This window comes from Hyperolius riggenbachi, chromosome 5, assembly GCF_040937935.1.
Source record: "Hyperolius riggenbachi isolate aHypRig1 chromosome 5, aHypRig1.pri, whole genome shotgun sequence".
NCBI lineage: Eukaryota > Metazoa > Chordata > Amphibia > Anura > Hyperoliidae > Hyperolius > Hyperolius riggenbachi.
The window spans coordinates 323111191-323183279 of NC_090650.1; the positions used below are offsets into that span (position 1 = coordinate 323111191).

Consider the following 72089-nt stretch of genomic DNA (forward strand, 5'->3'; position numbering starts at 1 on the left):
GCTTATTTTTATGCCAGCATTTATCTCTGAGTCTGAGACCTCAGGCTTATTTTTGTGTCTGCACTTATCTCTGAAGGAAGTTCTCCTATTTCTGTTAATGTGGTACCAGGTCCTTTCAGCAGCAAAACATCATAGAGCTGGGGGCACAATGCAGGGGGTTCTGCAAAATTTGTGAAACACTGTTAGTGAACTAGAAATCTGAAACACATTGTGGATGCCCTGTAAAGCCAGAAAACACTTTGGAGGCACTGTAAACCTGGCACAAACAATGATGGAAAGTTGAATGGAGAAACACAATGGCATGGGAACTAGAAAGCTGTGATGTGTATAGAGTACACTGGGAAACCACAACACCACTGGAAGTCACTAAAACATTGACATGGACACATAATATTGGTGAATATATGTAATTCAACCCACTTTTGTCTTCAGCCATTAACTAATCCCATACGTCCTGCATATCCTACAAGGGTTACTTGGCAATCTTTGCCCCTTTAAGCCATCTTTTCTCAGTTCTCCCATGAAGGTTTTTGTTATATTCTCCTCCATTATGGAACATGGAAAAAATAGCTGATAATGGCTGATAATTTCAACCTGTTTAATTCACACCGTTCCATACACCAACATTACACTTAATAAATATATATATATATATATATATCATTTCAATACAACATATCATCATATTATCTTCCTCAATTTTCAAAATTACAAAATAAACAAAAACCATAAAGAAGCCCCACCCTCTACTCTCCCCAATCTTCAAATCTACAACTCCTAAAGAATTCAACATTATTAGAATTTCTTCTCTAAAGATCCCCTCCCCCAATTACCATCCAAAGTACTACATAAAAAAAATTATAATCATTTCTAATTACAGGAAGCTCCTTCCCCTCGGAGCAGTTAATTGAAGCGCAAGTTGAAATGGGCGCAGCTATTCCGCCAATGTATTTATCGGCTACATCTCTCTCTCATGGCGCAGACTGCATGATATGGGCGCAGTAAACGGCTATGCTGTGCGTATGCCGCTCCAACTCAAAGGGACTGCATGATATGGGCGCAGTAAACGGCTATGCTGTGCGTATGCCGCTCCAACTCAAGGGAACTTCTCTCCTGCAGCAGGGCATTTAGCGGCTATATTCTCCGCTGTCATCAGACTAAAAAAAACAGCTATATAAAGAAAACGGCTATAAGTAGTAACTATTATGCGGCAGATGCTATTCTCCACTATCATAAGGATGTATAGCTATTATGCAAGCGGCTATATAATAATCGTAAAATAACAATGCTATGCACCAGCCCACTCCAATTAGCTGCCTGGGGAACACAAAAGCTCAGCCCTGCACTTCAGGTTAAAACAACAGTTCAAAGGCTGGCTGGTTCAAGCTGAGCCTCGGAGGGCTGCTGATAGCGGAGCCGTAGTGTCCGCTATCACTCCTGCTTGCAGCTCGTTAAGCACATTATGTAGTGTGTATATCACTTATGTGTTTACTATTAGCTACAACTTCAAGCAGGAGTGATAGCTAGACCCTGACGGGCTCGGCTATCAGCAGCCCACCGAACTCACTCAGCTTGAACCAGCCAGCCTTTTGGTGCCTGCTGTAACCGCTATTATTCTCCTCTAATTTTAAAAGCACACTAAATTGACTGTCTGGCTAACTTTTCCCTTACAACATTGTGATAACCATTATTAATCTTCTCTATTACCAAAAGCACAGTAATAACAGATATTATTGTCCTAACCGCTAGTATCCACCTCTATTTCTAATGCCCACTGTTACAACACACAAGTATATATCACTTTACTATTCCTGCCATTCCTATAATACTATTCCTGCCATTATTATAATACTATTCCAGCCATTCCTATAATACTATTACAGTCATTCGTATAACCGCTATTAATTATTGGAAATATTGGAAATAATTTCTGAACAATATACACTGCGCACTATTTATAGTTACTGCTTTAAGCATATACGGCATACCCATATTTCACATTTCACAATCCTTAATTAGTGCCAAGAATAGTCACTGAACACACAGCACAAGTATTTCATTAGCGACTAGAACCCTGAAATCCTTAATTACCGGCAATTGTTACTGATCATCATCCACATTACAAGATCCTTAAATAGCCATAAATTCCCACTATTGCGGCAAATATATGGGATGGAACTACAGCATCCTATTTATTGTGCATACATTATGCATACCATACTGCTGCTTGCTCATAAGTTACACTGTTAGGCCTCGTTCACATCAGGGCCGTTTCTGTGCGCTTTCCACAGCGCACTGCCCTGTGCGTTCAGCAAGGTATTGATTTTTCCATGTAACTAAATGTAGCTGGTTCACATCTATGCGCTGCGCTGAGCAGCGTTACAGAAACGTAGTGTTGCAGGCATTTCTGTGCGTTGAGCTGGAAAGCGCACAGCACATGCAAGTGAATGGGTCCGCTTTTTTAGCGCATAGAAGCGCGTACAAGCGCTTAGAAGCGCATGCGTTTTTTACCCCTAATTGGAGAAAAAAATACATTTACATACAAAAACAAAGTTTTATTGACAACTGCTGCTGCTACAGTAAGCAAAACGTGCTTTAAAGAAGCGCAGCGCAACGCACAGAAACGCGGACTAAAGCGCGCACAAGCGCATGCGTTTTTTACCATGCGCTTTAACACGTTTTTCAGCGCAGCAGATGTGAACGAGGCCTAACACTGCTTTGGACAAAGTATGCCAAGTGACACCTGCAGCAAACATATTACATTTAATTACAGGTGATTGTACACAACTGGTAACATTGTAAAAATATAGCACACTATTTATGGTGGCCACTTATTGCTTCCCCATGTGGTACACTACAAAATCCTTAGTGGCAAATCCTTAATTATTAACTTTAATTCTAAATCATTCATTACCGGCAATTATAAAGCACACTATATACAGTATATAATTAATGTACAGGACACTATTCAACGTTCTTCCTCCAGCACTATCCACATTCCTTTTTGCAGTATTCTGCCTCTCCTCTGCCGCTATATAATCCCGACTCTGTAGGTAGAAGCCCTGATTATCCCCTGGCTGGAAAACACACACAGTGTACAGAGGGGTGAGAGCAGAGTACCCTCACCTTATTGCAGCATGTCACTTTTACATCACAAGATAAAAGCTGTCTTCAGGATCATCACAAAGCTTATGCAAACAAGCCTTAACGGGCTATTTGTTTTTGTTTTTTTAATGTAAACTACCATAAGATAACCAGCATATACAACTACAAAGCAACTGTGTGGCTTTTGAAAACAGGTTTGTATTGAAATCAACATAAAATGTAGCGAGTTAATGTGCTCACGGAAGCTCTCAGCAGCTAAGCTCAGCTCTCAGCTCTCCACAAGGCCAGGCAAACCCCTGCACTTTATATGGTGGGATTCATGGAGTGGAAGATTGTTATGTAGAGGGGGCCTGTGACAGAATGTACAACCCCTATTAGAGGCCCGTTAATTAGTTAGCCTGTAAAGACTAAAGGGGGGGGGGGGGGGGGGCTAAATAAATAAACATCAGTGTATAGAATTGCATTTTATGGCTGAGAATCCGAGTTTAATAACATGCAGTAGTTCTTAGAATGAATGTCTGATACCGTCCAATAGTCAGACACCGGTGGAATACAGCAACATACAGGATCCAGAACTTATATAGGGGTTTGTAAAAGTGTGATCTTTTAATCATCTCTGATCTTCCTGCATGATTCACATTGATATATATTTACATTTAACCCTACACGAATATTCCGTGTATAATTATGTTCTCATCACTCAGATATGCAACGTGAACACAGACCTGTATACATTACTTTTCCATATAATATATACAGATCTACTGTATATGCAGGCTTGTAGACACTGCTGTCCTGTACATTATCATCAAAGCCTGCGGGACAGATGTAGGGATTGTCTCCTGATATTGCCCGTTTCCTCAGCAGAGTCGGCATGTGAGGTATATAGATAGGTAGGTGCACCATCGTAATAGAGGGGGAGGGGCCGCAGGGAGGGCAGCCGACCTCTCCCTTCCTATATTGCGGCTATATGTGTATATTTAGCGTCGGAAACATTAATAGGTTATCTCGCTGTAATGGAGGGGGTGAGCCACAGAGAGGGCAGCCCGACCTCTCCCTCCCTTCTCTCCCCGCGCCGCCCTCCCTGCTCCGTTCTAGGACTCCCAGTAATGCGCACCGACATAGGGAAGCGATGTAAATACCTACCTCACCTCCAATTGCCGCTCACTCGCCGCCGGTCTGCTCCTCTCTGCATAGCCGCTGTACACAGCAGCGGCTATGCAGAGAGGAGCAGACCGGCGGCGAGTGAGCGGCAATTGGAGGTGAGGTAGGTATTTACATCGCTTCCCTATGTCGGTGCGCATTACTGGGAGTCCTAGAACGGAGCAGGGAGGGCGGCGCGGGGAGAGAAGGGAGGGAGAGGTCGGGCTGCCCTCTCTGTGGCTCACCCCCTCCATTACAGCGAGATAACCTAATAATGTTTCCGACGCTAAATATACACATATAGCCGCAATATAGGAAGGGAGAGGTCTGCTGCCCTCCCTGCGGCTGCTGCTCAGGCTCCTTTCTCCATTACAGCACATAACCGATACATACAGCGGCTATAGCCGCTACATAACAAGCACGATAATCGCGCCCAATTCAACAAGCGGCTAATTCAAATGTACGCCCTTCCCCTACATCTCCACCATATCTCCATACTCCTTCGTATCTTGAAATTCACTCCATTTTCCCCATTTAACATTAAATGCCACCAATCTATCCTGCTGCAACAACATTATACTTTTACTGGAGGAATATTAGTAATATGTTCTGCTTCTGCAACATTGTGTGTACTCAGGGTGATTGTGTGGTAATGATCACAGCTATTCTCTCTTTACAGGTCCAAGGCTGAAAGCCACAACAGAAGAAGCTGCAGCAGATGACAACGACCTAGCCTCCGGTTCTCAGATGCTGAATGAATTATTTGCTTCCTCAGTTGTTATTGGGCATTTTGAAGCATTTGAAGGTACTTTCCATTTCTTTTTTTTTTTTTTTTTCTTTCCTTTTGTACCAGTCAAACTATATAAGTACAGTGTAAGTAGTAGAACTAGTAGAGGAATAGAACTCTGGCCAAAACATTTTGGAAAGGCAAAGGGCTTTATTCACAAAGCGGTGCTAACTGTTAGCACTCCTGTGAAAACCCCCTTAGCACGTCTAAACGAGCTTTTCGCGCGCTAAACTTTATGCGCGTAAAACTTTACGCGGCACTTCACAGAGCGCAGGTCGCTCCGCACGAAGTGCCCATTAAAGCCTATGGGACTTAGCGTGCGCATAAAACTTTGATCTGATTGAGAAATCCGGTGCTAACCTACTTAGCACCCTGGTTAGCACGTCTAAAGACTTTAGACGTGCTAAGTAGGTTAGCACCGCTTTGTAAATCTAGCCCAAAGTGTTTTTGTTTTAATTGCTGTCTGGGATCTCACTGTGGATATTTCCCTTAATTTTCTCCTGGTGACAAAAGATAATGAGATGGGAAATTCAGGATTCTCCTTAACTGGACCCAAATGTCTGTAAAAAATATGAAGGGGGTTTTAGCACTTTCAATCCACATATTTAAAAGAAAGGAATGGATTTTGTATATGTAGAGATGTATGTCTTTACATATTCTTGCTGGAAATGGTCCCAGGAACTGAGGGGATTTTTTCAGTGAAAACCCCAATAGGTAAGTCATGCTAGCTGCCCATCTCACTTTATCTCTCCCCCGGTTTGTACTTTATTCATACATACACAAATAGTTGTCCAAGGCAAGAGTTCAGTTTGTGTAAGTACGCTGGCAGATTACCAGAAGAGTGCTCATATCGTATCTGTATGCTCTGCCATGCTTTCATTCCTATGGTAGCTTCTTGTGCAAATACAGATCACTAGATCTTGTAGAGCTTTTAAAGAACAACAGAAGTGAGAAGAATAAGGAGGCTGTCATTATTATTTCATATTAAGGAATACCAGTTGCCTGGATGTCCTGCTGATCCTCTGCCTCTAATACTTTTAGCCATAGACCCTGAACAAGCATATGCAGATCAGGTGTTTCTGACATTAGCTGCATGCTTGTTTCTGGTGTTATTCAGACTCTACTGCAGCCAAATAGATCAGCAGGGCTGTCAGGCAACTAGTATTGTTTAAAAGGAAATAAATATGGCTGCCTCCATGTTCTTCTCACTTCAGTTGTCCTGACGCATGCAGAAACTCAGTCTGGTCATCCAAGGTAGTAAGAAAAAAATCCGGACTAAAAAAACTAATTTTTTGCATGTTAACATTTAGAAATAGATTGCTGCACAAATACTGTGATAGTAATAATAATAATAATAATGCTAGTGTGACTTAAAGGGACCTGAGCACCTCTTACGTAAAAATATTTAAAACAAATCTCCCCCCAATGGAATTTTGTAAGTGATATGTGGTTTGTGGGGGCTGCGTTTAAATTAACTTGACTATGGGGGGCGCTGCTCCGTAGCCCCTAGTCTATACCAGGGCATTTTGTCTTATTACAGTTAATGCTGCATTGGGACTTTTCAAAGTGCCAGCTATGTCCAGCACATCTCTCCACACTAGGTGCATGCCTGGAGATGTATCATCCCTGGCCAAAAGTGCATGCCAGGAGATGTGGTGATTAATGTCTTTACATTTCCCAGCCAGAAGATGTAAAGACTACATCTCCCAGCATGCAGAAGTGGCCGGGATCGCTACATCCCTGGCATCTACAAAACTTTCCAGTATTTTCATTTCTTTATGTCATTGGTTTGGAAGACTGCACAAGTCGGGAATTAAGAATGTTGAAAATATTTCATATATATATAGATGGACCTGTGCCCATCCTGTAGAACTCTCTCCCACTGGCCAACAAGCTTGCCCCTCCTTCAACACCTTCAAACAAGCCCTCAAAACGCACCTCTTCAAGGAGGCCTGTCCCTCTTCAACGCTGCCCTAACTCTCTCTGGCGAGAACCTCTAAATGCCTTTCGTGCCACCACCCCCTCCATCTAGATTGTAAGCCTTTGGCAGGGCCCTCTCCCCTTGTGTATCATACTTGATTGTACGCTCTACCCAGGGTAATGTGAACTTGTATTATTGGGAATTCCACTCCAGTGTGTGATCTGGCATTGTTTTACTACTTGTATTGTGTATCTTATTGCTTATTACCTGTACTTGTGTTGTCCATCACCCATAATGTGTTGTCCATAATAATAATAGATTAATTTGTAAATGTTATTTTTTTTAAAGGAAAGTTTAGAAACACTGAAGTTTAAACCAATATCAATACAGTACAAAGGACACCAAATTAGTTTAAGCTTTAAAGAACCACTATCGTGAAAAATTGTAAATTTAAAATACATTGGTACACGTGCATATAAGATGTACTTTTCTCCCAGAGTAAAATGCACTGTAAATTACTTTTTTCGGTACTTTCGTATTATACGTCTGAAGAGTTTGGCAGTTCCTTGTTTAAGTTCTGTTTTCTCCACTACCAAGATTTAACCCTTTTTGAAAAGCTGAAAGTCCTGGCTTTCCATTACACCAGGTCTCGTGCTGTTGTAATGCTCCGTTGCCAAGTTAAAGTGTTTTGAAGGAGGGGTGTCCCCTGCATCTTGAGAGGTCAAGAGGGCGTATAGCTGGGCTGCTCCTTCGTATTAATAGAGTCTCCAGCCCCAGCCAGTAACACACAGAGAGAAGTCAGGAGGGTGTATAGCTTGTCTTCTCCTTCATCTTCTGTAATGAGACCCCTGCGACAAAAGACAACCTCCCGGGGGTGCTGCTGATCATCAATGTCAGGTTTGTCTGGTACTTCTGCAATCAAGCTTCATGCTTCCAAACCCTTTAACTTGGTAAAGGAGCATTACATTGACACGGGACCTGGTGTAATGGAAAGCCAGGACTTTCAGCTTTTCAAAAAGGGTTAAATCTTGGTAGTGGAGCAAACAGAACTTAAACAAGAAACTGCCAAACTCTTCAGACGGTATAATACGTAAGTACCCTTTTTTCTTATGTACATAAGATGTACGTTTCCCCCGGAGTAAAATGCCTTATACATTACTTTTGTCCTATGTCGCTGTCCCTTACAGTAAGTAGTAAAAATCTGATTGGTTTTGGATTAGTCCATCTCCTCATGGGGGAGCCTCAGTATTACCTTTATTCTTCACAAGCAAACAATCCTTTAAATCTATGCCAGTATACTGGCCAGCCTCCCCATTCATGTGCACAGAGTTATGGCAGTTGGACCTTAGCAACTGCTGTATGCACATTTTATAGGTATGCATATACATGTTTTACATTTTACAATTTTCATTGCCATAGTAGTCCATTAAATCTGCTGCTCATACATTTATATTTGAAAACGACATTAAAAGCAGTAAATCATGAGAAGTTTTTATCACTAAGCATGAAACTATCTGCTCTTAAGATGATGCTTTTTTTGCCGCGGTATGAATGATGACCAGTGCAAGCTTATACTGCCCTGCTGGAAATCATTATGCTAGCAATGATTACATGTTACTTCTGTTTTTTTTTTTTTTTTGTAGAATCAGAAAAGGAGGTGCCAACAATAGAACATGGCGAACCCATAAGTGACAGAAGAAGCACATTCCAGGCACACTTGGCACCTGTCACCACTCCCGCTCAGGTTAGTATGACAAGAAACCTATACATATACTCTCATTTTAAAGATGTGAAGTTTGTATGAAAAGTATGTATCATCTCATGTGATTGTGCAAAAAAATAAATCATGCCAAATTGTGTCACTGATGATCTCTAGAAGATGGTTAAAACTGAAATATTTGAAGGAAAGCTCCAAGCAGAGTGGAATAGACATGTTCATGTTTGGCTGAAAATAACAGGACAGACAGTTTCTCCCTTGAAGAATTTACCTCTTATTGCTGACACAACTATAGGGGTAAAAAATGGCTATTTTACAGATTTTGGGTTTTTCTTATATCACTTGCATTTGTGTATAGGTAGTCCCCGGGTAACAAACAAGATAGGGACAGTAGATTCGTTCTTAACCTGAATCAGTCCATAAGTCAGAACACTGTGCCATCTCTTTCCCCTGTACATCCTCTGTGCCTCCAGTGTCCCCCTCTGTCTCACCTCTGTTCCTCCACTGTGTTCTGTCTGTTCCCCTGTGCATTCAGTGTACTGCAGCTCAATGTAATTTTACCAGTTTAAAAAGCAATTTGTCCTTTGAATTTTTTTAAAATCAATTTTCTCAAAAGCTGCAGGGTCTTTTTGAAAAGAAAAAAAAAATATTCCCACAGAATCAAGTATCACAGTTTTGGCCTGTGCATATCGGCGGGTTGTTTTTAGGAAGTTAAAGTTAAGTTAAAGACTACAAATACTGCACATTTGTTATTTTATGTGCACTCAACTAAATTGTAATTAATTTCTTAAATATCTTTTAGTAAAACAGTATTTGTGTTCTTATCTAATATTCCACTTTTTATTGTGTTTGCTCTGATTTAAACTGATAAAAATGCCCATATGAATAAAGTTAAATATTGTTTTACATTTTATGTTCATTCCTTTTAATGCAGGTTAAGCTAGTGCTGAATAAATTATATGAAAACAAGAAAATTGCAAGTGCTACTCACAACATTTATGCATATAGGTACAGTATATGGTTGTTGTTATAGTCAGTATGTTTTATGCAAAGTCAATCGATCTTTCATTGGAAAGGAAATCAACATTCCTTACTCAGCAGAGCCAGATTTCCCATTAAAGGACAACTGACCTGGGAGGGATATGTAGGCTGCCATATTTATTCCCTAAGTGTACCGGAGTCAAAGCTCGGGGAACAAAATCAAATGCCTAAGAAGCGGGGAGCCTCTGGATCCTAATGAGGCTTTCCACTGTGTTGTCCGGTCCCCCGTTGCCGCTCGTGGACCCTCCAAAGATCTGACTGAGGCTGCGCTCTTCTTCAAGCATGAGCGTGGCTGTACTTCACCTGCACGAGTCCAGCTGTGCTTGCATAGACTGTATACATCTGCATAAAATGTACAGCAGAATAATTCAAATGTCACACAACCCTTTCCTGGCTTGAGTGCCTTCCACCACCATATACATGGATCATCCTAAGAAAACGACAGGATGTGGGTGGGAGTAGGCAGAAGTGGGGATGTAGACCCAAGGTTCCTGTTGCCATGGGAGCAGCGTATGTTTCACTTTTACCAGGGTAACACGCACATTGCTATGTTAACACATGTAGCATGTTAGGTTAATAGGGTAATGCTTACTGATCCCCTGAAGTTAGTACTGGTAGAATGTAACCACTGTCTTCTGCATCAGGCCCAAGATAAGCTATTTTTTGCAATAATTATTTAGAAATTTGAACATGTTAATAATGTAAATTAAAAGATAACCCCGTGTTTGAGAGGAATTTATTTTGACATTTTCAGAATAAAGATTACATTAAAAAAGAAAACACCTACTATACTTTAACTAATCCAAGAAATTGCTTCATAACTCTGCATAATTATGTGGACTGATGATGTGACTTCTTTTTTTCTTTATCTTTTCTAATGTTGCTATTTAATACCTGTTCCATGTTGTATGTTTTTCGATAAATATTCAACTGAAAATGTCTTACCGTATATGTTTATGGATTCATGTGTATCTTGACTATCTCTCCATAAATACCTTTGAAACTAAAAATGAAACAAAAAACTACCTAGTTCACCAGCAGTGTGACAGGACATAGGCCATGGGCACACCTTACGTTTTTGTGTTTTAGGTCTCCTGAGATGAAAAATTGTCCTAGTTTTATAAAATGATCATGTATAAGTTTGCCTTCTTAAAGATTTAAACATATATTTTTGCAGGATATACTCTAAAAAGACAAACACATTTATTCAAGACTGTGAAGATGATGGAGAAACTGCAGCTGGTAAACGTGTACTGCATCTTATGCAGGTGTGTAGCATTTCAACTCACAGATAAGTTATAGAATGGAATTATGAATGGTATTATGGTATAGAATCGTTGCATGTATATTGGTGCAGGAACAAGGGCCCTAAAGTATGGCTGCTTGATTACATCACTATTCCCAGGCCTGTACTTTTTTCAAAAACTGAAACAAAAGGATGTTTTTAATTGATAACACATGCTAAGTTTATGTCTTACAATGTACTCAACTTCATAAACCTCTTTCTTCTTTTATTCGGGGAAGGGGTCTTCCCTCATCTTTATTTTGTCTTCTCTTGATCTTGTCCATTTTTGTAATCTTCAGGTCTTAACCTGTTATCTTCATTTCTTCATCTGTTATCTTTAAGGGCCCTTTTCCACGAGCAGTTAATAGGCAGTGAAAAGACTGCCAAACTCTCACCACTGCTTGCTGCTTCCTGGCAACTGTTGCTGCTACCTGGTAACTGCTTGCTGCTGCTTGGTAACTGCTCACTGAGAACGCAGTTCAGCTGCTTGTGGAAAAAGAAAAATAATTCTACATTTGAAGTTCTACAATTCTCATCTGTAGCCTTTTATTCTTGGTCTTGTACCTTCTGTTAATTAATTGCAGGATACTTGTAGCCTGTTGGGATGGTCAATAAGATGCAAATAATTCAGAGTTGATGCGGGAGTATCCAAATTGAGTATGCAAATATATGCAGCTTGAAAATGGACTAATTGAATTGCACTATGGTAGGATTCATTCTCAAGCTGCATTCTCAAGCTGCATTTGTCAGCAAGACTGTGAACAGAGAAAATTGCATCACTGTAACTCGTGGCTACAAGAATTCTACCAAAATCAGTCGAGGTTAGATTGAAGATGCAAGATTATAGATGTTGTTCTTTTCTGTTTCTCTTAAGGTGAAAATGTCTTACCGTATATGTTTAACCACTTAAGCTCTCAGTCTTTTTCACTTTATGCATCCGAGCAATGTTCACCTCCCATTCATTCGCCTAAACCTTTATCACTACTTATCACAATGAACTGATCTATATCTTGTTTTTTCCGCCACCAATTAAGCTTTCTTTGGGGGGTACATTTTGCTAAGAGCTACCTTACTGTAAATGCATTTTAACAGTAAGAATAAGAAAAAAACTGAAAAAAAACCATTATTTCTCAGTTTTCGGCCATTATAGTTTTAAAATAATGCATAATAAACATAGAACAAAGAATTGAACTGACTCTTGGGTGCATGCAGAAATATTCTTAATTATTTATTTTGAATAATTTAATTAGATCAATAAAGTAAAAAAAGATTAAGTATCACAAAATTGCATGGATATACAGACACAATACACAACAAATACATAACAAATACACACATACAAAAACACTCTTAAAAATTGGACAAAATATCCCAATTGAAGGGAGGCTGCAGTCCTCCTGACCTGGCCAGTTAAATGGTTTCTGTGGTGCTCACAAAGTGACACTGTCACCTAATGAGCAATTGTAACCACATATATTGGTAACTCAAAATTGCAATTCGCCAAGCTCCAAAAAATGCTCTAAAAAGCTCAAAAATGCTCTAAAAAGCTCAAAAAATGCTCCAAAAAGCCCAAAAAATGCTCAAAAATGCCCATATGCAGCCAATCAATTAATTGCTGGAAAGAGTCCCGCCATGTATTATGAATGCAGGTAGTCCTGGACCCAATCGCAGTCACCCAGGAAGTCCACAAATCCGTGGGACTAATGTGTGCAGTCACCGTAGTGTAAAGCCTCTCTTAGCCCAGAGAAAAAGTTCCAGCACAGACAGGGATATCAATACATGCATCAAAACACCAATGTGGATGGTTCAAATGTAATCCAAGATGCAGTTAGATCAGCAGACATTGATAGCAGCAAAGCAGGCAAGCTGGGTTAGCTGGATTAGAAATCAGCAGTTTGGGAGCAATTAGGATGGTTCAAATGTAATCCAAAATGCAGTTAGATCAGCAGACATTGATAGCAACAAAGCAGGCAAGCTGAGTTAGCTGGATTAGAAATCAGCAGTTTGAGAGCAGTTAGGAGGCAGTTCACAAGCGCTGCATGAAATAATGCATAGTTACCATCCAATGTGGATGAGCCCAAGGAAGTACAGGCCTCTAATCCAAAATGCAGTTAGATCAGCAAACATTGATGTAAAAACACTTGGTAGTGGCAAAGCAAAAAAGCTAGATTAGCTGGATTAGCAAGCAGCAGTTTCTGGGCAGTTATAAGGCAGTTCATGAGCGCTGCATGGAGTAATGCATAGTTACCATCCAGTGTAGATGACCCCAGGGAAGTACAGGGTCTCTGGCTTACAAGAAGATTGCTGGGATACAGTCCATGAATAGACGCATAAGTGTCGACATGTTTCGCCGTTGCCAATGACGGCCTCTTCCAAGACAGCGTCCTTACAGCTCTCTAATCACTGACAGACTGTGCCGAGTATTTCAGCTCTAGACCACGCCCATCTCCACCCACATGGTACACCTGATCAGCTGCAAGAGACAGCCAATCACAGACGCACGGTGTCACACGCCGCCCAGCGCACCAAGGCGCATGGAGACGGACGTAAGCACACCGTGCGTCCCAGCATGGGGCGCAAACGAAAGTTCAGCGTCCCATTGACGGCGAGCAGGGGGAGAGGAGGGAGGCATGCAAAAAACCTCGGCACAGCATGGCATTTACCGTTTGATACCAGCATCCACACACGAAAAACATAATCAATCAAAATAAACATACAAAACAACCTAAGAAAACAAAACAAAGACAAAAAGGCATCCCGAGGGGCCCACACAAATATTCAAATCAATATTTATATACTAGTACTATTATCCATCTTAAACAGAGGCTCAAAGATTAGACCATATAAATGTAAAAACAGTATTCTCAACTTATGTGAACCTACATAACACATTCCTATTGTAATAAGTGGGACCCATGCGCATAAACTCCTTAAAATAATGCATGCCTCCATAATTAAAACCCACATATTGTAATTGCCCATTTATCACGGTTATTTCACCGTTTAAATTATGTTCCTCTCACAATGTATGGCGACAATATTTTATTTGGAAATAAAAGAGCATTTTTTCCGTTTTGCATCCATCACTATTTACAAGCTTATAAAAAAAATATAGAAATATTTCATCTTTACATAGATATTTAAATAGTTTAGACCCTAAGGTAAATATTTATGTGCTTTTTTTTATTGTAATGTTTTTGGTTTTTTTTTATTAAACATTTTATGTGGGTATTTTTGAGAGGGTGGGAAGTAAATAGTGTTTTATTTAGGGAAATATTTGTGTAGTGTAATTTTTTTTTTACTTTTAGATGTAGTTTTACTCTTTGGCCACAAGATGGCAACCTTGAGTTTGTTTACATGACTTCACTCTAAACGTACAATGTACGTCTAGAGGGACATAGAGTCAGAAAAAGCGAAGCTTCCGAGAGAAGCTGTCGCTTTTTCTGCGGGGGAGAGGAATCGGTGATAGGGCACCATAGCCTGATTCATTGATTCCTGGACTACCGAATCCGCGGCCGGGAGTGCGCGTGCATGCGCGCGATCGGCCGCGGGAGCGCACATGTCCTCCTTGGCGTTTTTATACGTCAAGGAGGACAAAGTGGTTAAAGATTCATGTGTATCTTGACTACCTCTCCATAAATACATTTGAAACTAAAAACTAAACAAAAAACTACCTAGTTCACCAGCAGTGTGACAGGACATAGATAAGAGGCGGGTAGAACAGAGGCGGGTCAGCTGCATAGCTGACAATGTGTTCTGTAGTTATGGCATGTAGCTATGTAGCGGAGGGATGATGGAGCGCCACAAGCTTGACATCACGCTGAGGAGCGACGCAGACAATGCGATCAGCAGTCACGGGGTTGAGTTGATTCGCCGGGTGGGTGGTGGGGGGCACTGCGCACACGCCTGACTATCAGCTCAGGTGGTCGTTATCAGCCGCCTTAGTCAGGCATGTGTACGGCCTTCATTCTCATTTCCTCCTCCTTTTCTCTGTAATTGATCATTCCCTATAGTTTTTCTCCATTTTATTTTCCCTTCTTGTTCTTTTTCTCTGTACCCCCCCCCCCCCCCCTCTCTCTCTTTCTCTCTCTCTCTCTCTTTCTGTCCCTCTCTCTCTGTCTTGCTCTCTCTCTATCTGTCAGTCTCTCTCTGTTTTTTCTCTCTTAGGTTAATACACAATAGATCACGTGTATTTTGGAAAGTGTCAGTTCTGGGAATGTGAAATTGTTAGGATAATTAGCTTTCACAGGGATTATTATTGAAGTCTGTGTCTGCAAGTGATGCTTCACAGTATTTCAACGTCAGGTAAATTTGGGCTATGTCATCAAAGCTGGAATCCCAAACTGTCAGCTTAAAATATGCCTGTCACAGACCAGAGCAAAGCAAGCTGAATCTATATGGATAAATTATGTAAAGCACATTTAAAAATATGAGGTGGTCGGTGGTCATAGATTCAACCAGCTGGCTGGTAAGTTGCATTTGATTATTATCCCTTGACAATAACCCAGCTTTGGCCTCCTGCACTGCTTCCTACCACCCTGCTTCCTGGATGAATGTGTGGAGTAAGCACACGTGCTGGACTCCTCAACACTGCAGACTAACCATTCACCCCCTTCTGTGGCAGAGAGTATGTGAATGTACTGTAGGGTGAACACGTGGCTAAACATGATATTTGGGCAAGAACAGTTTTTCAGGGCTTTGTAAATGCTTGTTTTGTTTTAGTATTGCATATTTTGTCTTATTGTGTTTATAGATTTTAGATGCCAGGGATGTAATGGTGGTGGTATCACGATGGTATGGAGGTATCCTGCTCGGGCCTGATCGATTCAAGCACATCAACAACTGCGCACGAAATATACTTGTAGAACACAATTACACAAATTCTACAGTAAGTTTTATGTATACTCTATTAACCACTTCGGGACCACAGTCTTTTCGCCCCTTAAGGACCAGAGCCTTTTTCTCCATTCAGACCACTGCAGCTTTCACGGTTTATTGCTCGGTCATACAACCTACCACCTAAATGAATTTTACCTCCTTTTCTTGTCACTAATACAGCTTTCTTTTGATGCTATTTGATTGCTGCTGCGAGTTTTACTTTTTATTATATTCATCAAAAAAGACATGAATTTTGTCAAAAAAATGACTTTTTTAACTTTCTGTGCTGACATTTTTCAAATAAAGTAAAATTTCCTATACATTTGAGCGCGAAAGTTATTCTGCTACATGTCTTTGATAAAAAAAAAAACATTCAGTGTATATTTATTGGATTGGGTAAAAGTTATAGCGTTTACAAACTATGGTGCCAAAAGTGAATTTTCCCATTTTCAAGCATCTCTGACTTTTCTGCGCACCTGTCATGTTTCATGAGGGGCTAAAATTCCAGGATAGTACAAATACCCCCCAAATGACCCCATTTTGGAAAGAAGACATCCCAAAGTATTCAGTGAGAGGCATGGTGAGTTCATAGAAGATTTTATTTTTTGTCACAAGTTAGCGGAAAATGACAGTTTGTGACAAAAAAAAAAAAAAAAAAAAGTTTCCATTTCTTCTAACTTGCGACAAAAAAAAATGAAATCTGCCACGGACTCACTATGCTCCTCTCTGAATACCTTGAAGTGTCTACTTTCCAGAATGGGGTCATTTGTGGGGTGTGTTTACTGTCCTGGCATTTGGGGGGTGCCTAATTGTAAGCACCCCTGTAAAGCCTAAAGATGCTCATTGGACTTTGGGCCCCTTAGCGCAGTTAGGCCGCAAAAAAGTGCCACACATGTGGTATTGCCGTACTCAGGAAAAGTAGTATAATGTGTTTTGGGGTGTATTTTTACACATACACATGCTGGGTGGGAGAAATATCTCCGTAAATGACAATTTTTTTATTTTTTTTACACACAATTGTCTATTTATAGAGATATTTCTCCCACTCAGCATGGGTATGTGGAAAAATACACCCCAAAACACATTATACTACTTCTCCTGAGTACGGCGATACCACATGTGTGGCACTTTTTTGCACCCTAACTGCGCTAAGGGGCCCAAAGTCCAATGAGTACCTTTAGGATTTCACAGGTCATTTTGAGAAATTTCGTTTCAAGACTACTCCTCACGGTTTAGGGCCCCTAAAATGCCAGGACAGTATAGGAACCCCACAAATTACCCCATTTTAGAAAGAAGACACCCCAAGGTATTCCGTTAGATGTATGGTGAGTTCATAGAAGATTTTTTTTTTTTGTCACAAGTTAGCGGAAATTGATTGTAATTGTTTTTTTTCACAAAGTGTCATTTTCCGCTAACTTGTGACAAAAAATAAAATCTTCTATGAACTCGCCATTCTCCTAACGGAATACCTTGGGGTGTCTTCTTTCTAAAATGGAGTCATTTGTGGGGTTCCTATACTGCCCTGGCATTTTAGGGGCCCTAAACCGTGAGGAGTAGTCTTGAAACCAAATGTGGCAAAATGACCTGTGAAATCCTAAAGGTACTCATTGGACTTTGGGCCCCTTAGCGCACTTAGGGTGCAAAAAAGTGCCACACATGTGGTACCGCCGTACTCAGGAGAAGTAGTATAATGTGTTTTGGGGTGTATTTTTACACATACCCATGCTGGGTGGGAGAAATATCTCTGTAAATGACAATTATTTGATTTTTTTTACACACAATTGTCCATTTACAGAGAGATTTCTCCCACCCAGCATGGGTATGTATAAAAATACACCCCAAAACACATTATACTACTTCTTCTGAGTACGGCGATACCACATGTGTGACACTTTTTTGCAACCTAGGTGCGCTAAGGGGCCTAACGTCCTATTCACAGGTCATTTTGAGGCATTTGGATTCTAGACTACTCCTCACGGTTTAGGGCCCCTAAAATGCCAGGGCAGTATAGGAACCCCACAAGTGACCCCATTTTAGAAAGAAGACACCCCAAGGTATTCTGTTAGGAGTATGGTGAGTTCATAGAAGATTTTTTTTTTGTCACAAGTTAGCGGAAAATGACACTTTGTGAAAAAAAAAACAATACATATCAATTTCCGCTAACTTGTGACAAAAAATAAAATCTTCTATGAACTCATCATACACCTAAAAGAATACCTTGGGGTGTCTTCTTTCTAAAATGGGGTCACTTGTGGGGTTCCTATACTGCCCTGGCATTTTAGGGGCCCTAAACCGTGAGGAGTAGTCTTGAACCCAAATGTCTCAAAATGACCTGTGAAATCCTAAAGGTACTCATTGGACTTTGGGCCCCTTAGCACAGTTAGGCTGCAAAAAAGTGTCACACATGTGGTATCGCCGTACTCAGAAGAAGTAGTATAATGTGTTTTGTGGTGTATTTTTACATATAACCATGCTGGGTGGGAGAAATATCTCTGTAAATGACACATTTTTGATTTTTTTTACACACAATTGTCCATTTACAGAGAGATTTCTCCCACCCAGCATGGGTATGTGTAAAAATACACCACAAAACACATTATACTACTTCTCCTGAGTATGGCGATACCACATGTGTGACACTTTTTTGCAGCCTAGGTGCGCTAAGGGGCCCAACGTCCTATTCACAGGTCATTTTGAGGCATTTGTTTTCTAGACTACTCCTCACGGTTTAGGGCCCCTAAAATGCCAGGGCAGTATAGGAACCCCACAAGTGACCCCATTTTAGAAAGAAGACACCCCAAGGTATTCCGTTAGGGGTATGGTGAGTTCATAGAAGATTTTATTTTTTCTCACAAGTTAGTGAAAAATGACACTTTGTGAAAAAAACAATAACAATCCAATTTCCGCTAACTTTTGACAAAAAATAAAATATTCTATGAACTCATCATACACCTAACAGAATACCTTGGGGTGTCTTCTTTCTAAAATGGGGTCACTTGTGGGGTTCCTATACTGCCCTGGCATTTTACGGGCCCAAAACTGTGAGTAGTCTGGAAACCAAATTTCTCAAAATGACTGTTCAGGGGTATAAGCATCTGCAAATTTTGATGACAGGTGGTCTATGAGGGGGCAAATTTTGTGGAATCGGTCATAAGCAGGGTGGCCTCTTAGATGACAGGATGTATTGGGCCTGATCTGATGGATAGGAGTGCTAGGGGGGTGACAGGAGGTGATTGATGGGTGTCTCAGGGGGCGGTTAGAGGGGAAAATAGATGCAATCAATGCACTGGGGAGGTGATCGGAAGGGGGTCTGAGGGGGATCTGAGGGTTTGGCCGAGTGATCAGGAGCCCACACGGGGCAAATTAGGGCCTGATCTGATGGGTAGGTGTGCTAGGGGGTGACAGGAGGTGATTGATGGGTGTCTCAAGGTGTGATTAGAGGGGGGAAATAGATGCAAGCAATGCACTGGCGAGGTGATCAGGGCTGGGGTCTGAGGGCGTTCTGAGGTGTGGGCGGGTGATTGGGTGCCCGCAAGGGGCAGATTAGGGTCTAATCTGATGGGTAACAGTGACAGGTGGTGATAGGGGGTGATTGATGGGTAATTAGTGGGTGTTTAGAGGAGAGAATAGATGTAAACAATGGATTTGGGAGGTGATCTGATGTCGGATCTGCGGGCGATCTATTGGTGTGGGTGGGTGATCAGATTGCCCGCAAGGGGCAGGTTAGGGGCTGATTGATGGGTGGCAGTGACAGGGGGTGATTGATGGGTGGCAGTGACAGGGGGTGATTGATGGGTGATTGACAGGTAATCAGTGGGTTATTACAGGGGAGAACAGATGTAAATATTGCACGGGCGAATTGATAAGGGGGGGGTCTGAGGGCAATCTGAGCGTGTGGGCAGGTGATTGGGTGCCCGCAAGGGGCAGATTAGGGTCTAATCTGATGGGTAACAGTGACAGGTGGTGATAGGGGGTGATTGATGGGTAATTAGTGGGTGTTTAGAGGAGAGAATAGATGTAAACAATGGATTTGGGAGGTGATCTGATGTCGGATCTGCGGGCGATCTATTGGTGTGGGTGGGTGATCAGATTGCCCGCAAGGGGCAGGTTAGGGGCTGATTGATGGGTGGCAGTGACAGGGGGTGATTGATGGGTGGCAGTGACGGGGGGTGATTGATGGGTGATTGACAGGTAATCAGTGGGTTATTACAGGGGAGAACAGATGTAAATATTGCACGGGCGAATTGATAAGGGGGGGGTCTGAGGGCAATCTGAGCGTGTGGGCAGGTGATTGGGTGCCCGCAAGGGGCAGATTAGGGTCTAATCTGATGGGTAACAGTGACAGGTGGTGATAGGGGGTGATTGATGGGTAATTAGTGGGTGTTTAGAGGAGAGAATAGATGTAAACAATGGATTTGGGAGGTGATCTGATGTCGGATCTGCGGGCGATCTATTGGTGTGGGGGGGTGATCAGATTGCCCGCAAGGGGCAGATCAGGGGCTGATTGATGGGTGGCAGTGACAGGGGGTGATTGACGGGTGATTGACAGGTGATTGACAGGTGATCAGGGGGGATAGATGCATACAGTACACGGGGGGGGGGGGGGGGGGTCTGGGGAGAATCTGAGGGGTGGGGGGGTGATCAGGAGGGAGTAGGGGGCAGATTAGGGACTTAAAAAAAAAATAGCGTTGACAGATAGTGACAGGGAGTGATTGATGGGTGATTAGGAGGGTGACTGGGTGCAAACAGTGGTCTGGGGGGTGGGCAGGGGGGGGTCTGAGGGGTGCTGTGGGCGATCAGGGGGCAGGGGGGGGGGAAATCAGTGTGCTTGGGTGCAGACTAGGGTGGCTGCAGCCTGCCCTGGTGGTCCCTCGGACACTGGGACCACCAGGGCAGGAGGCAGCCAGTATAATAGGCTTTGTATACATTACAAAGCCTATTATACACTGTTGCAGCGGCGATCCGGATGCCAGTAACCCGCCGGCGCTTCCGAACGGCCGGCGGGTTACGGCGAACGGGGGGCGGAGCCAGTCCCCGGCGGCTGATCGCGTCACGAATGACGCGATCGCCGCATAGCCACTCCCGCAGCCGCCCCCGCCGATGGGCGTATTGCGGTCGTTTGGGCCCAGACTTTGCCGCCGCCCATCGGCTGGGGGCGGTCGTTATGTGGTTAAAGTGAACCTGAGGTGAAAATAAACTGTTGACATAAACAATTGTATCTATCCTCCTTCTCCTCCTACCCCTAAAAATGACCCTTTTTTTTTTAGATTTCTCTTGGTTTTATTGTATGTTTAGACATTTACATGCCTTGTAAGGGTTTCATGCCTTGTAAGGGTTTCATGCCTTGTAAGGGTTTTTCGCCTTCCTCTGGATCAACAGGGATATGTGAGGGAGCAGGCTGGTGTTGTACTTTGTTCTTTGGTTGAACTCGATGGACGTATGTCTTTTTTCAACCCAAATAACTATGTAACTATGAAATAATGTTTTATTATCTCTGTTCAATGGCAGTCTATTAAGTGCCCCAGAGCTAAAATACAAGATCTATTAACCTTGGTTTATATTTCCCTTGCAGTCAGAAGCTCTTCTCTGTTAGGAAAAAGGTTTATGGCTGTGATTCCTTATCAGTGAGTGTTATGCCATAATCTGACAAAGGTCAGGCAAGAGACAAGCTGTCACTTGCATGCCTGAAAGTTAACTCTATTAGGCAGAGAAAGAAACACAGCCTGGTTATTTATATGTTTGGCACTGTACATACTCCTGTTTATCTCATCATGTCACCTCACCTTGGGTACACTTCAATAATATCGTGTCAAATGTGTTTACAGCTGGGAAGACAAAATTGTATTTCTGGGAATTTTAACCTTGCCACTAATCATCGCCCTTATCTTCAGCCCTAAATCCCTAAAATTAACCCTTTAAACTATGTCTGACACTTACCTTAACCAACTATTTGGTGTAAAAAGTAAAAAATGGATACCTAACCACAGGGGCGTAACAATAGACCCTGCAAGGGATGCAGCCACATGGGGCCCAGAAGCCACAGGGGGCCCCGCCCTGAGAGACTGACGACTAAGGGCAAGGAGAGAAAAAAAGGTTCTGCTCTTTGCTCAGTTATTCTAATGATTGCATCTGCTCTGCCACTGGAAAGAAATAATACAAAGTTTTGCAAACAAAGATTTGTAGACAGTCCCTATTCAGTGTGCAGCAGGCTCTTGTGTACATCCTCTCTAGCCCTCCCCAAGTGCTGTGTCGTGTAGTGATGCTTGAGGAGTCTAGGCACGTAGAAAAGGTGGTAGGGGGCCCCATCCAAAGTTTTGCAGGGGGGCCCCGTAATTTCTAGTTACGCCCCTGCCTAACCATAACCTCTGATGCTAAGCTTACTTGACCCTAATACTAACCTAGTTAATTTTCAAACGACTTCATACCAAATTTGATTCCCAGCCAGGAAAATAAATACATGGAATTTGTATGTTCTCCACATGTATGAAGGAGTCTCATCCGAACAGTCCAATTTTTGGCCACATCCTAAAAAGTGCTTGTATGGCATAAGAATGTAAAAAGGATACAGAGTTAATTTGGGCACCAGAAATAGCAGCTAGCAGAATACTGATACATATTGATATTCTACCACAGGTAGTCCCCGGTTAACGAACAAGATAGGGACTGTAGGTACGTTCTTAACCTGAATCTGTTCTTACGTCGGAACAGTGTGCCACCTCTGTCCCCTGTACCTCCTCTGTGCCCCTCCCTCTGTCCCCCCCCATGCCTCCAGTGTCCCCCTCTGTGTCAACTCTGCCCTCTGTGCCTGCTTATACAAGTTCAAAAGCCAAATTTTGTTTTTGACTTATTCCTATGGAAACACAGAATCCATGCCCTTCGTATCGGCGGGTCGTTCGTAAGTCGTGGACTACCTATATTAGGGTCTATGTAATTACAATAGTACACTATTAGTAATTTTTAACAATATTTTACTACTCCCTAACCTGACCCCATTCTCACTTGAACTCTCCTTTTATAGATGCCTAACTGAACTAAACTAAATCTATGCCTAAACCTAACTGCCCCCCCACTTTGGCTAAAAATATGTGGTTAGGGTGCCAGCATAGGTGCCAATTCAAATAGGTGCATTTAGCAGGTACAGGGAGTAATTTGGTTGCTGGGTCCACCGCGGCTACATATAGCCCTCTGCTTCGCTTGTATGTTGACTGGATTTCCCCATGATGCTCCTTACACAATGGCAGGGGATATCAGGCTTTGACTGGTAGGAAAATGACATTGCGGAATACTTTGAAGAAGAGTCAGTGTCACAAACTAATCAATGCACTGTGCAGTACAAAGTGTTGTGAATAAAGTCAGCACTATGTAATTAAAGTACATAATACTGATGATATTACGTTACTGTTCTTTTAATTTCAGGATGAATCTGGGAAACATGGAAAGAACAAAAACAGTGCCAAAGAAAACAAGAAGAGGGCAGATCATTAATATACCCTACATAAAACAGCAATATGGTTAAGAAGACATGCTTGATCTAATTTTCAAAAAATTGCATTTTATGAACTTGTGATATACATTCATGAACTTTATTATAAAACCAAAACTGGAAAGGAAGTATAAAGACATTCAGGCACATGTATATCGTTGTAACGCAAACCAGAGCAATCACATAATTTTCTGAAGTAATCTCTTAGAGATGCAGACAAAATGAACTGCATGCTTGTAATCTGACAAATGCCTCCAAAAGTAGGAAGGTGGAAGTAAGAAGGTGGCCGGCACAAGAAAAGGAACCCCAATCTGATGTGATATGTTTTCAAATTTATATAAACAAAGATATACAGTAGGACATTGCCCCTTCTTGTTTTTGAGCTGGGGACAACCATAAGGACTGCTTAGAGGACAACTGTAGCGAGAGTGATATGGAGGCTGCCATATTTATTTCCTAAACAATACCCATTGCCTGCCAGCCCTGTTGATCTATTTGGCTGCAGTAACGTCTGGATAACAACAGAAACAAGTATGCAGCTAATCTTGTCAGATCTGACAATATTGTCAGAAACACCTGATCTACTGCATGCTTGTTCAGGGTCTATGGCTAAAAGTATTAGAGGCAGAGGTTCAGCAGGATGCCAGGCAACCAGTACTGCTTAAAAGGAAATAAATATGGCAGCCTTCATATACTTCTCACTTCATTTGTCCTTTAAAGAACCACTATCACAAAACATTATGAAATTTAAAATACATACATATAAAATGTGTATTTCTCCCAGAATAATATGCACAATAACCTACCGGTATGTTGCTGTCAATTACAGTTTGTAGTAAAAAGCTGACAGATCTGACAGATTTTGGACCGGTAATCTTCCTCATGGGGATTCTCAGTATTAATTACCTTTATTCTTTACAAAACGCTTCCTGGAGGGGATTTATACAAAAATGTTAGCCAGCTTCCCTACTTCATTGCAGACTATCGTGGCAGTTGGACTGAGCAACTGCAGTTCAGTTAGTAAATAAAGAAAAACCCTATGAATCCCACATGCGGAGATAGACTAGTCCAGTGATATGCAAACTTGGCTATCCAGCTGTTAAGGAACTACAAGTCCCACAATGCATTGCAAGAGTCTGACAGCCACAGTCATGATTCATAAAGGCAAATGCATTGTGGGACTTAGCCAAGTTTGCCTTTTACTGGACTAGTCCAACACCTGACAGTTCTGTCAGAGTTTCACTACCTAATGTAAGTGACAGTGACACAGGAAAAAGTAATACAGTATATAATTAATTTTACTCTGGAAGAAAATGTACAATTTTACACTGTTTCTTGAAAGTTGTGTCTTTAAATCTAAATCAAACAGTTCACTCTCAAAAGTGTGGAAAACAGTACTGTTGCTTTTGACAAAAAAAAAAAAAAAAAAACATCTTTGAAGAGTATGTACTCTATAGTGATTCCTAATGAGGTTAGGGTAAACCAATGCTGAACATATAATGTGAGAACATCTTACCATATGATGGTACTGTACAGGTGGAGGTGCATACAGGTATGAGATTAATGTGTTGAAGAGGAACTGCTATGGCTGGAAGAGTGAGCAAGCATGATGTCATGCAGCAAGATTCTATAAAAGTCGATACAAAGAAGGCCTCCAGGGAGTTGAGTATCTGTCTCATACCTTCAGGGGCTTCCGCTCATGCCATGATGTTGAAAACTTATTTTTTTTAAGAAGTGGGTGAAAAGGAAAATAGTTTAAAAAACACTAGTAGAATTTATTACCTACTAGTACAATATGTTTAGGTGATGCATTTTTACAGGGGTTTCCTGCTTCTTTAGATTAGAGACACTGAAGCGAAAAAAAAAATATGATATAACGAATTGGTTGTGTCCTATGAATAATTACTAGAAGATTAGCAGCAAAGAAAATACTCTCATATTTTTATTTTCAGGTATATAGTGTTTTTTCTAACATTGCATCATTCTATAATATGTGCAGATTACACAACACTCAGCATTCAAAATGATTCTTTCAGAGCAGTCTGTGAACTAATGACCTCTCCTCTGGCAGAGAAAAAGTAAATAGTCCACTAACACTTGAGATAATAAAAGTCAGAAAACAGCCCTCTCCACGACTTTGAAAGTCGTAGAATTTAATGGCTTTTTTGCATAGAGATAACAACTGGAGTTTCTTAACTCTTCCTGTACTGGAAACAATTAGACTGATGTATCTGATCTTAATGTTTTATTTCTTAGCTGTACTACACATACAAATCATAATATCATAATTTTTTTTTTCGCTTCAGTGTCTCTTTAACACCACATTACAAAAAAGATATTGCAGTTTTAGAGCAGGTGCAGAGACGAGCAACAAAATTGATACGTGGGATGGAAGGTCTCGCTTACCAAGAAAGGTTAGATAAACTGGGTTTATTTAGGCTAGAGAAAAGACACCTTAGAGGAGATCTAATTAACATGTATAAATACATCAGAGGGCAATATAATAGCTTGGCAGATGAGGTTTTTGTCCCTAGGCCTTCTCAAAGGACTAGAGGACATGATCTGCACATGGAAGAAAAATGTTTTAGCCATTTATTTAGGAAAGGGTTCTTTACAGTAAGAGTGATTAAGATGTGGAATGCATTGCCACAGGAAGTCGTTATGGCAAACTCTATACCTGCATTTAAAGGGGGCTTAGATACTTTCCTTGCGTTGAAAGACATCCATGGCTACAAATACTAGGTAATGCCTAATGATGTTGATCCAGGGATTTTATCTGATTGCCACCTGGAGTCGGGAAGGAATTTTTCCCTTTTGGGGCTAATTGGACCATGCCTTGTAAGGGTTTTTTCACCTTCCTCTGGATCAACAGGGATATGTGAGGGAGCAGGCTGGTGTTGTACTTTGTACTGGTTGAACTCGATGGACGTATGTCTTTTTCAACAAAAGTAACTATGTAACTATGCCTATTTCTTTATACATATATTTTCTATCACAGATAAATATTAATGCTCAATATTCTATTATGGTATTAATTGCTATACATCAATAATCATGAGCCATAATCATTAACAGTGTTAAAATATTTGTCCAACAGGAAAGTATTTTATGTACTGTATATTTATTTTACATACAATATAATACAATACATACAATATATAACTACGGCCCTTTCCGAATTTAGTACACAGTTAGTTGGCTGATGGTGTAATGGTTAAGGGCTCTGCCTCTGACACAGGAGACCAGGGTTCGAATCTTGGCTCTGCCTGTTCAGTAAGCCAGCACTAATTCAGTAGGAGACCTTTGGCAAGTCTCCCTTACACTGCTACTGCCAATAGAGCGCGCCCTAGTGGCTGCTGCTCTGCTCTGGCGCTTTGAGTCCGCAAGGAGAAAAGCGCAATATAAATGTTATTTGTCTTGTCTTGTCTTAGTTCATAATGGTCATGTACTGTATACTGGTTTCAACAGGGATATCTAGTTAAATATTGCCATTCCAATAATGCATACTTTTCTACTGGACAAATGTCTTTACAATAAAGGTTAGCTATTTATACAGTAAGACAAATATTTGTGGATATTTCAAATAATTGTCACATTTTATCTTTAAAGGGATGCTTAAGACTGAAAAAAAAGAGTTTTACTCACCTGGGGCTTCTTCCAGCCCCCTGCAGCTGTCCAGTGCCCACGCAGTCTCGCTCGGATCCTCATTTCCCCCGCCGGCAGTTAACTTTCGCTTTCGGCGACAGGCCTGGCCACGCATCTGCTTTTTCGCGTTCCTGTCCGCAATAGCGCCCTGTCAGGAACGCGAAGAAGCAGACGCGTGGCCAGGCCTGCCGGGCCTGTCACCGAAAATGAAAGTAGCTGCAGGCGGGGGACAAGAGGATCAGATCGAGACTGCGAGGGCACAGGACAGCTGCAGGGGGCTGGTGGAAGCCCCAGGTGAGTAAAACTCATTGTTTTCCTCAGACTTAAAGAGGAACTGTAACATAAAAATATCCCCTGGGGGGTACTCACCTCGGGTGGGGGAAGCCTCCGGATCCTAATGAGGCTTCCCACGCCGTCCTCCATCCGTCAGGGGTCTCGCTGCAGCCCTCCGTGGAGTCCGGGCAGCGGTGACGTCATTATTTACCTTCCTGGCTCCTGCGCAGGCGCTCTGACGGCTGTCGGCTCCGAACTACACGGAAATACCCGATCGCCGTCGGGTCCGCTCTACTGCGCAGGCGCAAGTTTCCTGCGCCTGCGCAGTAGAGCGGACCCGAATGAGATCGGGTATTTCCGTGTAGTTCGGAATGGAAAGCCGCCACAGCGCCCCCGCTGGAGCCAGCAAAGGTAAATATTGAAATGACAGTCGGCACAGTCGCCGGCTGTTCGGAGGGCTGCGGAGAGACCCCCGTGGGACAGAGGACGGCGTGGGAAGCCTCATTAGGATCCGGAGGCTTCCCCCACCCGAGGTGAGTACCCCCCAGGGGATGTTTTGAATGTTACAGAGTCTCTTTAAGTGTCCATTTAACAAAACACTAAATATCCCCAATTATTTGAAATATTGAATTCCCTAAAATGGAATGTTTTCAGTTCAGAAATGTTAGGGCTTCTACATAAAAATTTCAGCTCTTCCAACCCAGACTTTCGACACAGAAGTCTGTTACCAACATAGGCAGATAAATTATGTGTTTTACTACAGCATTACATACTACCACAGCGACACAAAGGTCCAGGAACAGAGAAAATACAGAACATCATTCAATAGCAGTTAAAATGTTATAATCTTGGCAGGAACAACTGTTCATACATGACCCAATGTATGCTTGTTCTTTCCAAACAGCTGAAATTCTACAAAAAAATATGGTTAGCTTCTTCCAAAACAGAGATTCATGAATACCTGCAGTATATTTTACCTTCACCTAAAAGTAGTAAACCTAGTTATGGCTGCATATGGGAGATGATCTGAGGGATTGTTGAAATCTGAATGGTTTCATAGTTTTGTCGTAGTCACAGCAGTATCTCTAGACCGAGGAACTTACTCAAGTCTACTTATGGCCAAAGTTTGATTGATACAACCACCGTCTAATTATAGCTTAATTCAGTGTTTTGCTGAAGTTGAAACAAAACCCCCTCTACATCCATGACACTTTCCATAATAATTGTATTATTAGGTTGAAGAAATCTGAAGGTTGTAGTCCAGAACTAAGTGCGCAACAAAACAGGTCAACCTGTCACTGTTCTCACTGTTCATTTCTTCTTTGGTTACTATATTTTCAGTACCTTTTTTATTTATTGTCTTCTATAGCAGTAAATGAAATCTAAAAAAATAAAGTTATATATAACTTAAAGGATACTTGACCTGAAAGTTTGTTATTAAATTAAGCTCAGGGGTATGTTTGAATGGGCAGCTGCATACTTCTGTTCTGTCTTTAGTCCAGTCCACTCTACCCAAAAGTCACAACACCAATTAAAAGTTTGACTTTCCCCACAAGTCAAACATTGAAACAGGAAGAAGCATGCTTGTTTGCGTAACCTCCTCCCAATCCCTCCCCTGCCAGCCTCTCCCATGCCCAATACATGCCTCCTCCTTGCCTACTGAGCACGCTCCCAAACAACCACTGAGAGCGTCAGGGTCAGCTCCAAATATAAAATAAGATGCTGGACTTTACAGGGGAGCAGTGTGTTATAAACTTTCTATATCACCTTGCTTCGACACCACCGTCTCACAGACTGTGAGATCACTTGACTCTCCACACAGCAAACAGGAGATAGACTTTCTCAGGCTTCTTCAATGTTTACGTTATTTATTCAGGAAACAGGAATACAGATAGATAGATACATTCATCATATCCTAGCCATGCCAATCTTCATGTTGCGTTACAAGCTCGTGATTAGACTCCCTGCTGAAGTCAATCAGGTACCTTCTTCCTAACTACGTTACACTAAACTACCTATGTACAGCATACATTATATCAGATTACAGAAAGGAAGAACATGCTTAGAGGTCCCAGTCGGCCTTGCGAGCTAGTGCGGAAGGAAGAAGCAGAATGCTCTCTCCATCGCTCACTCCGGGTTTAATACCGACTAGGAAAGAGTTAAATATGACATCATCTTCGCCACCCCCTAGATCAGATTATTGGTGGACCCACTCGTGGTGTCATCATACCCACCTACTTGATTAATAATCAATGAGGCATTTGACCTAAATGCAGGAATGTGGATGTTTAGTAAATATGGCCGATGTTTACTGTTCCTGTGGTGTACGTGGAGGTCAGAGTAGGCCGATGGCCTTCTTTTAGGAACATGTTCTCAGTATCTGCGTGTATCCTCTGCTACACGCAGACCCTGAGATGCCTCTGCCTGCATCACAAAACCTCTATTGATTTTAAAGGCATACACTGCGGACAAGCCTTTTACATAAAACTCAGGCCAAGTAACTGAGGCCTACTTAAATTATAACACAGTGGACAAATGGGACTTCAGAAGAACAAAGAAATATAATGGAGATGATCTATTGCTGGTAAGTATTTGGCTCATATGTGCATTTTATTGTCTTTGAACAAAAAACATCTATAAAGCAATATAACTAGCACTGTGTGAGGTGTCACTTGGTGGACATGCATTTTGCAAGGTAAGTACTGATATGGTGGTATGTGGGTTATGCTGGGACACTAATGATTTATTCGAGCAGACCAGGGCCTTCAGGAAAGTGCTAGTTAAACAGCTAGGACAGGAAATATGATAAAACAATGGGAAACACAAACAGGCAAAAGAGCAACATGTTATACTCTCCACTCCCCATTCCTGTCATGGGCCAGCCTGTCCATATGTGAGGCTGTGGTGTTTTACTGGCATGTATGCATGTCATGGCACTGGGTGGAGAGTGACAAATGTGTTGAGGTTTTGTGTACGCATACGTGGAACCTAGTAAACATCTACGCATAAATGGTACACAAAACTTTGCACCAAGCCAACCTCCCCACAATACATGAACATCTGCACAGTGTATGACCTAGAACCTCTGAAGTCCAAATGGGAGATTCTAAAAATATCATGGAGACTAGAAGAACTAACAGGTACTGGCCAATCAACAAACCATTAGGGATTGTAGGTCATGACCAGAGGACAGCACTAGTGATAAATTTACAAATTTTAAGTGATGTGAACTCTGGGAAGAAAGAGTATTGTTATAAATCACCTTTTTCTGACTAGGAAAGAGTTAAATGTGACCTCATCTTAGCCATCCCCCAGACCCGACTATTGGCTTAGCCCCCTCGTGGTGTCATAATACCCACCTACTCGATTAATATTTAATGACCACTTTTCACTTACAAGAATGTGATAGTTTGTAAATATGGCCTATATTGATTGTTCTCGTAGTCCATTTGTCTGGGGCAGTGTAGGCCTGTGGCCTTCCTTCAGGAACATGTTTTCAGTATCTGCTTGTATCTTCTGCTTCTAGCAGACACTGAGATGCTTCTGCCTGCATCACAGGAAACTATATTTTAAAGGTATATTCTGCGAACAAGCCTTTTACCTAAAACTCAGTCAAAATAACTGAGGCCTACTTAAATTATAACAATCCCCCCTAAAATGGCTTGATCCGCAGATCCCAGCTTCTGAACCCAGCTTCTGAACCCAGCAGTACCTGGTTTCTTTTCTGTATGTTTCACTTTCCGATGATCGTGCTCACACAACTTCTCTGCTCTAGGCGGTTATCCCTGGGAGAGAAGGCAAGACCTCTTGGTCTTTCTGTAACCAGGCTCTCTGGGAAGGCCCTACTTCTAAGTCCCTCTCTGCCACATTCTCAGCATTTGCGTCACTTGCGTATCACTCACAAACTTGCATGATCACAGAAAAGTGAAACTCGTTTGTCTGTTACACAACGGAGCAGTGCCAGGTGCCTTCTAAAAGAGCGCCTTTATACAATCAGCTCCATCCCAGGTACTACTACACCTATACCCGTAACCCTGTATGTCCCTTAATTTGGAAATATTGGTTCATGAGATTGTTTATGAGGCACCAATCTCTTGACCAGGTTAATTTGTTTTGCGTAATTTAACACACAACCTCACATGGAGAATGATGCCCAAAGTTGTCATCCCCATCCAGACGACCAGTGGGTGTAGGAAGAACTTTTGAACTGCAGAGGCCCAGTCCGAGTGTCCCTGGAACATCGCCGGAAACCTTTTTCACCAGGTCAGACTGGAACTCACCTGCTTATTTTTGTGTTCTACCTCGTTAAGATCACCTGGATCATGGTGAAATCTTCCCTCTAACTTAGTGTTCTGTTTGTTTAACCGTTGTAACAAAGTGTGGTCATCTTGGGTCAAAACCTGTTCCCATTTGTCCCATGTCGTGGTATCTTTCAGGATGGGAACTTCCCGTGAAACTTTGAACTTTAGAGTTCTCTTAACAATTTGAGAAATAACGTCATCAAACTTGGATGACTTGATCCATAGGGGATCTCCGCTCACACAATATGTTCCCCTTGAAAAATCCACCATATCGGAACAATTATGAAAATGTACCTTGAATGTGTCATTAGACATTATGTAAAAAAAACAAACCTTCCGTCACCGGAACTATCGGTTTGGCTTCAGGGCGGATCTTTTGAATGGTAGCCTCGCATTCTGTGTTTTTGAGCCAGCAGGCTTCTTCACTAAATTTGACTTGCCCCGGCAAACACAGGTACCTCTGTGAGAATTGCCCGTATGAGGACAACTCTCCTTGTTTCACCTCCCCGTCTAGCACCAAAAAATGTTGACCTCTCAGGTCACGGTGTAAGACGTGTTGAGGTGGGAACTAAGGAAGTGGCGGTGCCTAAAGAAGTTTTGCACCCTTTCCATTTGTTCACCCAAACATCTCGAAGCTTCCATGCAAAAGATCCTTCTCCAGAAAAATCGATAAACCTCTCCTTGTTCAATCTCAGTTGGACAGGATCTTTTAGCATCTCCCTGACAAAATATGTCCCCTATTGTCCTGATTGGACCTCTTCCCCCCTTATGTCCTGAGGCACAATGTGTACCTGAGGTCGGGAAGATTGTACTCTCTGCAATCTTTCAATTAAGAGTACCTCTTCACTTACCCAACTAGCATGAGGATAAGTGGCTGCATATGGACTGTGTAATATTGTCCCCTGTTGTGACCCGTGTAGTGAGAATGGGGTTCCCTGTGTTGGATTTCCCTCCCCCGGGATCGCTCTCCCCACCCTCTTTGTCACCTGGAAATGTGGCTGGATCTCGATTTTTACTTCTTGTTTCGAGAACCACAAACTCTCGGCTTTCCAGTCTTTACGTGTGTAAAGTTGTTTCAGAGGCACTCCCTGTTGGTAGCTCCAGAGTGTGATGTTGTCCCCTGCGTCTCTCCTGTAGGAGAATTGATGCCTCCTGCTCGTTTCTCTCCAATCTGGAACCATCTCACTCTTGATAACCAAGACAAGGTACCCCTGAATCACACACTCCACCTTTTGCATGTACCCATTGTACTGCAATGTACCTTTTAACAAAACTTTTTGGATCGGTGCATCGATTCTGGGAGTGTGACATTCAAGAGCAGATTAACACTGCCGTTCAATTCAACCTTCCAGCACACCTGAACCTTCCGACCTTTCACCAACATTGTGCCATGAAATTTGTTTCCACCTGGCACAAGTGCTCTTTTCCTCCATCCCTGCTTGGTCCATCTGTGCCAATCAGAGGGAGGTGTGAAAGGATCAGTACCTTTGTCACCCAACATTAACATGCTTGGGCCTTGTGTTCTCATTAACCCCTTATTGTTCATGAGAATGACCTCTCTTCGTTCTCCTAGGATGACATCGCAGCCTAGGATCACCATCAGCACAGTACTCTTCATTATAAAAGCACCTCCTTGGGAAAGAAAAACATTAGCACTTTGCATTATGCTTTGCTCAGTCAGTTTTTTTAGTCTCTTTCCGATCTCAGGAATCTCGCTGTTCTCCAAACTCGGATTGGCATCTTGAACCTTTCGCTTATCTGACTGACATCTCCATCTTTGCTGCCAGCACTGCAGCTGTCTCGATTCCATATTGCCAAACTCCAGAAATCGAAATACAAACAATTCAATTCTTATTAATGATTTGGGTTTCGCCCTGCGGCTTGTACTCTGTACACTTTAAATTGATCAGTATATACCGTAATTGATCTCGTTGCTTTATGGTTCTCATGAACTCTGTTTACTCTTTTCGGTAGACTGGAGTTAAACTTCTCTCCCCTACCTAAGTACTATTCTAAGTACTTGTTTAAAATATGCTCCCGCGGACTTCAACTTTGGAAGCTCTCACCTCATTGCAAGCGCAAGCTCTCTCCACATCCCCCCCCCTTTTGTACATACGTGGCCGTCACATGCACAGATTACGGATGCCACACACCTGTTGCTGCTTTGCAGGTGAGCCTGCAATGCTCTCACTCATTTTCGCATTGACTTAACTAGAACTTCATCGATCGCAGCCCTCACTGCTCGACGTCCTGTTTAGTGTGCCCTCTGACCAATGTTTTCCGTGCTACTACCCCCAGACTACAAAAAAAATGACTGCCTCCCTGTAGGAAGGAGCACTTTGCACTTAAACTACACAGGATGCAGGGCTAAGCATTCCAGCGTCAAATGTCTGTATGCAGATCCCTGAATGCCCACTCGGTAGGTAGTCATATGGCAAACACTGTACTGATACACTGTCACTCTGTAAATGGCAATCCCTTCATCTTTAAAATTGCCCCTTGAACTGCTTCCAGTTCTGTTCTGTGCTAAACTGAATTAGAGCTGGAGAAAAGAAGAGAAAAAATATATATATTTGACCAATAGGTGGGCGAGGAAAAACACGCCAACAGCCCAGCAATTACTTCTTTGTCAATCTCTGGTCCTGTCCCTGACACAAAAAACCCAGAAAAAAACATTCTGCAGTCGCAGCGAATACACCTGGATTGGTCAACTCCTTTCTTTCTCTCTCACTGTCCCCCTATCTCTATTGGGAACACATGCTGCACCGCACTGTAAGGTGCCTTACTTAAAGGAATAATCCCATAAGCAACCCAGTACAGATATCCCCCCTTATCCGCTCTTGCAAATCACTCCCTGGGATATATCTGACTTCTACGTGTCTCCATGCCCCTGGCTGGTAAACACTTCCTATCCGTGACCATGCAACTTGCTTGGCTCACGTATGCGGAGACTCCCTGTGCCCAGACTTCTTCTGAGGAAATCATCTGGAAGCCGAGAAACTCAGTAGAATCTCTCTCCTGTCCCCACTCTGGACCCCCTCTCCCACCAGCTGCTTCCGTGCACGGCGCCGTGTGCACAGCTGTGACGTGGGATCCCCCCAGCACATCCTCCCCCTGCCATTGGGGCATGCCTATCAGTGGGTGCTTCCCGCCCCCTCCCCTCCTAATACATCATGAAGGTGGGAGTGGCTTTCTCAGAATTATGACTCCATGTTGAGTCATGGCATGCCAGCAAAGATAACTGCTATGTAATCCCCCATAGCAACCTCTTAATCCTATGCACCTTTAGGAAAAAAAAACAGTTAGAACATACAATGTATATGCACACTAAACATTTCAGCATATGCATCTCTTCCCCAAGCTTAGCATACCGCTATATACACTCTCGGATGGAAAAAAACATACCAAAAGAGAAATACCAGAAATTCCACAGTAGCTCGTGGAGTCTCTTATCTTCCCCCACCTCAGGAAAACCTAAACAAAAGTTCCCGATACACAAATCTCTGAACCACAGGCTCTACCCTGCAGAACATCTCACAAACCCCCCTGCTGACAGAGAAAAAAAAATGATGACAGAGAAAAAAACATGCTGACAGAGAAAAAAAACACGTCCGAGCCCAATACAATACAGTAGCGCCTCTCCCACTATCTCAGCTGTGGCTTTAAACTGCTTTATACCTTCAAAGCGACCCAGTGACGTGGGCTGTGTTAATTGTATGCATTTACATTTTTACGTTTGTATCATGTTTTTATGTATTAGATTACACTAATTGGGGGATCTTTCTGTCTTTTTTCCCCCAATTGTTTTATATGCACTCCGCTTTGTGGGTGGGGTCATTTGAGCATGTGGTATCGGGTGTGGCTCTACTCTATATATGAGTCACCCTTTCTCACTTGCGCCTATGCTATGATTAAGGGCGTGTAACGCCCGAAACATGTCAGCATGTGGTGTTGGATTTTAGCCTGTCATGTGTATTGATTGAATAAAGCCATACTGATTCTACCGACATCATGCGGATTTCACTTTCTACAGTACAGCCTCAACTGAACCTGTTACCAACAGAACACGAGGAGAAGAGAGAAAAAACCCACAGAAAAAAATAACACGCTAGTAATGCACACGTCTAAAACAAACCCTGTTAACATAGACACCAAACACTGCTTTAAAATCAAATAAACAAAACTTTGAAACTTGCCTCCGGACTTCTTATCCTGCTAGTACGATTCAGCTGTAGCACATTTTCCACGGATCTCTCTGGACTCCCCTCGAAGCTGCTGAGTCTCTGTGCTTCACTTCACTTTGCTTTGCTCAGCGGATCATCCCCTGCGGCATTTGCTGGGCCGTGCCTGGGACAGCTTCTGATCCTGTTTTAGGCATGCAACTGCGTGTACGGCGCAGTTGAAATTCAAAGTCCAAGAGATCCGCCGCTGATTACCTCGAACTGCAGCCCGTGTGCTGGCTCATGCAGCCTCCCACACGCCACTTATCCTCTCGATAAGCCTGTCCACGTCTGTCTTCTCTGCTTGTTATGCTGTGGAATTTCTCGATAGACTGAATACTATCTACGGCCCGGCCCTTTTCTGTCTTGTCTTGTCTGTTAGACAGCACTGGGTTCACGGCACCACTGTAATAAATCACCTTTTTCTCCGGCACCAGCAAACTCATCAGAGAGAGTTGCAAACACGACTCATCACAGCAAGCAGGAGATAGACTTTCTCAGTCGTCTTCAAAGTATAAGTTGTTTATTCAGGACACAGATATACAGATACAGTTCATCATATCCTAGTCAAGCAAATCCTCATGTTGCGTTACAGCTGCGTGATTTCCTTCCTGCTGAAGTTAATCAGGTCTTCTTGTGTCTACTCTATGTTACATCTAGACTAACTATGTACAGCATCCATCATACCAGATTACATAAAGAAAGGAAATAATTAGAATTAGGAGTTCCAGTCAGCGTATAGAGAGCATGAAAGTAGGAATCAGAGTGTGCTCCGCTGCCCCATCCGGCCCTTTAATACTGACTAGGAAAGAGTTAAATGTGACCTCATCTTAGCCATCCCCCAGACCCGACCATTGGCTTAGCCCCCTCGTGTTGTCATAATACCCACCTACTCGATTAATATTTAATGACCACTTTTCACTTACTTACAAGAATGTGATATTTTGTAAATATGGCCTATGTTGATTGTTCTCGTAGTCCATATGTCTGGGGCAATGTAGGCCTGTGGCCTTCCTTCAGGAACATGTTCTCAGTATCTGCTTGCATCATCTGCTTCAAGCAGACACTGAGATGCTTCTGCCTGCATCACAAGAAACTCTATTTTAAAGGTATATTCTGCGAACAAGCCTTTTACCTAAAACTCAGTCAAAATAACTGAGGCCTACTTAAATTATAACAAGTATAATGAGCTAGATTAGTGCTAGGGCTTCAAAGAGGGATTAGAGAAGGTGTTGAAAGTGAAGGCTAAAGTGACCCCAGTAGTCATATAACCACTTGGGGAAGTAACTCCTAAGCTGGAGTAGTAACTCCAACAGATACAGGAACAACATTAGAAATCTCTGTTCATAATAATGCAGTGTTTGGAGCAGCTAAGATACCACACAGAACCCTCCCAGGCCTCTGCAGAAAAACCCAAGCTCCACCAACTAGGGGTGAATAAAAAAATGTATATCATATTTATGTTAAAGTGAACGGTAACTGTGTTAAAAACATTTTTTACTTACCTGGGGCTTCCCCAAGCCCCCTGCAGCCGTCCTGTGCCCTCGCCAGTCCTCGACTATCCTCCGAAGCCCTGCTGCGGGTTATGTTCCCATATCATTAAGTGCATCCTGCGAAGTGAAACTTTTTTTAACACAGTTAAGGTTCACTTTAAAGAGCAAATGTTGGTGTGAAGAAAATGCTGTAACCTTAGTGATTTAACAATGTAAAGTGAAAGAACACATCATAAATGAAAATCTAATTTATTTTTGATGTGACTACCCTTTGCTGTCAAAAGCACCGGCGTACCTACCGGGGATGCGACCCCCTCAGCCGCAGGGGGGCCCGGGGCTGCTCTGGGGCCCGCTCACTGTGCGTGGGGGGAGCGCTGCTCTGGACCCCCCAGCAAGGTGCTCAACTGGCCGCAGCGTCTAAAAGACGCTGCGCCAGTTCATTCCCCGCAGCCCCGCTCCAGCAGCCTGCATAGTCTCCGGCAGGCAGAGCAGGGCTACGGCAAGATGGCCGCCGAAGAAGCCCTGCACTGGAGACTATTTGTGTCTCTAGTACAGGGCTTCGGCAGCCATCTTGCCGTAGCCCTGCACTCTGCCTGTCAGCGCGGGAGATGTGCTGCAGGAGGACTCGGGGAGCTGCGAGCCAGATGCCGGGAGAGGAGAAGACTTCTGTCAGGTAAGTGAATTGTTTTTTGTTCACAGGTGCATTTTTCTTTCTAGTGTCTGCTGCCTACATTGTGATTTTCAGGTGTCTGCTGCCCACATTACGATTTTCTGGTCACTGCTGCACACATTATGATTATCTGGTGTCTGCTGCCCACATTACGATTTTCAGGTGTCTGCTGCCCACATTACGATTTTCTGGTCACTGCTGCCCACATTGCGATTTTCTGGTGACTGCTGCCCACATTAGGATTTTCTGGTGTCTGCTGCCCACATTACGATTTTCTGGTCACTGCTGCCCACATTGCGATTTTCAGGTGTCTGCTGCCCACATTACGATTTTCAGGTGTCTGCTGCCCACATTGCGATTTTCTGGTGTCTGCTGCCCACATTACGATTTTCTGGTGTCTGCTGCCCACATTGCGATTTTCAGGTGTCTGCTGCCCACATTACGATTTTCTGGTCACTGCTGCCCACATTGCGATTTTCTAGTCACTGCTGCCCACATTGCGATTTTCAGGTGTCTGCTGCCCACATTACGATTTTCAGGTGTCTGCTGCCCACATTACGATTTTCAGGTGTCTGCTGCCCACATTACGATTTTCAGGTGTCTGCTGCCCACATTGCGATTTTCAGGTGTCTGCTGCCCACATTACGATTTTCAGGTGTCTGCTGCCCACATTGCGATTTTCTGGTGTCTGCTGCCCACATTACGATTTTCTGGTGTATGCTGCCCACATTAGGATTTTCTGGTGACTGCTGCCCACATTGCGATTTTCTGGTGACTGCTGCCCACATTGCGATTTTCTGGTGACTGCTGCCCACATAAGGATTTTCTGGTGACTGCTGCCCACATTAGGATTTTCTGGTGTGTGCTGCCCACATTATGATATTCTGGTGACTGACTGCGGCCCACATTAGGATTTTCTGGTGACTGCTGCCCACATTACGATATTCTGGTGACTGCTGCCCACATTAGGATTTTCTGGTGACTGATGCCCACATTGCGATTTTCTGGTGACTGCTGCCCACATGGCGATTTTCTGGTGACTGCTGCCCACATTGCGATTTTCTGGTGAACTCTGCCCACATTACTATTTTCTGGCCCACATTACGATTTTCTGGTGAACACTGCCCACGTTACGATTGTCTGGTGAATGCTGTCCACGTTACGATTTTCTGGTGAACGCTGCCCACATTACGATTTTCTGGTGAACACTGCCCACGTTACGATTGTCTGGTGAATGCTGTCCATGTTACAATTTTCTGGTGAACGCTGCCCACATTACGATTTTCTGGTGAACTCTGCCCGCATTACGATTTTCTGTCCCACATTACGATATTCTGGTGAACGCTGCCCACATTACGATTGTCTGGTGAATGCTGTCCACGTTACAATTTTCTGGTGACTGCTGCTCACGTTACGATTTTCTGGTGACTGGTGCCCACATTACGATTTTCTGGTGAACTCTGCCCACATTACGATTTTCTGGTGAACTCTGCCCACATTATGATTTTCTGGTGAACTCTGCCCACATTACGATTTTCTGGTGAACTCTGCCCACATTATGATTTTCTAAAGGCCCACATTACGATTTTCTGGTGAACTCTGCCCACATTACGATTTTCTGGCCCACATTACGATTGTCTGGTAAAATGCTGCCCACTTTACAATTAATTTACAGTGAAACGCTGCCCCATTACGATTATTTGGCACCTATGGGGGGGGGGGGGGGGCCCATCCAAATATTCGCAGGGGGGCCCAGTGATTTCTAGTTACGCCCCTGATCAAAATAGTATAAATTCTTCTAGGTACACTTGCATATTTTTTTGAAGGAACATGGAATATATATCAGTTGCTGTCAACTGAAAGAACAATTGATAAGCAAGGTAATGTCCATGTTTCCCTTTGGCTCATGTGGGTGATATAACAGCTTAACAGTGTGCTGACCAGGGAGCTGTTATTGGGTAATGGCCATTTTCAAAATGGAGGTGTAAGAAGGCGGGGAAGAGCCGCCGCCATGAGCCAGCGGTCGGCGGCTCTTCCCGCATTCAGTAGCCGCACACACGGGGAGGCAGCCGCCTCCTCCCAGCGCGAGGCGGCTGTCCCCGTGGAGAGGCGGGCGAGAGGCACTGAAGCCGCCGCGTTGGACGCGGCGGCTGGTACACAGGTCCCCGCTGCGGAGACACCGCAGAGCGGGGCTGCTGGGACTCATAGTCCCTCAGTGTTCAGAGTGACGCGCGCGCGCGCACTCAGGGGAAATTTATGACAGTACTAAGGGAGTCAGCTGACCAGGCTGGTCAGCTGACCCGAACTCTGCTTCCCATTGGTCCAGCACTTGGGAGGTGCTGGAGAGGCAGGTGTGTATATATACTGCCGGGTCTTCACTTGCTCTTTGTCTGGCGTTGCGTTCACATACGTGGGAGCACCCAGATCCGTTAGTCAGATCCGTTAGTGTGCCGGGACCAGCTGGAGCTGTAATCCTACACTAAGTTAGATTCTGTTGATAGCTTAAAGTACTAGTTTGATTGTGATTATTTGTTATGACTCTTGCCTGCCTTGACTATCCTCCTGAACTCTGACCTTGTACCTCGTTATTTCTGATACTCTGTTGCCGACCCCGGCTCGCTCCTTGACTCCGCCTTTGCCTACTGATTTTGTACCCCGATATCTCTGATACCTCGTTACTGAACCCTGCCTGTACCTTGACTCCGCCTTTGCCTACTGATTTTGTACTTTATCTGTCCGTGTGTATACGACCTGGCTTGTCCGACCTCGAGAACCGACCTCACGATTGGAGGCGGTTCCCCGTCCTGTTAGTGACACTCCCGCCTGAGTGCCACTTTCGGACTTTCCTTCCCACTGTCAGTCTGACTCCTCCCGTCTTGGAGAGCTCAGACCTGCGGGAGGAATCTGTGCAGTTCTCCTTGCTGCACTGAGGCTTGTCCTCTGTATTACTGTTGCACCAATCACAACACTCTACCCTGGTGACCAGAGGTTAGCTAGTATATTGGATTATCGGTGATACTGCAGATCACATATAATCTGGTATACGTCTGTATTTCCCGTGATACTGCAGATCACCGGTAATCAGACCTCTCTGTGCTTCACCGAGCGTTACAGAACGCCAGACCATAAAACAGATGGAACGCGCTGATCCTCTGACTGTGCTTGCCACTTCGGTGGATAGCATTCATCAAGCACTAGGCCAGCACAAAGCCTTAATTGATGCCTTATCAGGCTCTGTGAAAACCCTCCAGACATCAGTCGATTCAGTGCGATCCCCTCCTAGTGATGACATACGTATGCCTGTACCAGATAAGTTTTCCGGCCACAAGTCTGACTTCCGGAATTTCAGGAATAGAGTGTTGTCATATTTCGAGTTAAGACCCCGATCCTCGGGGACTGAGGCCCAACGGGTCATTTTTATTAAAACTTTATTGACTGGAGACTCCCAGTCTTGGGCCTACAATTTGCCTTCCACCGATATTGCCCTGACCTCGGTGGAGGAGTTCTTTAAAGCCATGGCCATAATCTACGACGACCCTGACCTTGCTGCGACCTCAGAGCGGAAGCTCAAACTTTTGCGGCAAGGCAGAGGTTCGGTCGAGGATTATGCGGCGGAGTTCCGTAGATGGTCCGTCACCTCTAGATTTGGTAATTTTGCCCTCATGGATTACTTCTTGTCTGGGTTGTCGGAGGAGGTCTCCGACCTAATGTTAACCGTGCCCGAGCCCAAGACAATTGACGAGGCGATATCATCGGCCATTCGCGTAGATCGCAGGCTACGCCATCAGAGACAGGCTAGGAGTAGTCACCGGGTCAGGGTGACGTCGTACGCAGTACCGGCTGCTGCATCTTCAGTAACAGCATCTCCGTCCGTCTCGCCTTCTCCGGCCCTGCCTCCACCAGAGCCAATGCAAATTGGTCGATCAAAACTGACCCAGGTGGAGCGGAGGCGGAGAATGACGGAACAACTGTGCCTATACTGTGCAGAGGCAGGGCATAGGGTACGAAACTGCCCTAACAGGTCGGGAAACGGGTCTGCCTAGGAGTAGTGGGGGGTGACACCCTAGGCACACATTCCTCACCCCTTAAAGAAAGAAAATTAATTCTCCCTTGTACTGTTACATGGGAGGATAAGTCCCTAGCCGCTGAAGCTTTTCTTGACTCCGGCTCAGCGGCTAATTTTATGAATTTTGAGTTTGCTCAGGAGTTGGGTCTACCACTCACTCCCGTGACACCCCCCATTCAGGTCACGGCAGTAGATGATTCCCCTTTGCAATGGAATCGTCCCCTGTCACAGACTCCGCTTGTGAAGCTCACCATTGGGGTATTGCACGGGGAACAGTTGCAATTTTTTGTTTTGCATATGTCAACCTCCACTATTATCCTAGGCATGCCTTGGTTGCAGGTTCATTCTCCGCAAATTGACTGGGCCACAGGGCAGTTGACAGCATGGTCACCTCATTGTTTTCAGCAGTGTTTGGGGAGGCTGACATTAGGTCAGACCAAGGTGCAGGTGGAAGGCGTACCGGAACAGTACTCGGATTATGCCGATGTCTTTTGCCCCAAGGCTGCAGATAGATTGCCCCCACATCGCCCGTTTGATTGTCCCATTGACCTCCGTTCAGGTTGTATGCCTCCTCGAGGCCATTTATATAATTTATCTGGCCCCGAAAAACTAGCCATGCAGGAGTATATCCGTGAGAACTTGGCCAAGGGCTTCATTCAGCCGTCCCGGTCACCCGCTGGGGCAGGCTTCTTTTTTGTTAAGAAAAAAGATGGGGGGTTACGGCCTTGCATCGATTACCGTGGCCTCAATAAAATCACAGTGAAGAATCGCTACCCGCTGCCACTCATAGACGATTTGTTCACACAGGTCACAGAGGCTAGGATATTTTCAAAACTGGATTTACGGGGGGCATACAATTTGGTGCGTATAAGAAGGGGCGACGAATGGAAGACGGCCTTCAATACCCCTGATGGGCATTACGAGTACAGGGTGATGCCCTTCGGGTTATGTAATGCCCCGGCCGTCTTCCAGGAACTAATCAATGAGGTTTTTCGAGAGGTGTTAGGGAAGTTCGTTCTGGTCTATTTGGACGACATTCTCATTTTCTCTAACAACCTCTTGGAACACAGAACCCATGTCAGGATTGTATTAGACAAACTGAGGCAGAATTTGTTATACGCCAAACTCGAGAAATGTATTTTTGAGGTCACGTCGGTTGCCTTTCTGGGGTATATAATCTCCACCTCAGGTCTGTCTACGGACCCTGCCAAAGTCTCCGCGGTCCTGGAGTGGCCGCAGCCGGTGGGGTTAAAATCGCTACAACGGTTCTTGGGGTTTGCGAACTATTATAGAAGGTTTATAAAGGGGTACTCCACGGTGGTCGCCCCTCTCACTAGCCTTACTAAAAAAGGGGCAAACACCACTCATTGGCCTCCTGAGGCCTTACAGGCATTTTCCAAGTTAAAAGGGTTGTTCTGCTCAGCACCTATACTCAGACATGTGGACACTTCCTTTCCGTTTATTGTTGAGGTAGACGCCTCGGAGGTCGGGGTGGGAGCTGTGCTGTCCCAGCGTTCCGGTCTCCAGGGTAGATTACACCCATGTGCCTATTTTTCCCGGAGATTCTCTCCAGCAGAAAGAAACTACGATATAGGCAATAGGGAGCTCCTAGCCATCAAATTGGCCTTCGAGGAGTGGCGTCATTGGCTAGAGGGAGCTGAGCACACCATCACGGTTTATACCGACCACAAGAACCTGGAATACATCGAGGGGGCTAAAAGGTTAAGCCCAAGGCAGGCTCGATGGTCGCTATTTTTCTCGAGGTTTTCATTTTTGATCACATATACGCCAGGTAGTAAGAATACCAAGGCAGACGCACTCTCTAGGTGTTTCGAACCGGAGACAGCACAGCCCGCTGTCCCCGAGACCATTGTCCCACGAAGAGTGGTGTTGGCCGCTACCGAGACTTGGGTGGACTGGAAAGAGACTTTGAGTCCCTTCCAGCAGGATATCCCGGAAGGAAAACCTGATGGGGTGTTATTCGTCCCGTTACCGTTCCGTCTCCAGATCTTGGAGATGGTCCACTCTCACAAAAATGCGGGACATCCTGGAGCGTCTAGAACGCAAGATCTCGTGGCCAGATGTGCATGGTGGCCTTCGTTAGCCGCTGATTGCAAGGAGTTTGTTAGGGAATGTACAGTGTGCGCAAAAAGCAAGCCCTCCCGCCTGGCATCTGTAGGTACATTGCAGCCTTTGCCCACCCCGAGTGAGCCATGGACCCACCTGTCCATGGATTTCGTGGGAGAGCTTCCGAGATCTGAGGGCATGTCAGTCATCTGGGTGGTGGTCGACCGTTTTAGTAAAATGGCCCACTTCGTGCCCCTGAAAGGACTCCCCTCGGCCCAAGAACTGGCCGATTTGTTTGTCAACCAAGTCTTTAGACTACATGGCATTCCAGAAGACATTGTATCCGATCGGGGAGTCCAGTTTGTTTCGAAATTTTGGAGGGCATTTTGTCACCAGATGGGCATGAAATTGTCATTTTCTTCGGGTTACCACCCACAGACAAATGGCCAGACGGAGAGGGTCAACCAATCATTGGAGCAGTTTTTGAGATGTTACGTTGCCGAGGCGCAGAATGATTGGGTCAAATATTTACCTTATGCAGAATTTGCCCACAACAACCTAAAGAGCTCTTCCTCAGGGTTCTGTCCATTTCAGATTGTGACAGGGAAACTGCCGAAATTCTCTCCACTGCCAGTTGCGTCCACTCCGTTCCCAGCCTTGGAGGCTTGGCAAAGGTCATTTAAAGACATGTGGTGGACCATCAAGAATAATCTCATAAAAGCATTTCAGAGTCAGAAGGGTCAGGCTGACAAGAGACGCTCCTTGGAATGGAGATTCCAACCAGGAGATTTGGTTTGGGTGTCTACCCGTCACCTGTCACTAAAGCAGCCTTCTGACAAACTTGGTCCCAGGTTCGTGGGTCCATTCCCAGTGACTAGGAAGATCAACGATGTCACATATACCGTTGATCTTCCCACCAGCATGCGGGGAGTGAGATCTTTCCACGTGTCACTTCTCAAACCCGCAGTCCAGATGGGTCCCACTCCTCCTCCTCCTGTTTTGGTCGATGCCCAACCCGAGTATGAGGTAGAGAAAATCATAGATTCACGTACTGTACAGAATTCAGTGCAGTATCTCGTACATTGGAAGGGATACGGCATTGAGGAGAGGCAATGGGTACCTGGGAACCGCATGCATGCGGACGAGTTAGTGAGGGAGTTTCATACTGTGCATCCAGAGAAGCCTGGAGGGAGTTGTCCGGAGTCCACTCCTCGGAGGGGGGGTACTGTAAGAAGGCGGGGAAGAGCCGCCGCCATGAGCCAGCGGTCGGCGGCTCTTCCCGCATTCAGTAGCCGCACACACGGGGAGGCAGCCGCCTCCTCCCAGCGCGAGGCGGCTGTCCCCGTGGAGAGGCGGGCGAGAGGCACTGAAGCCGCCGCGTTGGACGCGGCGGCTGGTACACAGGTCCCCGCTGCGGAGACACCGCAGAGCGGGGCTGCTGGGACTCATAGTCCCTCAGTGTTCAGAGTGACGCGCGCGCGCGCACTCAGGGGAAATTTATGACAGTACTAAGGGAGTCAGCTGACCAGGCTGGTCAGCTGACCCGAACTCTGCTTCCCATTGGTCCAGCACTTGGGAGGTGCTGGAGAGGCAGGTGTGTATATATACTGCCGGGTCTTCACTTGCTCTTTGTCTGGCGTTGCGTTCACATACGTGGGAGCACCCAGATCCGTTAGTCAGATCCGTTAGTGTGCCGGGACCAGCTGGAGCTGTAATCCTACACTAAGTTAGATTCTGTTGATAGCTTAAAGTACTAGTTTGATTGTGATTATTTGTTATGACTCTTGCCTGCCTTGACTATCCTCCTGAACTCTGACCTTGTACCTCGTTATTTCTGATACTCTGTTGCCGACCCCGGCTCGCTCCTTGACTCCGCCTTTGCCTACTGATTTTGTACCCCGATATCTCTGATACCTCGTTACTGAACCCTGCCTGTACCTTGACTCCGCCTTTGCCTACTGATTTTGTACTTTATCTGTCCGTGTGTATACGACCTGGCTTGTCCGACCTCGAGAACCGACCTCACGATTGGAGGCGGTTCCCCGTCCTGTTAGTGACACTCCCGCCTGAGTGCCACTTTCGGACTTTCCTTCCCACTGTCAGTCTGACTCCTCCCGTCTTGGAGAGCTCAGACCTGCGGGAGGAATCTGTGCAGTTCTCCTTGCTGCACTGAGGCTTGTCCTCTGTATTACTGTTGCACCAATCACAACACTCTACCCTGGTGACCAGAGGTTAGCTAGTATATTGGATTATCGGTGATACTGCAGATCACATATAATCTGGTATACGTCTGTATTTCCCGTGATACTGCAGATCACCGGTAATCAGACCTCTCTGTGCTTCACCGAGCGTTACAGGAGGATGGAGAATTCTGTTGATCACAGTGGACAAACAGGACACAGGAGAGGAAAACGAGATTGATGAGTAGACTACACGGGAGGTAAATATGACCTGGGTATGTTTATTTTGCCTTTTAATTTTCAGTTCAGGTTTGTTTTGAATTAGAGGACACCTGAAGTGAGAGGAATATGGAGGCTGACATTTATTTCCTTTTTAACAATGCACATTGTTCCTCCGGTCCTCACAGGAGACCCTTTTGTCCTCCAGCCTAGTCACCTCCTCTCACTCTCGCATCCAAGACTTCTCACGGGCTCTGAAAACACACCTGTAGCACTGAAGGCACACTGGCTCACCCATTAATCCTTATGTTTCCTTCCCTTTTGTTTCCTCCCCACTACCCTCTAGATCAGGCATGGGCAAACTCGGCCCTCCAGCTGTTACGGAACTACAAGTCCCACAATGCATTTGCCTTTATGAGTCATGACTGTGGCTGTCAGACTCCTGCAATGCATTGTGGGACTTGTAGCTCCTTCACAGCTGGAGGGCCAAGTTTGCCCATGCCTGCTCTAGATTGTAAGCTCGCAAAGGCAGGGACCTCCTCCCAGTGTTTCTCATACTGCTGTAATTTTAACATATGTACATGTACCAACTACACATCAACTATGTATGTATCCAGCAGTGGCTGGATAGTGCAATGGTTAAGGGCTCTGCCTCTGACACAGGAGACCTGGGTTCAAATCTTGGCTCTGCCTGTTCAGTAAGCCAGCACCTATTCAGTAAGGAGTTTCTTAGGCAAGTCTCCTTAACACTGCTACTGCCTACTGAGTGCGCTCTAGTGGCTGCCTCGCAAGCGCTTTGAGTCCAACAGGAGAAAGGCGCTATATAAATACTGCAATTATTATTAATTATTAATTCTATTCAATGTCATGACTGTACAGTGTCTTGTATTTCTTATGTATATTTGTTCCCCATTATTTGTTTGTATTATGTACAGCGCTACGGAAGATGTTAGCGTTATATAAAAAAAATAAAAATAATAATAATAATAATTGCTTGGCAGTCCTGCTGATCCTCAGATGTTTCTGTCTGAAGTCTGACTAGCAAGCCACATGCTTGCTTCAGGTGTATGATTCAGACACTACGGATGCTTGCATGAAAAATCAGCAAGGCAACTGGTATTGTTTAAAAGGAAAAAATATGGCAGCTTCCATATGCATCTCACGTTACAGTAAAAAGAAGCCGACTAAGGCTCCCTGCACACTGCAAATCTGATTTGCCATTCCGATTGCGATTTGCAATTCCGATTTTCCCTGAATGCTATCAACAGAAAAAACGCAGCATGCAGTAATGATTAAAAATCGGAATTGCATGCATTGTGCAGGGAACCTAAGGACTGTTTTTACATTGAGGTATTTTATCAAGGTCACAGGAATGCTGTCATTCTGAGAGAAGACACCTTTCTTGTTTCTAGCATCAACAAAAAAGACCATATCCTTTCTCAATTGCCTCCATACACAAAATTCTTCCAGGCATGTAAGCAGAACGAGACTTCATAAATGAGAAATCTCATAGATGCAACTTAGATGAACTTCATGTAAAATAGCAGATTTATGCAAATGTTAGATGGTAGAACATCAGTGTGTACAATATTTACTTGTCTAAAGCTGTTACAAGTGAACATAATGGCAAACTGCATTTATTACAGTAAACAAAGCTCATGGGTAATTCTGCTATTAAAATCTAACATTTGGCAGAGTGGCATGGAAATGCAGGAATTCCCCAGGAACGCGCAATAACTCCCATATGTTTAACAGAGGAAAAAATATGCTTACACCTCGGAGTGTGGAATCCTGGGGGAATTTACGCCTCCTTATATTTTATTTGCCTGCCATAGTACTAAGAGATCTACAGCAGCAGACTCCCATAAAAGCTATGAACATTGCATATAGACTTCACATGATTTATTGCCTACTAAGAGGAAATGTCATGTTCTTTTACATGCCAGAACTGAATAAACCTCACTCAGCACTGCAAGTGACAGGGACTCACCAGCACATTATATTACTATACATTAGGCTATTTCAAATGACTCACATAGAGCTTGACCACTTGCTGTTAGGGCTGAAAGAGACAAAAGCAGTTACTGTGCTCTGTGATTAGAATGAGATCAGTGCTCCACTTTACTAGGGATCTTACAGGTCTTACTGGAGCCAACATATCCTCAATAGATGAATGGGACGTCTTTAGCTCACAAAGTATAATGATTCCATTAACTGTACTCATCTCTTTTCTAATATTGCTAACTGTCTTGGGTAACTGTCTTGTTATTGTAGCATTCATTGAAGACAAGCGACTTAGAAGTAGAAGTAATTTCTTCCTTCTTAATTTAGCCATTTGTGACTTTTTCATTGGTAAGTAGTGAGCTCGCAAGGGCTGGATTCTCTACCTATTTTTCTTGTAATTGCTGTATATCTTGTTAGAGCCTGTCTCTATTAGTCACTATGGCATTAATATTGTTTACCACCTCTGTATAATAGATACACATTTGTTTCTTGCATTGTACAGCACCATGATGGTGTTAAATAAATCAGTGAATATAATAATAAAATGCTCCTTGTTAAATGCATCAGTATTGTATATAGGCAGTAATATGGGACGATCCCATTTTAATAAGACAAATGTGAATCTTAAAGGGCAACTGGAGTGAGAGGGACATGGAGGCTGCCATATTTATTTCCTTTAAAACAATACCAGCTACCTGGCAGTCCATCTGATCCTCTGCCTCTAATACTGTTCGCCATAGACCCTGAAAGATCATACAGCAGATCAGGTGTTTCTGACATTTTTGTCAGATCTGACAAGATTAGCTGCATGCTTGTTTCTGGTGTGATTCAGCCACTACTGCAGCCAAATAGATCATCAGGGCTGCCAGGCAACTGGTATTGTTTAAAAAGAAATAAATATGGCAGCCTCCATATCCCTCTTGCTACAGTTGTCCTTTAAATATTATTGGGCAGGATGGTAGTGTAGTGGATAGCACTCTTGCTTTGCAGCGCTGTGTTCAAATCCCAGCCAAGGCAGGCACTATCTGCACAGAGTTTGTATGTTATCTCAGTGTCTGTGAGGGTTTCCACTGGGCACTCCTCCAATATCCCAAAAACATGTAGATAAGTTAATTGGCTTTCCCCTAAATTGGCCCTAGACTACAATGGACACATGACTATGGTAGGGATTAGACTGTGAGCCCCTCTGGAGGGGCAGTTGGTGACAAGACTATGTACAGCATTGTGAATGATGTCAGCGATATGTAAATAAATAATAATAATAATAATAAAATATGTATAACTACAGTGTGTGAAGTGCACCAAATCCAGTTTAATGGCATCAATGCTTCTATGGAATGATACAATAAAGTAAATATTTGCATACTTGGGTTCTAATGGTAGGACACATGATGTTTTGGGTACAGCTAAAGGAAAATTGTATCATATATTCAGGGAGTGTAAGATATATGTAAAGCTGGCGATGAGAATAAGAACTTTACAAGCAGGAAGTTGTGATTAGTAATTCACACCCCTTTGCACAGTTGCCAATCTGGCTCTGGAACTTCTGAATATCCAGCAAACCAAAGTGTTCCGGTGGACGTTTTTTTGAGTACACTGCCAATAATTTATTTAAAAAGGGGCTAAAGAGTTAACAAAAATGCCTGGCCAGCTGTGGTATAGTTGTACTCTTGACCTTTGTGCAGTGTTCAGCAATGCCCTATGGATGCAAACCAACCTCAGGCCTCCTCTTCTGCTGTCCACTCTATAACATACATGCATAAGCACTAAGCTTATGCATGTATGCTAAGATTGTCACCATTAGTGTAAACCTGTAATAAAAAAACTTCCCCTGGAGGGTACTTATCTCAGGAGGAGGAAGCCTTTGGATCCAAATGAGGCTTTCCCCATCCTCCTAAGCCCCGGCAATCCAGCGTTGGCAGCCCCACAAACAGCACACATCAATATTTACCATCTGCACTCCTGTGCAGGTGCAGTAGCGACTTTTCGATGGGCTCTAGTGGCAATAGCCGAGCCTAATCGGGTCATCTCTACTGTGCAGGTGCAAGTCGTCTACGCAGTAGAGTGGACCTGATTGGGCTCAACTATTTCCACCAGAGCCTATCAGAAAGCCGCTACTGTCTCTGCGCAGGAGCACAGATGGTAAATACTGCTTCCCCGTACTGAAGTAAGGGGGGGGGGGGAGCCTTCTACCAGAGCCAACTAAGCGACATCCTGGAGGTTAGCAGATATCTCTGATGGGGATCACACAGAAAACTGATAAGGTCCAGTACAGACCAAAGCCGCAAATCTCCCTTGGGCGTTCGTAACCCGGGGACTACCTGTACTGCATATTTATATTTATGCTCTGAATCTGGATACATGGGCTTGATTGTGACTAGATAGTTTGAGTATCTGAGATCAGTCGAGATAGTTACTCCCCACTGTATGCTTACTTGTGTGGGGGAGATCAGCAAAGAACCTCGACCTGATCCAGACACCTATCACTGACTGACTAACAAGTCCTATGTGATCCGCAACCATTCCAGATGCTTTTTTCACCTGTGTTTTTATTGCTGTAGCATATATTAAGGCTCATTTTACACAGGATAAGAGGTTTATAAGACCATTTATTTGTACATATTGGTTAGGCCCTGACGGGCAACGTAACACATCTCCAGTTACTAGCTACCTACATGCCTTATTGGAGGATTTCATATTGTGGACCTCTGTGCACTGTATATTTCATGTGCTTAATTTCTTTGTTTATGTTTCTGTATCTTGTCAAAGGGGCCTTCTGCATTCCACTGTATGTAACTTACATCTTCTCTGGCAAGTGGATTCTTGGGAAATTTGTATGTAAGCTCTGGCTAATAGTGGACAACCTCATGTGCACTGCCTCTGCTTTTAACGTTGCTCTTATCAGTTATGATCGGTTTCTCGCAGTCACTATGGCCGTGAGTATTCTAGGAGTATATGTAATAGTTTCTTACTTTTGTAATGTGCCAGTTGCCTTATGTTACGAATAATACAAATATTATAGAGAATGTACAATGTCCCAACATTTCTTCCAATGCTGTTTCCCTATCTCTACGTTAGGTAAGCAAAGCATATTTTAGAAACAAAAGAGATATATTTATTCGGTGCTCCATTTACACCAAGGATATAGTCTAAGAGGAGTTTGAGTAAATATTCTGTATGAATTAAACACTAGTTTTCAATAGAAAATCCCAGTAATTTTTCTGTTTGGTCTCTAAATACATACAATATTTTGACCCATTTTGAAAATCCTGTAATTCTGAATAAAAAAGGAACCCTATTGCACAATGAACTGTACAGGAAGATCTCAATTTTACGCCTGGGTTGTGTACTAGAAACATGCTTGTAATTCAAATATGGCATAATTGAAAAACAAATCCCATTTTAGCCAATAATAATTATAGTAATTGCGCCCTACATGAAATTTAATAAAGAGACCACGTTTTGTCTAAAGCTAAATAATCATGCTAAATGTTTTTCCCTTGAAATTATTATATGTGCACATCTTGGGCTTGATTCACTAAGACAAATAGCATGCCTTATCAGAGATAGCATGCCTTATCAAAGTTAACACGCCTTACCAAAGTTAACACGCCTTATCAGTGTAGCATAGCGAGCGCTGCGAACCCGCAGGGGCTCAGGTCAGGATGAGTGGAGCTCTTGTCATTGCCAATTAGCAGGCATAAGTTCGTACCGCTTGCTATGCTACTCTGATAAGGCGTTTTAACTTTGATAAGGCGTGTTATCTCTGATAAGGCATGCTATTTGTCTTAGTGAATCAAGCCCCTTGGGTGACAATCTAGAAGATGCACGTGTCCCCTGATGTCACTGGCCTCCCTATTAGTGATTCACATAGTTAGATACCCCTCAGCACTGCAGGCTGCCATTGTCATTCCATCTGACAGGTGCAGCAGAACATGTTCTGCTCATCCTATGCCCATTCCTACTCCATAGGACACAATGGGGTTGATTCATGAAACATCTGTAATATTACTATGCATGCACAGTGCACTGCAATAATACCCTTACTTCCAAACGTACTGTAAGTATCAGGAGATATGCTATTAGCACGACCTGCGGTACTCTAGCAGCGCACCTGCTACTGCAGTAAAGGCACACGTTTCATGCCAAGTTACTCTTCCATTATTATACAGGATGCAATAAAGTACAGAGAAATAGGCCATTAGCATGACCTATGGTACGTTAGTAGCATGCCTGTTACTAGAGTAACGCACACGTTTCATGCCATGTAACTCTTCCATTATTATACAGGATGGAATATATAAAAATGTCACCTGTAAGCATCTCTGTGAGAATGTATCAGTTTGAAGGCGAGTGATCATCAGTGTACAGTAAAAATACTGTACTATAATAATAAAACAAAAAAATAAATCCAGTAAACTCAATAAACTAAGCACGAGCTATACTGTTTTGTTTTGTTTTTTAAACAAAAATAACATTATCATAGACTGAAAGACAAGTATTTTATAGTACATTTCTTAAAGTCATTGGGAATAGTCTTTTAAAAAAAAGCCAGATACTTACCTAAGGAGAAGGAAGGTTCTGGGTCCTATAGAACCTTCCTTCTCTGCTCCCGGTCCCTGTTACAGCGCTGGCTCCCCTGTAGCAGCATGTGACCAATTTGGTCAAATGCTGCTGTCTCTGCCGCCGAAGGGAGGCTTCGGAAGTCTTCGGTAGCCTGAGTGCTCCCTGTAGATGGGCTGCTCCATACTGCACACATGCGAGTGCCCTCTCCCGCGTGCACAGTATGGAGTCACCTGTCTTTGAGTGGACTCGGCTCCCGAAGACTTCCAAAGTCCCCGCGGTGGGGGATCTGAATGGAGGAGCTGCCGCTGCAACAAGGGCACTGGGAGAGGAGAGGGAGGGCTCTATAGGACCCAGATCCCTCTCCTTAGGTAAGTATCTGGTTTCTTTATTTTATAACGACTCCCAATGAATTTAAGTACACCTGAACTCAGAGTAATATGGAGGCTGCCATATTTATTTCCTTTTTAAGGGGAACTGAAGAGAGAGGTATATGGAGGCTGTCATGTTTATTTCCTTTTAATCAATACCAGTTGCCTGGCAGCCCTGCTGGTCTATTTCTCTGCAGTAGTATCTGAATAAAACCAGAAACAAGCATGCAGCTAGTCTTGTCAGATCTGACTTTAAAGTCTGAAATACCTGATCTGCTGCATGCTTGTTCAGGGGCTATGGCTAATAGTATTAGAGGCAGAGGATCAGCAGGGCTGCCAGGCAACTGGTATTGCTTAAAAGGAAATAAACATGACAGCCTCCATATACCTCTCTCTTCAGTTCCCCTTTAAACAAGACCGATTGCCAGTCTGTCCTGATGATGTCTTTGTCTGCAGTAGTGTCTGAATCACATTCCTGGAACAACCATTTAGCTAATCCAGTTAGTCCTCAGTCAGAAACACCTGATCTGCATATGCTTTTTCAGGGTCTATGGCTAAAAGCATCAGAGACTGAAGATCAGAAGGACAACCAGGCAATCTGCATTATTATATGCACATAATATGTCAGCCTTCATATCCCTCTCAGTTCAGGTGTACGTCAAAGCAACTCTAAACCAATCCACCCTTCACTCTTGCACATTTTTGTTGTAGTCTGCATATCAAAATAACATAACTTTATTACTGCACAGTGTCATCTCAGCTTTCTGACCAGATCTTCAGAAACTGCTGGCTCTGTCTCATTGGGCTGCCATTTTGAATTTGGAAAAGTAATTTAGCTACCGTGCTGATTTTCCTGAACAGAATCTGAGAAGATCGGAGACACTAGTGGACTATCTCTGCCTCTGATCTCTAGTGGCAGGAGGAGTGTGTACACTAGCGAGTCAGATCAAGGTCAAACAATCAGCTAGAGTTGCAGCTCTTCCTACACTATCACAGAGACTCAAGAGAAAAAAAAATGTAAACGATTTTGAAATCCTGAAACGATTTTTAGAAATGCAGACAAAATGTTTCAGTTTTTTTTGCAAAACTGTTTCTGAGTTTGCATGCACTTAACATTTTTTTTTAAATACTTGTACCTTTAGCTTCTCAGTGTTTTTCTGGGCATTACATTAGTGGTGTTTTACTGATTTAAATTAATTTAGTTTTTGTGTTTGCAAAATACTGCATGTCTATTTTTATCCACTGACTTAGGTCATATATCGCTCTGAGCAATACTGCCATAGTAACACTGTGCGTATGATGGCCACAGTGTGGATACTCTCCTCCCTTCTGTACAGCCCAGCTATTCTGTTTTGGGAGTACCTGCACAGTGACAGCCCCATCCCGGAAGGCACCTGCTTACCTGCATACTTTTACAACTGGCACTTCCTTCTTGCAGCTTCTTTTTTTGATTTTCTACTTCCTCTTTTAAGTATTTCATTCTTCAATGTGAGCATCTATTGGAGCATCAGGACAAGGAGCAGAACAAAATGTCGCACTACCATGTTTGTATCTCCATCAAATGAAAGAGAACTTACTCAAATATCGTATATCACATCAGCAGAACTTATTCCAAATGAGCAAAATGATCTGCATGTAAGAGCAATAGATATGCTAAAGATGTCTCCAACTCAAACGCTAAAGAAAAACTGTCCCAAAAACACTAAGCCAACTTGCTTACAAAGTCATCAGAGACATTCAGGGCATATCCGCATTGTCAAACTCTCTCAGGATAAAAAGATTGCCAAATCTCTCTTTGTCTTAGTTTGTGTTTTTGGCATTTGTTGGGCCCCGTATTCGCTTCTTATGACCATTCGTGCCGCTTGCCATGATTACTGTATCACATCATACTGGTATGAAATCGCATTTTGGCTGCTGTGGATAAACTCCTCAATAAATCCTATTTTATATCCTTTATGCCATGAAAGTTTTAGGCAAGCATTTCTCAAGATTCTTTACAAATATCTAAAGAATGCTGGATAATTTGTGGAAGGAAAGTATAAAAGAGTGACTGGATATAATTTTGTTTGACCTGTCCTGAGATATCTGGGACATTTAAAGACCATTACATGCGATCTGTAAACAACGTGGTACTATTCCCTTGCAGTTGTGTCCGACTCCGGTATTTAACCTAATAAATCAATTTAATGCAAGGAACGGATTTATCTCTTCTTGCTATGCTCTTCTGCTGGGTCTGTTTTTAAAGAAATTCCCTCTCAAATGCTATAGTAAATGGGTTGAAGAGATAGACACATTGACAAATGAAGACTGGATGGCAATTCTCCAATCAGTCCTATTAGTATCCACTAATGCCTCACAAAAAAATGTCACAACTCAATGTACTTCATAGGAACCTACTAACACCCAAAAGACTACATGCTATGCACCTTAGAGATGACCCAATCTGTCCCAGGTGTCGCAGAGATCATGGAGATCTATTACATATGCTTTGGCATTGTCCAAAGCAACATAGATATTGGGGTACGGTATTAGATACTATTGATACTGTTGTAAAACAAAAAAATCCTAAAACGGTTCAATTTCGTGTATTAGGTTTGCTTACAGGTCTTTCAATACCAGAGCATATTCAAGTGATGGTTCACAGGCTCCTATTTCAGGCAAAACAACTTATTCTAAGATCCTGGAAGGATCCCAGTCCCCCACTTCCAGATGCCTGAGTTAAACAGATAAATGTGTATCTTAAAATGGAAAAACTAATTTATGTTCATAGAGGTTCTCCTCATAAATTTGATCTAATCTGGTCGGGTTGGTTGGATACTCCCGGGCTTCCTGATCGCTCCTTGATCCAAGACAGAATGTTTGGTGTGCTTCCTCAATGAGAAAAGACCACCAATGAATGCTTCCCATGCAAGCTTAGGACTGGTCACGGCGTGTCTTTGTTTGGGGCGATTTTTCAGTTACGTTTTGAAGTGTTGCTGCTGCTCTGTATGTAAAAAATGTTATACAATGTTTCTCTTAAATTGTTATTTGCCTTTTGTTGATTCTTAATAAAGGCTGATTTAAAAAAAAAAAAAAAAGACCATTTGCAGGATTTTTTTTATGTAGCTAATGCTTTTCTTCCACCCCAACTAACCTAACATTGCGATCCCCATCCGCCTAATCCTCCTCCCCACATACTAATCTCTGTGGGTCTCTAGTTTTATCCAGGTAGACAAGGATTGTGCTGGAGCCACTCTGAGCTGGTTTTGCTCCTATGTTGCTATGGACTCCACCACATCACACCACAAAACTAACCCCTACGATATACTTAAGGAGAGAATTGTTGTTGCAACAGCTATACTTTCTCTCTAAGCATTGGTGAAAGGATTGGGTGAGGTAGGTGTGCTCATGCCCCTCCCAGATGGCACAGGCCAGGCTACGGCAGTAATATAGCGGCCTAACTCCAGAAGCTGATGGGGACCTGAATGGAAGCCCCACCATGATATCATATGGTTCTTGCCATGCATTTTGATTTCCTTTTTAATAATGTCAAATTCCTTGCTGTTCTGCTTATTTCTTTGGCTTCATCTGAATCACACACCTGAAACAAGTATGTGGCTAGCGTAGTCAAACTTTTCTTAGAACACCTTATCTGCGTCCTCATTCTGGGTCTGTGGCTTAACGTATTAGAGGCAAATGATTAACAGGACAGTTAGGCCAATGACATTGCGTAAAGGGAAATAAGTATTGCAGTTTCCATATCCCTCTTAATATAGAGTTAAAAATCTCATTGAGTGTAAAGGGTTTATTTATTTATTTATTTTTTCCTTTACTCTTTAGGGTAGAAGGAATCACTATTATAGTAGTGAGGGGGTGGGGAGAAAGGAGACAAACGTCCACCTCCAAGCACAAATATTTAAGTTCTGTGTAAGCAGCACTGAATAGCAGAGCTTGTTTCTATCTTTACATATGCCCCTTGATCATATTATGTCAATTAAATTTAATTTAAATTACCCTTCAGCTGCAATTTACTGGGGGAGTTCCATGCTGTAGTCTTAGAAATCCAGATTTATGGCACACTTGTTTGCAATAAGTTTTGTACAGTTTGAAGAGTATCATAAGGCTGAGCTGAGCTAAGCAGCAGACCCGTCTCTAGAGCCGGTTGTTACGCTCAGCTGGGCTGCCTTGGTGAGCAAGTTTTTAAAATGGGATTTTAGCTGCAAAAGGCTGATCTGGCTGTCTGCTCAGAAGGTAGGGCTATGTGATGATCTTCAAAGATGAGGACCCCTGTAGAGATTAGATAAGAAGGGGAGGTGCAGGGGCAGGGAAGAGGCAAGAGAGGCTCCAGCCTCAGGGCGCAGTGTAGGAGTGGCACAACTCACTCAGCTATCATTCCCCTATTGTGTTTGAAGCAGAGAGAAATAAGAAAAGGGGATACATGGTAGTGACTGCAAGCCAGATAACTAGAGATTAAGGTTTTGGGGATCCTGGGGTGCCTCTTAGATTAATAGAATCTGTGTGTGATGGCTGAGGTAGGAGGGATGGAGGGGCGCACTTTGGTGTCTCAGCCTAGGGTGCTGGAGGACCTTGTCCCAGTTCTGTGCAGGGGTGATAAGTTTAAACAAACATACAATCCAACAAACAAAAACAGAATTAGGCTATAGCGTTTAATTCTTGTCCGGCCCACAGGAAGCTCCACATATGAACATGTGCAATGCAAAGCGAGTATTTGCAAAGACACACTGTCTAACTTTACCAGGCATGCGCAGCCTTTGACATGGGAGTCTTACTTGCTCCGCTACAAGGATCGCTGGAGCAAAATCATGGAGCTCTGGAAATATCCCACGTCAGATACAACTCTTTGCTCTGGCATCTAATGCATCTCTTTGTGTCCAAATGTTCAAATGTGTGGAATGTACTGTATCCAGTTCCATCCAAGTTTACATTGAGGTGCCATTCATTTAGGAAGGTGCCAGGGAGAACATAAACATGTATTCATGGTCTGGAGAAATACACCCTATAATGCCCTGATGAGGAGAGAAATATGCTTATATGCCTAACACCCGGGGTTATCTACAAGGAAACAATAGTGATCACACATCTTTATTTAACATTACAAACATACTATATCTCCGAGGCCCTGTCTGTCCATCACACATGCAATTATCATCTGGTTATGTTACCAGTGAAAAAATTGTGTATAAGGATACCTTTAGATTTTCCAGTCAACCACCTGTTTGGAATTATTGTATTGTACTTTGTTACTGCAATAAATTTTTTTACATTTGAACATTTTGAATCTGGTATTTGTTTATGTTCTATGTCACATTAGAATAGAATCTCAACTGGGCAGCTTTCATTAAAATTAAGATCTCAGCTTTTGCCATTCCAAAAATATGCACTGATGCATAGATGGGTGTAAAGAAGGAATTTATGTGTCTGTCGGGGAAGTGTTATGTCTCTATAGGTTTCACGTTTTATGACAGGTAAGCTACTGAAGGTTACATGAGGTGCGTTTTGACAGTTTATAATCCCCTTCCTCATTATCTATGGTCAAATGCAAGTCGAGGTGATAAGAAGCTCAAAATTATTGTGTTTCCTATAATTTGCTATGGGTAGCATTGGAGGCTAACTGTCTCATCCGCTAATCCCTGTGTCTCCTTCCCTAATGAAGGAAAAGTAGTCTTTCAACTTTTAGGGTCACATAGATTTAAAGTATTAATAAGTTACTATTATTAGACATCTAGGACCAGAGGACAGTATAAAAAGAATATTTTAGAAGCATACTGCCATAGTGCATTTTAATATACAAATTTAAGTAGTGAGGCTCCAACAGCCATATAGATGTTACGGCCAGAACCCGAAGTTTGGCCAGAACTAGAAGTGGCCGGCCACTTCGGGTTCTGGCCGGCCAATGCGCGAACTGGCCGCTGCGCTGCGGCCAATGTGAGAAATGAAACAATTCCTGTAAGGTTTAATGTGATGTTGTGGCCGCAGCGCAGCGGGGGGCAAAAAATGTATCACACATCTTTACTTTATTCAATGGCATTAAGCCGCCCGGCTTTTTCCTCTGCCTCTCTCTCCTCCCCCCCCCCCCGCCTCTCTCTCCCCCCTTCTCTTATGGGCACAGCCGGGCGGGGACACGCGTGTCCAGGAGAGTCGTTCCTCGCGGCAGGAGAGCAGAGCGGGGGAGGCTGCAGACATTGCTTCTGCCAGCACCCGCTCTGCAAGAACGGCAGGATTCCCCTGCCGCGACGAACGACTCCGGAGGGACACGCGTGTCCCCGCCCGGCTGTGCCCATAAAGAGAAGGAGAGAGAGAGGCGGGGGGGGGGGGGGGGGGGAGGAGAGAGAGGCAGAGGAAAAAGCCGGGCGGCTTAATGCCATTGAATAAAGTAAAGATGTGTGATACATTTTTTGCCCCCCGCTGCGCTGCGGCCACAACATCACATTAAACCTTACAGGAATTGTTTCATTTCTCACATTGGCCGCAGCGCAGCGGCCAGTTCGCGCATTGGCCGGCCAGAACCCGAAGTGGCCGGCCACTTCTAGTTCTGGCCAAACTTCGGGTTCTGGCCGTAACATAGACACAAAAATATCTGCTGTGAGTCATTTAGTTTGTCACCTAACATATTCGCTTCACCAAGTTATCGTTCATTCGTTTAAATAAAAAGCATACCGAAGGAAACAGACATCCACCAAGTTGGAGTTGAAAAGGTAATTGTTTTCACTATAGGGGTTGTATATATCTTAGATAACAGAATGATTAAAGCCAAACATAAATGTACTCAATGTGTTTCATGAAAATAATTTCACTTCTTCAGGAGGATGCTTCATCCCAGAGTTTGTATAGAATGCAGTGGTAATTCAGTCATAATTAACCTTATACACAAGATCTATCTTGGTAGGATAAGTGTGAGTCCATTAGCAGCACTGTATTGATATATATCCTCCTGCAGCTCTTTGGTAAGATTCCCAGAGGAATCAAGAAGGCTAACTGCTTTCACATAAAGGCGTTTGCCATCTCAATTCCCCGGGCTAATTATAGAACATGTTGGCGAGTTCAGGAATTGCATAGGGCCCCATATGTGCAATTCACTCCTATTCCTCTGCATCTAACATATTGTTCACCAGTATTTGAAATTTTGAGGAGCAGCTCTGAACTGCACATAACAGACAAAAACATTGATGATGCAAAAAGTAAAATCATACATCACACTGATCCTATAAGCTTTTTTCCTGGGTTTTCTCACAGGAGTTGAACATGATCAGCAAGACACCTTTTTAGCCCCCAGCTTACAAAAAGTTACACAATTTATGTTGTCTCAGGGTTACTAAGGGTTTAATATTACTATTCTTACCTACTTTCTAGTAATTTTTCACTAGCTGGTTGTTGAAAAGGTATTTTATAGATAAGATTAGAAAGCATTACCTAAGAGATATTAGATTCAAAATTAAAGGGTGTACAAATGCTAGATGGAATTTGGCTGAGGTGGCTGATAGCTGCTCCCTCAGGTGAGAATCAAGCGAGTGCTTAGGTGTCCACCAAGCTCGTTTGAAGCAAACCTGAAGTGAAAATAAACGTATAAGATGACTGATTGGAATGTCTTCTACTAAGGCCAGTTTCATCTGTACTGGCGGAAGCAGTGCGATGTGATTGGATAATCGCATCGCTCTGCTAAAATTAGCCTTTTGAGATTTCCGCATTAATACGCAGTAATCCTAAAAGCCAAGCAGGAAGTGAGGCTCTCTAGCGCTCACTTCCTGTGGCAGAAATAGTATATATAGTAATAGTATTGAAAAAATACACTTCCGATGCAAACATTTTTTAAAACGCTGCATCGCCATAGACTTACATAACTTCCAGTTCTCGGCATATTGCAGCACAAGCCAGCCACCAATGCGCAGAGGCCATAGCGTCGGCCGTGCATTGAAATTGTCACTTCTGGTGCATCACATTGCACCGGTCAGGTAAGAAAGGCCCCATAGACTTTTATTGCCTTAGCGTTACCCTGCGGTGACACAACACAGTGTCAAAGGGGCCTAAAGGTAACTTCAACATTTAACTGTGTCTCGTGTCTTTATGTGCAGTTTAAGTGTTTCATGTTAAGGCTAAGCTCTAAGCAGCAGCCATGACAAATCTGCCTTGCTGACATGAAAAATAAAAAGGAGTAACTACATTTAGAACTTTTCAGCTCTTAAACCTTATCACAAGCCTCTTCTCTGCCAGGTACTACTATTTTGGCAATTATTTACTTTTCAGGAAACGGGAATGAATTTGACAAGCTGCTCGACAATTTGCATAGCTCAATATGCATTGCTCATTTGCATAGATAAAAACTCTATTTTTTTTAAACTCTTGCTAGGCAGAAAACAGACAGGGACATCAAGCAATATTTTAGAAGGGCTAGTACTACATGAGCAAATGTTTATCTCACCATGTCACTTCAGGTGTGCTAAAGAATCTGAGGACACGGATATGAAGGCTGCCATATTATTATATGCAGTATTGCATTTTAGTTAGAGGGCTTTTCAGTCTCTTTTTGCCGCCTATACTTTCCTATTGGTTCTGGGTCACCATTAGCTGTTTGGGTATTCTGCAGTACTGATCCAAGCCCTGTCCCATAGAGCCATATGCCAAGCACTGATGAGGACTAGTGTTGGGCGAACAGTGTTCGCCACTGTTCGGGGTTCTGCAGAACATCACCCTGTTCGGGTGATGTTCGCGTTCGGCCGAACACCTGATGGTGTTCGGCCTTTTAAGTTCGGGTTCGCCCCGAACTTCTAATGGCCGCCGAACAGGGCCGAACAGGGCCCCTGTTCGGCCGAACAGGGCCCTGTTCGGCCGAATACTGCCCCCCTATGGGGTCGCAGGCATAAGGGGGGAGCATGCCCCGATCGCGGGGGGGGTCGGAAATTCCCCCCACCCCCTCCGCTAGCGCTCCCCCCTCTGCCCGCTTCCCCATTCAAAAGTTTAAGCAAAGTACCTGTAGTGGATGGCCTGGCAGTGGGCGGCACTGTGGAGTGAGGAGGAGGAGTCCGGAGAGTGACAAGTTGAGGGAGGCCGGGCAGCGGGCGTGAGGTCAGAGAAAGGGCGGAAGTACCACAAGGGTACTTCCGCTGAACCGCCCGCTGCCCGGCCTCCCTCAACTCGTCACTCTCCGGACTCCTCCTCCTCACTCCACAGTGCCGCCCACTGCCAGGCCATCCACTACAGGTACTTTGCTTAAACTTTTGAATGGGGAAGCGGGCAGAGGGGGGAGCGCTAGCGGAGGGGGTGGGGGGAATTTCCGACCCCCCCCCGCGATCATGGCATGCTCCCCCCTTATGCCTGCGACCCCATATGGCCCCCAAAAGCTGGATGTTCGGAAAGTTCGGGGTTCGGCCCGAACATGCCGAACATCTCGGCCATGTTCGGCGAACTTTCCCGAACCCGAACATCCAGGTGTTCGCCCATCAAGTCTGTAACAAGCTGTATGCATAATGCATGTTGGATTGATGTGACTCTGTAAAATTTGCAAGCTATAGGCTCACTATACACCAGCAGTTCTGGATGTGTGCCTGGCTTTAGGGTACAAAGACATAATTTGCATATTTGAAAGTAATACATCATGGGAAACCACAATTGCTCACTCAAAACAGAATTATTGACACCAATATGAACCAATGAGCATTTCCTCTGTCACAGGAGGGTTTCCTTTCTTTTTGCAAACTAACAGGAAGCCCTATGCTTACTGGTTTCCAGGACGAGCAGGGATGGGACTGGGACAGCGGTAATTTACTGATATTCTACTAGCGTCAATCCCCCGCGCCTTTTTTTCCTGGAGCCTTTTTTACTTGTATGCCCTAACAGAGTTCAAACATTGCTATTTAGAATTCTGCAGCTTTTACAGCTGCAGTTGTCAGCACAGTGATAAAAGCAGATGTTATGTGCAGAAGCCATGGACTACCACAGATTTCTACACATCAGGAGGAGGAACAGGCTCCATTGAAACAGACTGGAAAATGAATGCGCATTGACCGGTTTTGTACTTTCCAGCAGAGACTGGCAAAAAGGGCGTTGGACATTTGGGTGCCACTGGGCACAGCCATAGACTGTAATGTGAATTACGACTATAGAGGCGCTCAGAGCGGATCAGTTAATTGAAGCGCAAGTTGAAATGGGTGCAGCTATTCCGGCAATGTATTTATCGGCTACAGCTCTCAGTCACGGCACAGACTGATTAAAATGGGCGCATTAAACGGCTATGCATATGCCGCTGTAACTCGCGTCTGTGCCTACAGCTATGGCTCCCTTTAGAGTATTAGAGGCTTTGATGTTTTGCGGCTATGGTGATATGGCTCTCTTTTGATTATTAGTTCATTTGATTTAGTTTTTTTTGCGGCTATGGCTCCGTGGTTGTCGTGACGTCTGAGCCTGCAGCTTTATGTGGGAGTAGGGTATTGTACCGTGTTAGCCATCAGTAAAAGCAAGAAGTTTTAAATCAGGATGATACCATTTATTGGCTAACTACAAATGAATAAGAGTAAACAAGCTTTCGGCCTTGCAGCCTTCGTCCGGTTTACATCCTGTTAGTTTGCAAGCTGGTGGTACAGACAGCTTATATACATGCAACATCAAAAGGGAAAACAGATATTTTTTTCAAGCATAAATACGTCATTAAGATGCCTTAATACAAACAGACCATCTAAATGGGGTAAGATAAGGATCCTTGTTTACTCCATTGCTCACAGACCTGGTATTAGGATTGACCCAGAGGTATCGTAAATTCTTAGTTAACAAGTTCAGCTAGAGTGGCTGAGACAGTTCATATATCATCAATCTCATACCAATATAGAAAGTTGTTGTCCTTATTCAAACCCTTCTCCACAGCTTTGAACCAATTTATAAATTTTGTTTCTGCTATTAATCGGTCATTTGACGTTTTGAAGCCGCCCTTCAGGGCAGTGACACGAAGATCATCCATGCTGTGTCCGTTGGACCGAAAGTGTGTAGCAACTGGGAGTCCAGATTTGGTATCATTAATAGTGTGCCTGTGTCCATTCATACGTTTGCGCAGAGTTTGTCCAGTTTCTCCCACGTACATAACATTGGGGCATTTAGCACACATGATCAGATATACCAGATTGGTGGACCCACAGGAAAATTTACCTTGTACTCTGTACTCCTGTTGTGAACCTGGTATCGTTACCCTGTCAGTGGAGTAAATGTGTCTGCAGGTCCCACATATTTTTTGTCGGCAGGGTGATGTTCCGTTTTGTTGAGGCCTATTCAAAGAGCTCCTGACAATCATCTGTTTTAGATTGTGTGGTTGCCGATATGACAAGAGTGGAGGTTTAGAGAAAATCGTTCTCAGTCTGTGATCCTTGTGTAAAATGGGATGAAGTTCCTTAGCAATCCTCCTTAAGATTTCCAGGTGTGGGTTGTAGGTGACAACCAAAGGGACACGTTCCTCTTTCTGGTTTTGCTTATATTTCAGGAGTTCAGTCCTGGGGATGTTGCTGGCTTTCCTGATTTGGGCCTCAGCCATGGGAGGACTGTAACCTTGTTTAATGAAATTGTTCTTAAGGTGATCCAGGTGCTTGTCTCTGTCCATCCTGTCAGAACAAATCCGGTTGTACCTTATAGCTTGGCTGTAAATTATAGAGTTCTTAATGTGCTTGGGATGAAAACTGTCATATCTTAGGTATGTGGGACGGTCTGTAGGTTTGCGATACACAGAGGTTTGTATGTTGTTACCCCTGATGTATATGGTGGTGTCCAGAAAGTTAATCTCTGTGTGAGAGTAGGTAAGTTTCAATTTGATTGTAGGATGGAAGGCATTGAAGTTCCTGTGGAACTGGAGAAGATCATCCTCACTTGCGGACCAGATGATTAAAATATCATCAATGAAGCAGAAGTAGGCCAAGGGTTTTATGCCACATGCATTGAGGTATTCCTCTTCGATTTTGGCCATGAATAGATTTGCATACTGTGGAGCGAATCACGAACCCATTGCCACCCCCATCTGCTGTAAATAGAGGTCTTGTCCAAAAGTGAAATAATTATGAGTGAGAATGAATTTGATCAGTCCAGTAATAGGCTTTACAGGTATGCCCTGACCCTGAAGATATTTACGGCAGGCCGCAATACCATCATCATGGGGAATGTTCGTGTACAGGGACTCCACGTCCATCGTGGCCAGTATGGTTCCCTCAGGTACTGGGCCGATGGCTGTCAGTTTGTTCAGGAGGTGGGTGGTATCCTGTAAGTAGCTCGGTCTTTTACAGACAAGAGGTTTCAAGATGTTTTCCAGCCACCCTGAGATGTTCTCTGTAAGAGTTCCGCTCCCTGAGATTATGGGCCTGCCTGGGTTTCCCTCTTTGTGGATCTTGGGAAGCATGTAAAAGCAGGCTGTTCTAGGCTCTTCAGGGACAAGGGTCCTTACATGTTGTCTGATGTTTGCAGGCAATCTGTTAACCATCCTATTAAGTGCTATCCTGTAGTCTTTTGAGGGGTCCCCCTGTAATTTGGCATAGTGAGCGGTGTTGGATAATTGTCTTTGTGCCTCCTGGATATAGTCACTGGTGTTCATTATGACTATGGCACCACCTTTATCCGCTGGTTTAATAATAATGTCCTTATTCTCCTTAAGGGATCTGATGGCCTTGTGAACTTGTGAACTAAGAATTTACGATACCTCTGGGTCAATCCTAATACCCGGTCTGTGAGCAATGGAGTAAACAAGGATCCTTATCTTACCCCATTTAGATGGTCTGTTTGTATTAAGGCATCTTAATGACGTATTTATGCTTGAAAAAAATATCTGTTTTCCCCTTTGATGTTGCATGTATATAAGCTGTCTGTACCACCAGCTTGCAAACTAACAGGATGTAAACCTGACGAAGGCTGCAAGGCCGAAAGCTTGTTTATTCTTATTCATTTGCAGTTAGCCAATAAATGGTATCATCCTGATTTAAAACTTCTTGCTTTATGTGGGAGACACTCCTGACATCTTTAGCACACAAAGCTATAAAAATATAGTATGCACTAATGTTTCTTAAATCATGTTTAACTCTGAGTGCTGATAGATGCTTAAATAACGGCAGTGCAGTGTGGAGTCGGGGAAAAAAACGGAGAAAAGAGGTGCAGTGAATGAGTGCGAGCTGAGCAATCATTGTAAATTAGCTGTACTGAGCGGTGAAGAAATAGTGATCGTGCATAAGGAAATGCAGGGATGATCGATACTGAGTGGCAAGCTGAGGGCACCAGGGATGAGCGGAGCATAAATGGCATTAGTGCTGAGTAAGGGGAAGGAAAACAAAGCAGGTACAGTCAGTGTGACAGGGTAACAAAACCAGGGATACATGGGGCTTAGAAAGTGGCAGAACACCCAGGCAGGGTTATGAAAACAGGGAATGTCATCAGTGGGGTTTAAATAGTGGCAGGAATACGGGGAATGTTGGCAAGGCTGGTGGGGCTTACACAGTAAAAGCTTTAATCCTTCAAACAGGCAGTTAACAAAATATCGGTAGTGCGGCATAATTCAAGTTTCAAACTGTACCAAAGCAGCCATGCGCCATTATTTAAGACTTAAAGCCGGTATTCGTGTTTTCCTGTGATTTGAATGGTGGCACCGTAATTATACAGCAGATCTGTGCACCATAATTATTTGCTCTGATTTCAATAACCACAAGTAAATGGTTAATTAGCAGAATTTATTTCTGACCAATATACACTGCGCACTATTCATAGTTACCACCTTACGCGTGTACGCACTTTTATTAATTTGGGCACAATAAAGTGGTACATAGTTCATATACTAGTCCAAATCAGTGCTTGCTTACACTGCTAAAGTAGACTGACTTAAAGAGAACCCGAGGTGTGTTTAAAGAATGTTATCTGCATACAGAGGCTGGATCTGCCTATACAGCCCAGCCTCTGTTGCTATCCCAAACCCCACTAAGGTCCCCCTGCACTCTGCAATCCCTCATAAATCACAGCCGTGCTGTGAGGCTGTGTTTACATCTGTAGTGTCAGTCTCAGCTGCTCCCCCGCCTCCTGCATAGCTCCGGTCCCTGCCCCCGTCCCTTCCCTCTAATCAGCAGGGAGGGAAGGGATGCAGGCGGGGACCGGAGCTCTGCAGGAGGCGGGGAGAGCAGCAGACTGACACTATAGAGATAAACAGAGCCATCTCTGACAAGCTGTTTGTCAGCAGCACGGCTGTGATTTATGAGGGATTGCAGAGTGCAGGGGGACCTTAGGGGGGTTTGGGATAGCAACAGAGGCTGGGCTGTATAGGCAGATCAAGCCTCTGTATGCAGATAATATTCTTCAAACCCACCTCGGGTTCTCTTTAATAAACCGCAAAGATACATTATATATAGTAACAAGTATACACATATTAGCTAGAACCAAATCAATATACACCTGCTGCAGCAGCAGCCCTGCCTTTGGTACTTTACGTTTTTCTGCTTACATATGTTGACATTCTTGTATTGGTAACAGTATCAAAATGTATTTTTTAAAGTAAACAATTGCTACAGTTGTGTTCGCTACATGTGTTTCTCAGCATTTTTTTCCCCTGAAGTGAGATGTGAACTGCTCTAGTGTATCTATATTGAACATTTATGGAGCCCTGGCATCTACACCAGGCAGCGCTGGGAGTTGGGCTCAGTAATTTCGGCCATGGAGCCCGTGTACAAATAGCGGTGGGAGCTGTGTGCCGCTGCAGAACACACAGGCTATATGGCTAGAACTGGTATTTGGAGCCAAAAGTGCAGAACAAGCTGGGAACTGAGAATTGTGACATAAGCTGGAAGCTGAGTGTCACTGCAGTGTTATGGGGCAAAGGAAGCAGAGGGCCCGGGCATCTGGAGCAGAGGGCCCGGGCATCTGGAGCAGAACACTGCAATGACTCTCAGCTCCTTCCATAGTTCTCAGCTCCCAGCTTCATCTTCTGCAGTTAGTGTGCTCATCCGATTCAAACTATTTAACTGGTGTTCTGCAGCTGCGCCCAGCTCCCGACGCTATTTATGCTCTGGAATGCAGCATCTGTTCTCTCTGTATAGATGCCAAGGCTCTGCTCCAGATGTCAGGGTTTGCTGCACCCTTCACCGCACAGCAGGCAGCTAAAGCTCCCTTCACCCCCCTCCACCACCAGGGGTGCAGCTAAGGTTTTTGTGGCCCCAAGCAGACTGTAGGAAGTGGCCCTATCCTGCGGCGCCGCGCCGGAAATGGGTGTGGCTATCCCGCATAAGTGGGTGAGGCCATGACATGTGGGTGGAGCTGGAGGGCGGATTGGGGCGGGGCTGTTTGCGGGGAAAATGGATGTGGGGTGATTGAGGCGCGCGCAGCGCGCCACGCCGAAAGATGGATTTGGCCATGACATTGTATGGGCGGAGCTTAACCGTAGCACAGCAAATATAGCCAACTATGACCATTAAATAATAAATGCAGCAACAGTTACCCCAGACACCAGAAAATAAAAACGCAATTTGTGCAACATTTCAGCAGAAAACAAACGCAATTTGTGCAACATTTCAACAGAAAACAAACAGAATTTGGGCCACATTTCAGCAGAAATCAAACGCAATTTGGGCCACATTTCAGCAGAAATCAAACGCAATTAGGGCACATTTTCAGCAGAAATCAAACGCAATTAGGGCACATTTTCAGCAGAAATCAAACGCAATTAGGGCACATTTTTTTTTAGCAGAAATCAAATGCAATTAGGGCACAGTTCAGCAGAAATCAAACGCAATTAGGGCACAGTTCAGCAGAAATCAAACGCAATTAGGGCACATTTTCAGCAGATATCAAACGCAATTAGGGCACATTTTCAGCAGAAATCAAATGCAATTAGGGCACAGTTCAGCAGAAATCAAACGCAATTAGGGCACAGTTCAGCAGAAATCAAACGCAATTAGGGCACATTTTCAGCAGATAGCAAACGCAATTAGGGCACATTTTCAGCAGAAATCAAACACAATTAGGGAACAGTTCAGCAGAAATCAAACGCAATTAGGGCACAGTTCAGCAGAAATCAAACACAATTAGGGCACAGTTCAGCAGAAATCAAACACAATTAGGGAACAGTTCAGCAGAAATCAAACACAATTAGGGAACAGTTCAGCAGATATCAAACGCAATTAGGGCACATTTTCAGAGCTGCAAAAAGAAAAGAATTTACTCACCTGGCACTGGCAGAAGTCTTCTCTCCCCGTCTCCTCTCCTGGCCGGCTTCTCAGGCGCGCAGTTCCCACGGAGCTCCCTCCCTCCTCCAATCTCCCGCACTGATTGAATCAGGGCTACGGGAAGATGGCCACCCGAAGCCCTGTACTGGAGGCATAAATAGTCTCCAGAGCAGGGCAAGTGACGCCGACGTCACTGAGCCGCCGAGGCCCCTACGATCTTGAGGCCCCAAGCAGCCGCTTGGTTCGCTTTATGCCTCGCGGCGCCCCTGTCCACCACGCAGCTGCTGTGGGTTCTACTATACAGACAGGCGCCCAAAGGATTTAGTACTCATAATAGCTGCTACAACCGCTCTCAAGATAAAAAGCCAATGGAGCTTTAGCTGATGAAAAACAGGATATGTACTCTGTGCAGGTGATAGTAATGTAGCGTTTCTTAAAGCAGGCTTTCTACAGCTGCAAACTGCAGTTTCGTTTTGCTGCTCCGCCTGGTATATTTCCCCTCCTGTAGCCGCTTAGCAGATTGAAAAATAAGTTTGCCGAAATTTGCGCCTATATTAAAAAAAGATAAGACTACATCATCCGCTACTGAAAACACACTTTAACAAGTAAAACATAATCGCTACATAAATGTAACACAATACATTTAAAGCCAATATATTAAATACACGATAATTGCGCCCATTTCATGTAGCGGCTATTTCAAATGTACGCGCTCAGAGGGTAATTTGGGCGCTGGCAAAAGACGGAGCCCCAAAAAACTGCCATTTGGCCACCAGTAATAGCTGGCAGCCGAATTGCATCTTACCCCATGGCAGCCTGGAGCGGAAAAAGTAATTAACGCTGCCGGGAAATTTACAATAGCAGGGTGAGCCATTTTTCAGCTTCACCCTGCGTCCAAATTTCCCTGTGCCCTTGTTGCATGTAGGCCTTTCCAGTGCTCAAGGCCCACTGCCACCAACGCCCCCCACCTCCCTCCACTGAATATCATTCTGTTCAACAACTTAACTAGCGATCACTGGTTTGCAAAAGGGCAAGCCTGTTTTATGCCTGGTACACACAATGCAATTTCCTATCAGATCGACAAGACGATTCAATAATTTTAAACAGGTTGGATTGTTTTTCTGATAAATTCTCTAATCACTTCTATAAAAAATCAATTTGATCTATCGATCTGATGGAAAATTGCATGGTGTGTACCAGACAGGCATTAGTGACACATGTGTATGTGTGTATGTTTCCTCTCAGCTGACAAATGATTGTATTTCCTGACAAAGCAGTGAATGCCTCGGTATTGAAGTAGCCGAGCAGCATTCATCTCCCTCTCTGCTCTGCCATAATCAGAAACCTGTTGCTCAGCTATCAAAAGATATCAAATAGCTGATACCTGAAAATTGTAACCCATTACCTCCATATGGGTCTTAACTACTGTATAGGTTCTTTTCAGTAAGCAGATAGCTTTTCTGTTTTGTAAATGAACAGGTATAAACCTGTCTCCTGTTTACCTATTAACATGGCCTGTTCAGTAACAATCCCATCTCCAAATCCACTGCTGCTGACCTGATAACACTGGAATGCTTATTGAAATGCTGCTTTTATTGCTATGCCTTCTTGATCCAGAGTACACAGATTGCAATTTCCCGTCCGATCGACAGAAAGTTGCATCATAAATACATGTCCAAAATGCTTCTGACTGATAACTGGATCAATTTTGGAAAAATTGAAAAAATTGAAAAGTTTAAACTGCAGCCAATATTACACCGTTAATGGCAGGGTTCTCAAACTTGGCACACTTGGTCACTGGGTGACTGGGATTACTATTCAGGAAAGTGGCTGGAGACTACAAAAGCCAATCAAAATTCACCTCTTGATTTTCAAGGTCATGATTTAAATTGCTGCAATTCTTATACTGTTACAATGGCACAGGACTCAAACCTGGTGCAGTCGGTCACTGGGGGATAGGGGTTCAAATTCAAAAAAGTGGCAAACACCCAATCAGATTTGTTTTCTTGATTTCAATTGGAAAATTTAAACTGATATATCCATCTACAGTATCTATCTATCTATCTATCTATCTATCTCCTGTATATATATATATATAACATATATATATATATATATATATATATATATATATATATATATATATATATATATATATATATATATATATACATATATTATACAGTATATATAAGTGGTGGCTCTAATAATTGGTGTATAAGTGGGAAGCAGGAAATCTGAATGTCAGAAATGCCACAGAAGTTTGGGTTCCACCATAGGCACCCATGCAAATATCATTTACTGGTTGAAATTTCAGTGGCCACTATTTGTAGCCACAATGTGCTTAGTGGGTGGCCTCAATGCCAAAAATTCCAGCTGTAAATGATGTTTGTATGGGCACCTATAGCAGCGCCAAAGTTTCTGTACCACCTCAAGTATTTTTGTTTTTTTTTTGCTGTGAATTTGCAGCGGGGAGTGGGGGCAGTTAAGGTTAGGCTAAAGG

General features: G+C 43.7%; 2 protein-coding genes across 2 annotated transcripts in view; both read left to right on the plus strand.

The window, feature by feature from the left end:
• Window positions 1-23717, plus strand: part of IMPACT (impact RWD domain protein) — a 52796-nt gene extending 29079 nt beyond the window's left edge. Inside the window, exons 6-11 of the mRNA XM_068237282.1 lie at window positions 4928-5053; window positions 8600-8700; window positions 9608-9681; window positions 10892-10982; window positions 15753-15887; window positions 23294-23717. Coding sequence (XP_068093383.1) covers window positions 4928-5053; window positions 8600-8700; window positions 9608-9681; window positions 10892-10982; window positions 15753-15887; window positions 23294-23362 — 596 coding nt within the window. The 3' untranslated portion in view covers window positions 23363-23717. The remainder of the gene's footprint in view (window positions 1-4927; window positions 5054-8599; window positions 8701-9607; window positions 9682-10891; window positions 10983-15752; window positions 15888-23293) is intronic.
• A 17760-nt stretch (window positions 23718-41477) lies between these two features.
• On the plus strand, window positions 41478-55454 carry HRH4 (histamine receptor H4). The gene is made up of 5 exons (XM_068238361.1): window positions 41478-41900; window positions 46580-46584; window positions 48623-48846; window positions 51268-51434; window positions 54684-55454. The coding sequence occupies exons 1-5, from the start codon at window positions 41478-41480 to the stop codon at window positions 55452-55454; spliced, it is 1590 nt and encodes a 529-aa protein (XP_068094462.1).
• Window positions 55455-72089: the final 16635 nt, after the last annotated feature.

Coding starts and splice junctions, on each gene's coding strand:
- HRH4 (XM_068238361.1), top strand. CDS start 41,478: ATGGCCATAATCTACGACGACCCTGACCTTGCTGCGACCTCAGAGCGG. Junction 48,847..51,267: donor CATTTGTGACTTTTTCATTG/GTAAGTAGTGAG, acceptor ATCTTGTCAAAG/GGGCCTTCTGCATTCCACTG. Junction 51,435..54,683: donor TTCTCGCAGTCACTATGGCC/GTGAGTATTCTA, acceptor CCACTGACTTAG/GTCATATATCGCTCTGAGCA.